The sequence below is a fragment of the Cotesia typhae genome, unplaced genomic scaffold (assembly GCF_013202065.1).
Source record: "Cotesia typhae breed Kobodo isofemale line unplaced genomic scaffold, CoteBio_Ctyphae contig_35, whole genome shotgun sequence".
NCBI lineage: Eukaryota > Metazoa > Arthropoda > Insecta > Hymenoptera > Braconidae > Cotesia > Cotesia typhae.
Genome location: NW_027423743.1, coordinates 1,260 through 62,207, shown reverse-complemented (window position 1 = coordinate 62,207; position 60,948 = coordinate 1,260). Strand labels below are relative to the sequence as shown.

General features: G+C 29.3%; 2 protein-coding genes across 3 annotated transcripts; one reads left to right on the top strand and one right to left on the bottom strand.

Moving 5' to 3' along the window:
• Positions 1-13,016: 13,016 nt before the first annotated feature.
• On the top strand, positions 13,017-15,361 carry LOC141526585 (uncharacterized). Its single transcript, XM_074241621.1, has 6 exons — positions 13,017-13,282; positions 14,007-14,096; positions 14,155-14,328; positions 14,657-14,725; positions 14,818-15,022; positions 15,123-15,361. The coding sequence occupies exons 2-5, from the start codon at positions 14,037-14,039 to the stop codon at positions 15,016-15,018; spliced, it is 504 nt and encodes a 167-aa protein (XP_074097722.1). The 5' UTR covers positions 13,017-13,282; positions 14,007-14,036; the 3' UTR covers positions 15,019-15,022; positions 15,123-15,361.
• A 3,434-nt stretch (positions 15,362-18,795) lies between these two features.
• Positions 18,796-31,381, bottom strand: LOC141526571 (uncharacterized). Of its 2 annotated transcripts, XM_074241602.1 has the most exons (12): positions 31,346-31,381; positions 30,413-30,633; positions 30,177-30,298; positions 29,475-29,555; positions 28,697-28,801; positions 27,978-28,046; positions 27,174-27,278; positions 25,635-25,715; positions 24,777-24,857; positions 22,131-22,406; positions 19,802-20,003; positions 18,796-19,113 (listed from the first exon to the last, which is right to left on the bottom strand). In XM_074241602.1, exons 2-12 carry the CDS (start codon positions 30,612-30,614, stop codon positions 18,962-18,964), a joined length of 1,476 nt encoding a protein of 491 aa, XP_074097703.1. In that variant the 5' UTR covers positions 30,615-30,633; positions 31,346-31,381; the 3' UTR covers positions 18,796-18,961. The 2 variants fall into 2 exon arrangements, with proteins under 2 accessions (XP_074097703.1, XP_074097704.1); XM_074241603.1 differs by lacking the exon at positions 31,346-31,381 and having other exon boundaries at positions 30,413-30,742.
• Between the last annotated feature and the right edge of the window lie 29,567 nt (positions 31,382-60,948).

Below are 60,948 nucleotides of genomic sequence, written 5' to 3'. Positions count from 1 at the left end.
TCAGAGCTCGATGATGACTGATAATCTTTGGACATCCTGCAATCCTTTTATACCCGTTACCAGTCTTTGTCTCATATACGATACCCATTACAGACTTTTTATATGCAGTCTTATCGTTATAGTCTCGCCACGGAAATTTGCTATTCTCCCGTCCTGATCAACAATGCGGAGCCTCAAGTTGTGTATTGCTCGTACGGCGACTGGTAGGTAAATGATGTTTGTTGGCACTTCCACTATCTTATATCCTGCTGGAACCCTCGGGAAAAATTCATGGATTGTGTGATTCTTCTCACCATTGATGTACGATCCAGTAGTTATATTGCACTCGACTCTCAGAGCATTGATTTTCAATATTTTGACTGGTAAATCAGATTTATGTGCTGTGTTAGGTTCAAGCACGCGGTTGGTAAATCCAAGTAATGATCCAATGGAATCTTCAGGCTCAAAATTTATATATTGATCACATCTTATTTCACTTCTCAACTCATTGTTGTTTGCTTTTAAAGTGAAACTTAGTTCAGGTAATGTCTTGTTTATATAAGTTTCAATATCATTAATTTCATAACTCCCTGTTGGTATAGTTATTTCTTGAAATCTCTTGATTGTACTTCTTTTGGATCTTTTTGATGACACATAAAATTTATTAGCACCAACATCAATATTTGGTATTGAATTAAATGTCAGAGCTTAACGAGTCCAAGTACATAATTTTTGTTGGTGATAGCTCAATCGGCGGAAAATAATTTGCCTCCAGTATGGAGGAGTTTCCGGATAGTGTCAAGGTGAATGACTCTGCCATGACTGACGCTTGTTGTCCCGACTCACTTCAATTTATAGTTGTCCAGCCAGGAATTTTAAGCACAAATGTCCACATATGATTGTATCAAAGTCTTGATATCTTTTATGATTGTACTTTACGCTACCTACATCGAGATATTTCATCAAGTCTTGTGGGGGTTGTAGATTACCAAAACTGTCAAAGTAAATTACTTGATTATGATTCTTCTTGTATGCAACCCAGTGAGTTCCAAGTCCAAGTTTATCATCTAAATTTATTATTGCTGATTCGTTTGTCTTAGGTCCAGATTTTGGTAAATCATTTCTCATAAAAACTCCACGAAAATTTGGAATTTTAAGCAGCTTGACATATTTTAATAAGTCGATGTTAGTCAGTGCTCGATGTGGTAGCTCTACTGGTTTTTGACTTCTTGCAGCCAGCTCCTTCTGGGTATTGTTTCAGATAAAGTCCCATACCACTGCGGTAAGGTTTGAGGTATAATCCTCTACCTACAGCTATTTCCTCCATCTTCAAGTTGTGACGTTTCTTTTCAGCTAATTGATTTTTGGCTGCGCTGGCATCGTTCACAGCTTTTGCAACACCTGCAGCTCCACCTGTTAGAGCACCAACCGCTGATAACTCTGCAAACAGGGGAATCAAGAATGGAAGTACTCCACCAATCTTTGATGGAACTGGTAAAATACGAGGCAATCGAACGTTTTTCTTCCCACCAACTTTCTTGACAGCTTTGCGGGCACCTCCAAGAGCTGTTTTAACTGGATCTCCACCAGGCTGCATGGACTTTTTAGCTTCATCAACAATCTGTCTCAGACGAACATCCTTCTTCTTGGTTGTCTTTCTTTTGACTGTCTTACGCTTCATTGTTTTTCTTTTAATTGTCTTACGCTTTGTAATAGGTTTTTCTTTTTTAAGACCCATACCGAAACGTCTTTTCAACTTCATGATTTTATTCACACTCCAAGCAGCAGCTTTTTCACCAATAGCAGCGTCTCTTGCTTGAAATCGTTGCCACGATTTCTCAGCAAGGATTTTATCAGCCTCGTGACGGGCTTCTAAATTTTCACGATTTTTCGAGTAAGCTATATCATGTTCCTTACACGCAGCGTCCAGAGGATTTATGCCTGGATCACCTCGAGCTAACCTTTTGGCTAACTTTGTTCCCGGACCACAATACTGATATCCTGGTATGTGAAGTTCAAGTGGAAGCTTATTGATTATGTTGTTGAATAAACCTTCACCACGTCTGCTCTCAGACATGTCACATCAAAGACTGACTCGCTTATCTATATAAGCCGGTATATATACCTCTTGAGCTCAGAATACAATCAGCAGTCATGGATAGCAAACCAAGAGCTCAGTTGCCAGTTATCAATTTTGATCAAATTGTTCAAGGACAGGTGCGAAACTCAAACGACACGGTGCTTTACTTCCCAACAATATCCGTGCAGTGTTTTGCGGACCATCAAACTGTGGAAAGACCAACGCTCTACTATCCCTTATTGTACATCCAAACGGTTTGAGGTTTGAGAATATATATCTTTACTCAAAGTCTCTTAACCAATCAAAGTATCAGTTCCTGGAGACGCTGCTTAAACAGATTGATGGTATTGGATTCTTCACATTCAGTGAACATGAAGCTGTAATCAAGCCTGAAGATGCTAAACCAAACTCCCTAATGATATTTGATGATGTTGCTTGTGAAAAACAAGATCACATCAAGGCTTTTTTCTGCATGGGTCGACACAAGGATGTAGACAGCTTTTATCTCTGTCAAACTTATACACGAATACCGAAGCATCTGATTAGAGATAATGCAAACTTTCTCGTGCTATTCCGTCAAGATTAAATGAATCTGAAGCATATTTATAATGATCATGTCAATACAGACATGTCGTACAACTCATTCAGAGATTTATGCTCGGCATGTTGGAATAAATATGGGTTTGTGGTAATAGATAAAGACCGTGAATTGAACAGTGGTAGGTATCAACATGAAGCCTGAAGAAATATCAAAGCAGAAAGATATTCTGCATCAGATATCTCAAGCCAGTGATGCCATCCGACGGAAGCACAAGATGTTGAAGTTGGGTAAAGATACAGCTGAGAAAGCTATGGAGGAAATGTTCAAGCCTATTGTGACACCACTACAGAGTATAGTTGAATCTTCAAAGTTGAAAGGGGAAAATATTAAAATAGAAGAAAAACCACAGGTTGAAAAACAAGAGGTTGAAAAATCTTTATATGATGATCCAGAAGTATACAACAGTTTAATAACAGATGATGAAAGTTCATTTGAGAATACAGCACTTGCTATTACTCAGCCACCACCATCAACAAGTACTCCAGCTCGTAGAAATCCTCTTCTCACTAATTATCTACAACGTTTAAGTAAAAAACATAAAGATAATGATATGAGATATGGTGTACGCAGAAAACGCGGTGAAATGCATATAGGTGATTCACCTATTTCATTTGCAAATGATACAATAACTGTCAAAGAAAAAAATTATCCAATAACTCCTGGGTTGTTGGAATTATTATTTAGAAAATCACCAGAGGATGCACTCATCACCCCAGATGATAAGAAAAAGTACTTGGACATAATTCAACATACCAACGCTCATAGGAAAAATTATGACCCAAATCGTACTATTTATGAAGATACAACAATCAAGTTCAATAAATACATTGCTGATTTTATCACCAAGTTCGCTAAAGGGTTACCAAAATATATGATTGCAAGAAAACAGAGATTACCAATGGACTATGTTTACTGGGATGATCCAAATGAACTAGTTGATCGTTTGCGACTACTTATGGCATCTCAAGCTGCTGGAAATCCAAGTCACACGAATGAAATCATGTCAATTATTGAAGAGCTTAGGGATGCTGGAGTTATATATTAAAAGCTTCTGAAAAAATTAAATCATTCACACATTGACAGTCAAAGTGTTCACAACCATGAGCATCGATATATTTGGACGTCCACTGGACAATAACTTAGGTCAACGAGGGCCAGCTGGTAGAGGTTTCAATGTAACTTCTGATGGAAACTATAACATTGAGAATAAAAGGCTGTGCAATCTCGGTAATCCTTCAAATGAACATGATGCGGCGACAGTGCAGTTTGTACTGAGACAGATGTCTGAACTGAATAAAAGTATAGACAGTGAACAGAAAGAGATTATTTCACATTTACACTCTGAAATAGTAATACTGAAGGCTGCTGTGGGAAATTTGCAGACATCTATTGAGGAAGTTAAAGCAGTACTTTCCTCTCACCAAAATAATATCAAATATCTCACTGAGAAACTCAATGAACGACAAAAAGACAGTGATAGCTAATGAGCTTCACAAACCGGCTCGCAGGAACTATAAACGTCGTCATGTTGACATCCGAGGTCTCGACGAGACTTGGCAAGCTGACTTGGTTGAGATGATTCCATATGCGACAGTCAATAAAGGACACAAGTATCTGCTTACAATCATAGATATATTTTCTAAATATGCCTGGGCAGTTCCAATTAAATCAAAAGGTGGTGTAGATGTCACTAGTGCTATGAAGTCTGTACTCCAGCAAGGTCGTGTTCCTAAGAATCTCCATGTTGATCAGGGTAAAGAGTTTTACAACAAAGAATTCAAAGATCTGATGAAGCAGCAAAAGATAAATCTTTACTCAACATTCAGCAATCTCAAAGCATCCATATGTGAACGTTTCAATAGAACACTCAAGAATAAAATGTGGCGAGAATTTACAGCTCGTGGCAGCTACAAGTGGACTGATATACTTGATGACTTGGTGAATACTTACAACAACACCAAACACAGTACCATCAAAATGAAACCTGTTGATGTTACCGCTGCTCAGTGTGAAGTGTGAGTCGTAACCGGATAATTTATGAAAGACAACTGGGATAATGGTAGATTTTTGATAATTAACGTTACATGATTTATGAGCTGCGTTTCTATAGTTACCGGTAAAGTGACAATGATCATAGACTTTATCTGTCGTAGAAGTGATTGGTTTTTCACAAATGTGACACTCAGTTGCCTGGTTGTGTCTATCTTGTTGCTCTTTCGTTAATGGTTTCATTTTAATAGGATTCTTTAGAATTTTTTCAAAGTCTAGAGCTAATGACTCTAATTGTTTAACGAACCAGTTGATGCAATCAGGAGAACGGTTTAATTGGAATCTAGACAGTGTATTGTCATAGCTGCAATGCACATAGTAAGCAATACTGTGTGGAACATGTTTATGAACTGTCTTTTCATCATCTCCTGGGGGTTCGAGTGTGCATTCAAGATCCGCGTAAACTACAAACGGTACAGTATCTTTGGACTTAAAATCTTTGAATTTCAAAATTTTATTTTTTTCACTGGGACATTCCATGTGGACTTTGTTAGTTTTAAAACAATCTGCTCGGTGTTCTAAATAACATTTTTCTAATTTGAAATGATTCAAACAACGATCACAAAAGTACAATTTATGTCTTCCTAGAGTTATTTGACTTTTAATTAGTCCGGAAAGATTATGTATCCACGCAAAGTGACAGACAGACTCAATATTATCTAAATTATTGGTATAATTTACACTTTTTTTAATCATCAATAAATGAATTGCAGGTATTTCTGACTCGAAGTTACTTAAATATAATGGAATAATCGTACTTTTTCAGACTTTTTACCCGTGAATTCAGAATCTATACCATATACGTTAATGCTAAGATCATTCATTTTTTCAAATTTTGGTACATCATTAAGTTTAATTGGAAATTGAATACCTTCATAATTTAATCTGACGCTGAAGTGACGATAACTTGAAGGGTCAGCTGGAACCAATACTGGTGGATGCAAGGCAGCGTTGACACACCACAGGAAGCAGAACTCATCATTGTTCTGGATGTTCGTAACCGCATGCTTCCTGATAATATCCTGCGGTAATCTGACGAAGGTGGAGTTTCCAACTTGGGTTGGTGCGAATCTTGACATAGTCACCATCAAGCTGTTCGGTCCAAGCAGACTCCATCCGGAACCCTCATGTTCAAAATCTTCGATTCTTTGAAGTAATTTGTCGTATACATGTTGACTAAACCAATCCTGAAGAGATGTGGCAGGGAGAATCTCACGGCATTTAGTAATAAAAGATTTCCGCTCTTCAATATCTTGTTGATGTTTCCGGAATGTGCAGAAGAATTCCACATTCACTTTCAACCCTGCCAAATCTCTCAACGCACTCTGCACCTTGTTAATGATGGTGTCTCGTGAGGCCTGGAGGAATGCTGCTGGATCTTTGTGATGCTGATTGATAACACATCCAGTCTGGATGTTGCCAGCAAAAGCATTCTCCAAGTCCTTCCATTTGACTCCTTGGTTGAGATCTCCACCAACAACTAGGTTACCGAGTCTGGAGAACTGATCGGCAAACCAGTTGAGTTGGTTGATGTGTGCTTGAACACTTCGTCTCACTTGAATTGATGTTCCAGGATCGAGTAATATAGTGTTGAAGTACTGGATAGTTTCATTGCACACCCTTAAACACCTTTGACGATGATTATCAGTGAGCTGCTCTTCTAACAGATCAGCATATGAGACAGCAATAGTGTCCACCAAGTTTTTGAGAGCCTCAATGAGGTTAGGTGGAGCCATCTTGGGAAGACGCACACTTCACTACTGTCTGTTTACACAATATTGAAGGTTATGCACACTGTTTATAGGTTATATACACTGTTTATAGGTTATGTACACTTTTATAGGTTATATACACTGTTTGTAGGTTATATACACTGTTTATAGGTTATGTTCACAATAGTTTATACACACACTGAATTTACACGATAGTTTTTGGTACACTGGACTACAGTTTATGCACACAATAGTTTTTGCACACTGGACTATACTCGCGTACTTCACAACACTAAACTTCACTATATTTTATATAACACTGAATACTGTTTAATCATGAGATATGTACTTCGTTTTTATGAAGTACGCTCTCAGCAAGCTGCTTATATAGGCAGAAAATACTGCGTAGTTACCCCCACTCCTCTACCTCGAAACCAGTTTGATGACGTCATCTACTGCGCAGTAAGAAAATTCTAGAACAGAATGAGTCATCTACTGTGCAGTTAGAAAATTCTAGAACAGAATGAGTCATCTGGTTCGTGGAAATATCCCACACCCCTTTCACAAAACAAGTCTAAACCTGTCTGATGACGTCATCTACTACGCAGTTAGAAATAGAACAAAGAAAACTACGCAGTTACGCGACCTTGAACAGGTTCAAACCTATCTGATGACGTCATCTACTACGCAGGAGAACAAAGAAAACTGCGTATGACCTTGAACAGGCTTAAACCTAAGGTTGACAAAAACCTCACCAGATGGTGTATCTTCTCGCATGTACTCGTCATACATGCAGTTTGAATATATAAACCTTTTCAGATTATGAACAATAAAATGCACCTGTGATCTAAGCAACTATAGTTGATGGTTAGATCACAGGTGCATTTTTTAACAAAATGGTGAATTCACAATTCAAAATGGTGGATAGCGGTCACCAGATGGCGGATTTCAGATAGCAAATTCAAAATGGCGGATTCAGAATGGCGGATTTCAGATAGCAGCCACCAGATGGCGGAAATCTGATTCAAAATGACGGATAGCAGCCACCAGATGGCGGATTCAAAAGGCTGATAGCAGCCATCAGATGACGGATTCAAAATGGCGGATTCAAATGACGGATTCACAATTCAAAATGGCGGATAAATTTTAAAAATGGCGGACAGTAAGATGGCGGCGGAATTCACCACCAGCGCCACCTGCAAAACCTCGACCATATCCTCAAACTGTCGGTAAAACAGGTCACCCATATCGACAAATGGTACTTAGCATGGATACGAACCCTCTGTTGGTAAACAGATTCCTGTAATGTCGGTATCACCCCCCAGCTTCACTACTACGTAACTCTGTTACACGAGATAGGGCTACATCAATTTGACCAACATTAAAAATGGTGTTCCCTGCTTCAATGATGGCATTTTTTAAACTTAAACCTTGACTCTTATCAATAGTTACTGCATAACTCAAGCATAATGGAAATTGTTCTCTTACAACGAAAGCTCTTTCAAATAATTGAAATTTTACTTTAATACCATTTTAAAAATCAGCTCCTAAATTATCATTTATTATTATTATGATATTGTTGCTAGTAAATAAGACAATGCATCAAACGCATAATTACAATACGAATTATCTAAAAATTATGATTATTTGAAACCCGCTCAATCGAATAACAATGCCACCTACAGGAAATGACCAAAAGATCATAGAATGTACACACTGCTTAATGAGAATTCTCGAGATCCTGAACAGCTGGTATATCCGAAGAAAGTAAAACTCAAACAATGTTTAGCGTATTATCTATTTGGTCTGGTTAATAAATTAAATTAAATTAGAACAATATGTTTAACAACATACACATAGAAGTTTGTTGGATAGTGTAGTTAGTAGTTTACTCTGTAAATTTTTTTGTATTCATAAGAAATTTTTTTACATTCTTAATGTAAAGTTTGTACTTTTCCCACGGATATGAAATGTTCATAAAATTATTATAAAAATAAATTAAACTTTTATTTTCCGTAAAGAAACTAGTAGCATCGATAAAATTTCATGAAAATTAGTCGCGTATATCTTTTGAATGAGATTGATAGACTTGAATTATCAATCATAATATTTATATTTTATAAAATCGTAGGAAAAATTTTTTATATTTTTTGTAATTTAGGAAATTGTGAATTTGGATTTAATACCACAATCCTTAATAATTTAATAAAATAATCGTATTGTTCAATATTATGAATGCAATTCTTTTTAACATCAATCTATTGTTATCATTATAATAACTATCAGTATTATCTTCATTTTTATTGTTATTATTAGCATGATTATTTCCATTATATATTATTATTATCATAATTATGTTGTTAGTAAATAATACGATTCATCAAACTCAATGAATGTAAGCTTATGTACAGAATATTGTCGTTTTGAATGTCCGCGCAGTTCGGTCGCAGTATAGCAGTGCCACCTATATCTGTAAAACACTCGACCAGAATTACTTAGGCAATGATCAGCTGACTATTACATAGAAACTAAACCCAAACAATGTGAGCTCTTGTAGATATTGACTCTAGTTAATAAATAATACTTAATTTAAAAAAAAGTTAATTTAAAAAAATTCATATGTAAAGTTGATAGATAGTAAATTCTAGAGATTTTATTTAAAAAAAAAATTTTTAACATTTTATGTGATTGAAAAAATTTTCAATTCAAATTATGTACTTTTACCGCGGAAAATTAGTGCACAAACAATTGTAACAATAAACTCACGTTAAACTTTTATTTCTCGTAGAGTAACTAATAAGCATTAATAAAATTCCATCAAGTATATCCTTTGGTTTAGATTGATAGACAAATTATTAATCATAATATTTATATTTATATTTTATAAAATCGTAAAATAAATTTCCATGGTTTTTATAACATTGGTGATGATTGTTACTATTTCTTTTATTTTCGATTTCGAACTTTCTAACTACAGTTTGTGTTAGAGTAACATTGACGAGCCCTAGTGAGCATCGACGCAAGCTCATAACTTTTTTTTTTTAACTGTAGTCTCCCATCTAGTGGAGAGTTACCATACATTCTCGAATTATTTAGTCTGTGGCATGTCACTTTCTCCATAAGAAAAAAGTCAAAATCTAAAAATCTGGGTCGCTATAGTTTGTGCTAGAGAATTTAATTAATTTTAAATAGAATTTATTATTTTCAATGACCATTATCAATTAATATTGATAATATAACATATAATGTATAATTATAGAGTAATATTGGAGAAAAAAAAGTTCTGTAGAATTAATAAAATTTTACAACCTAAAAATATCGTTCTGCTTACGGTAAACACATTCGGTAGTCTGGCGCTCCGTTTACAACGGAATTTTTGAACGGAACATGGCACCAGATTCTACCGAATCTGTAGATATCGAAAAATTTGGGTCGCTATAGTTTCTGCTAATTAATTTTATATCAATTAAAAATACATTTATCAATATAATAGATTGTAATTAAATTAAAATCGATATATAAGTGAATAAATTATATTGAAAAATCTTTTTCAAGCATAAAAATTTCAATAAAAATTTCAATAAAGTAAAAAAAATTTCGTAGCCTAAGAATACCGTTCCCATCGCTGTATACACATACTTGGTTCTTCTAGTTTTGAACTGAACTTGGCGCCACATTCTACCAAATCGGTGGATTAAAAATCGATCAGCTATTTACATGAATAGAATTTATTCATGAAAACAATTTATCACAAATCATATAATTAACACAAATAATATAGTTAATGAAATAAATTATTCAATACGCTGAAAACACAAAAAAAAACAATAACCAAGAATAGTTTTAACAAACAATTCTTGAATAAACTAATATATAAATAAAAATAATCCTAAATAATACAAAATCAAGTGACTTGGAGAGCAATGTGATTGGTCTGGAGTCAGTTCATATTATTACCGCGTTATTTGAATTGAGAATACACGATAAATGATGACAATTAAGTTAACCAACGGCTGAAAAATTTCATAATTTTTTCTACTAAAAAAATTATTACAAAAAAATTATATCTGGAGAAAATTTGAAAACCTACACGTGCTATTTTTTAAAAATATTTTGTAGTACTAATTACATGATTAAAAAAATCAAAAAATTAAAAATGTTGGATAACTCTTGTGTCATCGACATATGATGAATTTTTCGAACAAATGTTACTTACAGTGTTTATTTTATTTTTAAATAAAAATACAGAAAGTCACATCATATTTTATTATTTATATAATTATTTACTGAAAATGGTGTGGATTTAATTGCTATAAGTTTCGTACTAAATTATTTTTATAAACTTATTTGGATATTTGCATAAAAATTAAATTATGCAACCACTATTTTTCTGGCTAAATATTATAATGGATCAATGAAAGATTAAATAAAAAATTAGAATTACAGTGAAAATAAAAACGAAATTATAATAATTCATGAATATAAAATGTACGGCCCTGGTTTAAACCAAGGCTCTCCAGTGAATGATTTGATAACGTAGGTAGTGACATCTGAAAGAGACTAAAAATATCACACTGATTTTTAGAACTCACTAAAGTTAGCGACCCAAAGTTTTTTTTTTTTAATTTTTAAACTTTTTTTTATTACATCGTTAGTTATTTATTTATTTGAATAAATTTACGAATGATATGCCTTTAAGTTAGCCCCCTTTCGCATTTTTTAATATTTTGGTAGCAATACGGGTCATTAAACCTGTGTTTTTAATTGCTCATATGTATAGAACATTTTTTCCTACTTCACAGTGTTTATTTGTTGTTTAAGTAAAATTTTTAATTAGCTGAATATTTGTATTTAAAATATTTGCACTGCGCATGCGTCAACATTACGTTTAGACTTTTAGCGCGGTCTTTTGAAAATTATAATGACAGTGATTAGAGTAAGTATATTATTGTTGTATTTCATTATAGTAGAAATTACAGGACGAAAAGGCAACGTGTAGTTTTTAATAATTTTATAAAAAGTTTTATTTTAATAAAGTATTAAAAATTTATTGTTATTTGTTATTTCTTTTTTATTTTGATACTAGTTCGTATTATTCATGGGAATAGAACAGATGAGTATGAAAAAAAATATACATGCATTGACTCAAAGTTGATTCTATATTTTTTAAGAAATTCAAAATGAAATAGATATTTATTAGTTATTTATTTATTTACTTAATGATATTGAAATTGGCTGACGTCAAACAATTTTTTTATAATTATTTAAATTAATTGAAAATTGATTCTTAAAAGATAACAGTTGTAGATTTTTTAATTTTTTACACGTTAGATGTGCTTGTCACTATATTTTTCAAAAGACCGCGCTAAAAGTCTATATATGTAAAAATGACGCATGCGCAGTGCGAATATTTAGAATACATACATTCAGCTAATTAGAAATGTTGATTAAACAACAAATAAACAATGTAAAGTAGAAACAAATGTTTAATATACATGAACAATCAAAAATAGAGGTTTAATGACCTAAATTGCTACCAAAATATAAAAAAATGCGATAGAGGAGCTGACTTAAAAGTACATTATTAATAAATTTTCTTTAAAATGAATAAATGGAGAACTAACAAATGTTTATATCAAACAATAAAGAACAAACGACGAGCTAACGACGTGATAAAAATGAAAATCAAAAATTAATAAAAAAAAACTCTGGGGTGCTAACTTTAGTGAGCTATCCCGTTGAATCTACAGTTTATGTAGAAAGAATTCCAGTGCACCCTGGCGAGTGTAGGTCCAAGCTGCGAAATATCTTTTTTAACTGTAGTTTTCCATCTATCGGAGGATTACTATGCGTTTCTCGAGTTATTTAGTCTGTGGCAGATCACTTTGCCCATCGAAAAAAAGTCAGGATCGAAATTTTTGCGTTGCTATAGTTTGTGCTGATTAAATTTAATAATATTGAGCAGATTAATTGTTATAATTAGATATAATCAATTAATATCAGGAAAATAAGGTATGAACTACCGTTATAATACAAATTTAAGAAAAAAAAGGACCGTAGATTAAAAAATAAATTTGCAACCTCTAAAAAACGTGATGCTTACAGTAAATACAGTCGGTAGTCTGGCGCTCCGTTTACAATGGAATTTTTGAACGGAACTTCCAAAATTTTCAGTCAATTATATGTTCAGTTGTTTGTTAGATAATCTGATGAGCCTTCATCTTTGTAAAATAATGAGTTCTTCTTTGTAAAATAATTATGTTAAATTGTTATGTCACTTTTATTTCATTATTTTTATATTATTATTGTACGTTTTATTCAAATTATTGAAAATTACAAATAAATATTTGATTCTACTTAAAATAAAAATATTTAAATTCAAATACTTTGATAAAAGAATGAAATTTGAAATGATTAAAAACGATTGGTAAAGATCAAAATGATTTGATTTGAATACTATTTAAATATACATTTTCCACTGAGTTAATATTTTCAAATATATTTTTTTAATCAAGGTATTGATAATTATAATATTTATCGTAAGCTATTATTATTGTATTTACTCAAAATATTAATTAGTGCACTTTTCCGAAAATCAAATGTTAATAGAATTATTATCCAATTAGTTCCAATCGTCGTTTTTTTAGGCAGATTTTATGAAAATTTATCGACAGCATTGATCCTTATGCCGGAATATACCTAGAATTTCATTTTAATATCTCTGATATAGTCAAGTAAAGATGAAAAATTTTATATATGTATACAATATAACGGGATCGTGGATACAGTTCTGGACGAATTTTTCAAAAGTCAACGAGTATATTGTATCTCAAATCTTAACTAATTATAATTATAGTCTTGGTAATTTATAAACGGGTAATCTTTTTGAAAGTTAAGCACTACTGTTCCCAGAAAAAAATCTCTAATTTGACTTATAAAACTGTTACTTTGTAATTATTATGAGTGATGTTTGAAGGTTCACAATATTTGTATTTGAAAAAATTATCAATTATCAATTACTTTGTTTTAATTTTTAAAATTTGATGTAATGAACATAGTGATAAAGTAAAAGATGAATACCTTATTTTTAAGAATAATTTTATCAGTTCTAGGAAATGCTTTTTTCAAAAATAAATAATCTTTTTATATTTTCTGAAGTTATTTATGAAAGAAATCATAGTAATTGTGTTTTCGATGATTTATTAAAATGAAAGTGATCATCATCTCTAAAGAAATTGATTAATTTCATTTTTTTCTGAACCCATCCAAAATAGTCACTCGAAAAATAAGTGTGTGAAATTATACTAAGACTGAAAGAGAAATTTTTAAAATTGAAAATAAAGTAGTTAGAATTGAAATGAAGTGCTCAAATTCTTAGTGTTTTTATTAATTTTTTTAGTACATAGAATAATATTTTGCTGTAAGAGCAAAGACAAAGAAATATTCGTAATTTATGACTAATACGCATACATATAAAATGGAACATATTCTAATTTAATATATACAATATATTTAATATATAATATATTATATTATATTTAATATAATATAATATATTATATTTAATATATAAAATTGTGATTAGTGTCGCTGTAGTCCAACGACACAATGCGCAATGGTAAAATTTAATAGAAAATGTTTACAGTGTACTTATGTCACAACATCAATATCGTGGGTAAATCTTTATTTCTCGATTTAGTTTGTATAATTATATTAATAGAATATTGTTACAGGAAATGGAGAAAAATTTTACCGAAACTAGGGAAAACTGTAAAAATGCAAGTAATTTGCATTTTGATCTAAAAGGTAGTCAAGTCGAGGCTGAAAGTATGTTCACCAATGAAGCTACAATAATGGAGAAAGACTTGAACATTCCTAAGAACGACCCAAAGAATACAAGCCCAAAGGTAAGTCACGTTGTATTTATATTTTCATTGAATAAAAATATAATCTTAATGTCAATTTTTATAGCGTGACGGTAAAAAGTTTTTCATACTGTAATATTCACTTTTTACAAATATGACAATCTCATCATTACGAAAATTTTAATTACAATAATATGGATTATACTATCCTTACATAATTTTCAACCCGAAATGATAATTTTTCAATTGCTTTCTTTATCATCAACTTTGATTTTTATCAATCTTGACCCTCACTGTTTTTATCTTTGTATATTTCATATAATAAATAACTATAACGCAATGTCGTATTTCTAAATTATTACAATTTTAGAAACTCAAAGTTTTGAACGACACTCTATTGGAACAAAAATTCAAGTATGCCTTAAAAGAATCTGCTAAGGTATTAATACTGATTTGCATGAATTAGAACGATGTGGCTTGAACTATAATTATTTTTTGATGATAATAACTTTTTATCTCTTTTTAATGTAGGATTTAGCAGAGACAATGAGTGAGATAGAAACTGTAAGTACGCCTCCATTTTCTCATGAAAATGATATAGACAAAGAACAAGAGAAAATTGTAGTCGATGACGTAACCGAGAATAAAGATTTCGATTCGGATGCAATGAAACAATCTGAACGTCGTGGTCATCGACGCAAACAGAAGGGAAAAAAACCAAAAAAAAAATAAAAAAGTAAGATCAATTACATAAAAAGTTTAATATTTTTTGTATACAGACGTGTATGAATTCTTTGCTATTTATAAATAACTTATTTGATCGAATGTTTTTATAGCGTAAACTTGATGCCGGTGTGGGTGGTGACTAGTTGTTGACTCAAGTGATAGAAACTAACAACCAGGATTTGCTGGAAACTAGTCTACCTAAAAATGATGTACCTGCTATTCAAAAAACATCAACTGATCTAAAAGAATCAATTAATTCAGCAAAGGCAGAAAAACCGCGAAAAAAGCGTAAAAAAAATGATAAGAAAATGTTGGTAAGTTGAATTATTAATTGCAATTGGTATTTCAATTATATTACACTATACGACCCGGTATGTTCAAAAGTTGATACAAAATTTTTATTTATATCAAATGTAATGTAAAATAAAAATTTTATTTACTGATAATCTAATAATAGATTTTATTAATTGTCTTGAAATTTAATTTTTTTTTTTGACAACTAACCGACACTTTTTTTTTAATTTTTGAAACAAAACATACCAAAGAGATCGGATCTCATTTCACATATATAGGAACATTTTATATGGGAAAACTAAATTGTCGTATTTAATATTTTCTGTTATTTATTATTTATGTTTGTCACCGTTTAAACCTTCCCTGAACTTCCAAAAATATTTCAAAATCAGTATTAGCGATTAATTTTTATGAATATAGATTATATATCCTTAGAAGTAAAATATAAAAATCATCATCGAAAGCATATAGTTTATTATATCGAGAAATTCAACGTTTTTAAATAATTAATTTACTCCTCTCTGAAATTTGAAAAATTTATTAGCTTAATAATTTTTTGCTAGTTAACTGATTAACTTAAACATCTAACTAGTCTTTTTCTAGATGCATAGAGGTAAAAAAAGTTCAAATTTTAATGTACGTCATACACCATACTTACTCACCATACTGAATATAAGCTACAAATCCACAGATTCGATAGAATCTGGCGCCAAGTTCCGTTCAAAAATTCCGTTGTAAACGGAGCGCCAGACTACCGACTGTGTTTACTGTAAGCATCACGTTTTTTAGAGGTTACAAATTTATTTTTAATTCTACGGTCCTTTTTTTCCTTAAAGTAGTATTATAACGGTAGTTCATACCTTATTTTCCTGATATTAATTGATTATATGTAATTATAACAATTAATCTGCTTAATATTATTAAATTTAATCAGCACAAACTATAGCAACGAAAAAATTTCGATCTTGACTTTTTTTCAATGGGCAAAGTGATCTGCCACAGACTAAATAATTCACGAGAATGCATAGTAATCCTTCGATATATGAGAAACTACAGTTAAAAAAAGATATTTCGCAGCTTGGATCTACACTCGCCAGGATGCACTGGAATTCTTTCTACATATACTGTAGCTTCAAGTAAACTCCAATCTTGAAGGGACTCATACACATATGTTCTAATGAACTACGGTGATTCGCTTACAAGTTCTTCAATACCTTCTTATTTAATTGCTTTGATTTACTTTAAACTTTTAGCGAGAAAGTATTAATAAATTCAAACTGAATGTGCCTAAAGGTACGGCAAATGAACGATATGGCTCCGGATGTGTACGGAGCAATATAAATTCCCGGGAAATTCAAATTTTACTCGAAAAACTTCGCATGTATACGGAGCCGTATAATAATAATAATAGTAACGATAATACTGAAAATAATAATAATGGTAATACTAAATTAATGACAAAAATAATAGGAATAAAAATATTTATCTCTATTCTTATCATGATTGTTATTAAATCATTAATCATTGAATTATTAAATTCAAATTTACAATTTTCTTAATTATAAACAATTTCAAAGTTACTTAATTTTCTTTTAAAATTTATCTGAAATGGAAAGCTTCTAATTGATAATTTAGTTTAATATGATAATTTAGAAACACTTCTTAACTAAAAATCTAATTTCCAATGTTTCATATTTGTAGACTACACTTAAAAATCAGTGTGATATTATTAGTCGCTTTCAGATGTCACTACCTACGTTGTCATCCACAGATTCGGTAGAATCTGGCGCCAAGTTCCGTTTAAAAATTCCGTTGTAAACGGAGCGCCAGACTACCGACTGTGTTGACTGTAAGCAGAATGGTATTTCGAGGTTGCAAAATTTTATTTAATTATATGGTACTCCTTTTTCCAAAATGATATATCATAAAAGTAAGTCATACTCTATTTTACTGATATTAATTAATTATAATCAATTATAACATTTAATTCACTTAAAATTATTAAATTTTATCAGCACAAACTATAGTAAGCCCAGAAATTTCGATCCTGATTTTTTTCATGGAGAAAAGTCACCGCCACAGACTAGATAAAATAAAAATGTGTAGTAATCTTACTATAGATACGCAACTACAGTGAAAAAAGTTAATTCACAGCTTGCATCTAGAACCATCAGAGTGCACTGGAATTATTTCTACATAAACTGTAGATTCAACGGGATAGCTCACTGAAGTTAGAACCCCAAATTTTTTTCTTTTAATTTTTGATTTTTTTTTCTATCACGTTTTCAGCTTTTCGTTTGTTCTTTATTATTCACTCTCAACATTTGATCGTTCTCCATTTATTTATTTTAAAAAGAATTTATTAATAATGTACCTTTAAGTTAGCACCCCTGTCGCATTTTTTAATATTTTGGTAGCAATTTGGGTCATCAAGCCTCTATTTTTGATTGTTCATGTATATTTAACATTTGTTCCTACTTCACATTTTTTATTTGTTGTTTAATTAACATTTTTAATTAGCTGTATGTATGCATTCTAAATATTTGCACTGCGCATGCGTCAACTGTACGTATATAGACTTTTAGCGCCGTCTTTTGAAAATTATAGTGACAAGCACATCCCTTGCGACTTTAAAATCACTCTGAAATCATTCTGGATACAGCACGTAATCATACTGTTTCCAGAGTATTTTCAGAGTGGTTTTGTGCCCTTTTTCCAGAGTGTTTTCAGAGTGTTTCCAAAGTGTTTTCAGTGTGTTTCCAGAGTGTTTTCAGTGTGTTTTCAAAGTGTATTCAGAGTGTTTCCAGCGTGTTTTCAGTGTGTTTACAGAGCGTTTTCAGAGTGTTTTCAGTGTGTTTACAGAGCGTTTTCAGAGTGTTTTCAGTGTGTTTACAGAGCGTTTTCAGAGTGTTTTCAAAGTGTTTTCAGAGTGTTTTCAGCGTATTTTTAATAAATCAGAAATATTTCTTGATTTATTCCACATTACTCTAGAGTGTTTCCAGAGTGAAACCTTAGTGAGTACAAAGTAGATTCAAAATAAATTAAGAGTGAAATCATAATGAATACCGAAGAGATAAAATTTAAATGATTCCTTCATGAATTCCCAGTATTTTCAAAATAAATTCAAAATTTATCCACTTCTTCCCTTCCTCTGCTTAAGTTCCCACAGAAGCTTTCTAAGTTGAGAGACTGGAAATTTTACAGAGCTGTTATCTTCAGGTTTATTATTATAGTTTTAAAAATCGCATACGACTAACGTATACGTTTAATTGCATTAAAAAATTTTATAAAAGTCAGTTACAAACAAATTAATGTTTTCACATCATTGGCGAACAAAGAAAACTCATTTTCAATATATATATATAAAGAGACTGATAAAAAAAGATAATCTGAGAAGAAATCAATAATATTAACTATTTATATTTGTATCAGCAATATTCAGAAATAAAAATAACCAGCTGAATGAAAAGAAAGATATTTGAAGTCAGGTTTACAATATTTATTTATCGTATAAAATACTTTTTTATATTTTAAATATTGAAATAATATAACAATTAATTAATTTAATAAATACTCCAATGTTTAAATAATTAATCAATAAAATAGCGTAAAAACTGAAGACTTTTCTAAGATTAATTTTCAAACTTAATGACTCTTAGGTATTACCAGGAATGTTGTTCTTCTTATTCTGCCGGCGGTTTTCATTGCACCAAGTCGAAATCCATCTGGGCAAATATAAGTCTATATTATCGTCTTTATATTCCCTGTATGGTATTTCTTTTTTCTCTTGAAGGTAAAAGCACATATCTGAAATTAATAACATATTAATATTATGAGTAAATTAAAAAACATCCGATGATTTTTGTTATTCTTGAAATAAAAAAATAAATATTAAAATAATTGACAGTGTTAGTTCTTCATATACTGTAAAAAAATGTATGGACTCGGTGTGGTGTAAGCAGCTCTGTGTTAAAATTTTTAACACGGACAGTTTAAAAACCACACAGAGTGTAACGTCAAATTTAAATGAAGTAAATTCAGAATTTTACACATTCATAGGTGAATTAAAAATTATGAATTGATTGATTTAATTGAAAGCACCCTTGCTATAGACTTTCATGACTTGGAAATTGCAGATAAATGTTGTAGGAACTATTTCTGACGTTCTTGATGACGTTAAAATCATGCTCCATAATTATTCAAATTACAAATAGTAATACTGTGATATAATAGATTACACTGTGTGGAATTTATATCAGTGAATATTTCACGCTATTAAATTTACACTGACATTTCTGACTAACCAGCCGGTGTTAAAGCTGCTGGGTCCAATTTTACACCGACATTTTTTACAGTATAAGAAAAGGTATTCAAAAGTATTGAAAATATTGATGCGTGCAGAAGAAATTCAAATTTCATTATTTTCAATGCTTTTTAATTGGTTTTTTTAATCAGATTTATCAAACAAGTTGTATAAGTTGTGTTATACATTTACCTTTAACGCGCAAGCAGTGAATATCATTGAGAAGTATCCCACTACCATCATCGTCTTTTGGCAGTTTTTGGTACAACTTTAGTAAGAACTCCGGCGACCACAACTTATTGAGCAGTGCCTTTGCACGCTTTTGCATACTTCGCTTCAAAATAATTGTCGACAATTCGTTGCTCGTAAATTTAGCTGTCCCGATTTTAATATACTGTTTGAAAAAGAAAAATATTATATTTTGGAACCAATAAAATTACTTTAAGTTCAATATTCTACTTATATTTTTTCTTTTGATCGATTGTAGTGATCATTTTATATATATATATATATATATATATATATATATATAACGATATATATTTTGTTTATCAGTTTGATGAACTGAGTCGAAATATATCAAAATTTTTTAAGAATTTCCGTCATGAGGACCAACAAAGCAGTTATATTTCTATGAAAACTACTAAAAATTTGTGGTGAAAAAAATTTAGGCAGTGAAAATACAGTTAGTGTTGAAATATAGCTTCCTCACTTTTGTTAAATCAATTTCATAATGTTGACAACTGGAAACATTCAAAAGATAAATTTAAAAAATATTTGCTAAAATACTTGACATAGTTTACAAAATTAATTTAAAATATTACAGTTGTGGTTTCTTATATTTGTTAAACGTTAAGCTATGACAGTAAGCAGTATGTGAGTCTATTATATTTTAACAACTGACTGAACTGAATTCACTCTGTGCATTTGACGAGTTCAAGTATCAAGTATAATTTTCAAGAAGTATTTTTAACTTTAATGAAAATTGTCGCTTTAAAATATCTGTTTGTCTATTGAGAAATACAATTTTTATTTTTAAAAATTATTAATTCAGTTTTTTAATTTAGCCTTGTTGAGAAATGCTTAAATGATTATTTGAAATATTATTAAGTTAAATATATAAAAGAGAATTTTAGTTATGCTCGAGAATATATATGAATTTATTATTTCTACTTTGAAAACCGCAAAAAAATATGTTGAAACAGTAAATATAGGAAGCTGACAAAATGTAATAAATTGTATTTTTGTTTAACCTCAAAAAGCTTCAGACGTATATTTTGAATTTAGTTAGCCCAATAATAACTAATAAGAAATTAGTTGCGGTTGTTTGAGCATCCAAAATAGGAACTATTAGGAATTTTCTGTTAAATCAAGTGTTTAACAATTTTTTTTTTTAATTTTAATAATATTTTTAACTTCCGGCTAAGAAAATTGAAAATTTTCCAAAATCGGGAAGTTATTGGTTTCACCCCGTTTTTCGAAAATTGAGTTCTCATCAGATCTTGACGTTTTGAGGTCCTAGGAAGCTTCCCTGAGTGTTTTCGCGATTATGCCCGTATGTCTGTGTGTGTGTGTGTGTGTGTGTGTGTGTGTGTGTGTGTGTGTGTGTGTGTGTGTGTGTGTGTGTGTGTGTGTGTGTGTGTGTGTGTGTGTGTGTGTGTGTGTGTGTGTGTGTGTGTGTGTGTGTGTGTGTGTGTGTGTGTGTGTGTGTGTGTGTGTGTGTGTGTGTGTGTGTGTGTGTGTGTGTGTGTGTGTGTGTGTGTGTGTGTGTGACCCTTTTATAACTTTTAAACGGCTTGACCGATTTCATCGCGGTTGGTGCCATTCGAAAGGGCTTGACCAAACTTAGATTTTAAATACACTTTGAACCGATTCGGAACGGTAAATTTTGAGAAATCTCAAAAAAACTACAAAAAAAATTTTTTTCAAATGTAGTTTTTTTGGAATTACTTTCAAACGGCTCTACCGATCACGTCCGAAAACTAATCAGCTCTTAACATCAAAAAACCACGTCGACCGCCACCAGCCCGGTTAAAATCGGTTCATTCGTTCGTGAGTTATCGTTATCGAAAGAAAACCAAAGAAAGTGTTTTTTCGGAATAACTTCGAAATTCCGAGTTCGATCAATTTGAACTTGAAGATTCCTCACGAGACTTGAAAAACTGCGTCGAATGCCGCCAATCGCGTAAAAATCGGTTCATTCAATCAAAAGTTATTCCGTCTTGAAAATTCAAAAAATTGTGTTTTATTTAACTGCTATCAGAGTTTTGAGCTCGCAGAGTTCAAAATGACACAAGAATCGTCTTTTTTAGCTCGAAGAGCTCTAAAACATAACAAGTGGAATGTTGAGGGCTTTGGTATGGAGATAGCGGAAAGTTGCAGGGATGGCCTTTAGGATCAACCGTTTTCTTAATTTTTTTCTACTGAGAAACACTCCGAAAAGTTCACAAGAAATTTTAAAAAAATCTTTTTTCTCCTTTCATATTATCAGTAATGAAATGCGTATTAATCATACACTTACTTCGATATCATTTTCGACAATTATTGTCTCCGTCAATTTCGGTATTCTCGAACGTGGTTGAGTCTGTTGTTGTTGAGAAAGGCGTGGTGCGTTGCCATTTTTTGTATTTTTATTTCCGTGGGACTTTTTCAAACGTTTTACACGAGACCTAGGTGTCCGATTGGACATTCTTTCCAATGGTCGAGATGTGGAAGGCATTGTGGGAAAGCGACCTGTCCTCGCAGCTGAAGCGTTCTCCTTGTCGCTTTCGGTGTCAATCTGACCATTTTCATTAGCCTTTTCATGAAAAAAAAAAAAAAATCATCAGTGAACAGTAAACTTATATGATATTTATAGCTAAAATGTAATTTTTAATATAATCGGATTAGTGAATTTAATTAAATCTGGATAATATACATCCTGATACAGAGAAATATTTCAAAACCTATTGAAATATTTCAAAACCTATTTGACAATGTAAATTTTCTATAAGAGAAGAAATTCAAAAGTATTAAAAGTATTAAAAAGGAATTGAATTTCATTACTTTCAAAACTTTATAATTCGTTTTTTTAATCAAGGCATGCATATTAGATTTATCGATTATAATATGTTAATCTTAAATATTTCATAGTTATAATTTTTATGATAACAATAAGTATAAGAATAATGATAAAAAAATGGTGTGTGTACTTATATACACGCGTCAGAAGTTATACTTCTTTGGCATAAGAAAAAAAATTTTTAAGAAAAAAAAATGCAAAAATGATCGAACAAAAATGTTGAAAACTATCCAAAAGGTTTAATTATATTAAAAATTTTGCTATGCTGTATAAATATAAAATCATTAATTATCATATGAAACTAATTCAACATTATTTAAGATTTTTCGGAATCAACTAATTTTGAAGTTGCAAAGTATCAATAGTTTACAATTGATAATTATAAAACATTTTAATTATTTATTTAAACTATGTTCCTTATAAAATATTTAATTGATTATTATTCAACTTAGTGATAATATCTTTTTAATTGATATTTTTTCAAAAGTAACATTAGTTACATGAATTAAGAGACTTACAACTATTGTAGTACAAAAATAGATTTTGTTTCCAATGAAATTCCGGAAAATTATTAAAATAGTCTATAATGTAAATTTGAAAAAAATTAGGATAGAATAACTATATTTGATAAATAAAATGATTAAGTGTGTATTAAAAATTATGACCTCAATAAAAAGATATCTAAATATAACAGGTTCTACAATATTTATATTTTAGTTCAAATATTTTAATTCATAAAATTATTATTATTTTTGATAAAAAATTAATTAAAAGATATTATTACCAAGTTAAATAAAAAATAAAATATTTAATTGACGATTTTTTAGAATTGATTATTAGTATGGATAATATATTTCATATTAAATGGTATTCTATAGAATTTGAAAATAACAACGTTTCGTTGGATACTTTGCGACTAGCCTGTATATGAGTTAACTTAGTCAGTATAAGAAATCTGAATTTTTGATTGTATTTGATTGCCAACTTCATCATGTCGTTTTTTGGGACATACTGCGCGCACAGCTCACAAATTTCACTCTCATCCAAACGCGCCAAAAGAAGTATAACTTCAATAAAACCAATTTTTTTAAATCCAAACACAATGGTAATCTAGCCCTAACAACAGTTTTCAGTTATTGATATTATTATTATTATTATTTTTATTATTATGGTTATTATTAACCTCTAAATAAAAATTAATTAAATGAAGTTTTATAATCAACAATTTATTTTTAATGTCTACAAATCGAGAAATCGAAAGAAATGCTAAGTCTTATTGTAAATGTACGCTTCGCAATTCTTGTTGATAAAAAAATAAATTCAAAATATTACCATCAAATCATACTGAAAAAAAATGAAGAGATATTTAACGTCTAAGCTGAGATTAAATTAAAATTTTTCATTCATATATTTTTACTTAAAAACACATCAATTGTCAAAAATATTGCATAACAACAAAATTTATTTTCTATAATCCGAAAACTGCTGAACGTTTGGATAGTATATATTAACAGTATTTGAGTAATTGAGAAAAATATGAAATTGACAAAGTAGTTTGAAATCAAGTATAGTTTTAAAATTCTGAAGCATTTGATTACTAAGTTCTGACAGACGAAAATTAGAAATTTGATTTTATTCTATTCATGACTACAATCATGTCTCGGTAACTTTAATTGCGATTTGTTCTTAATCGCTGCCATTAAATTCATAAAGTTGGTAGTAAATAACCAGATTACAAGCTCCTTACTTATAAAAAAAGCTTCACAATTAAAACAGTATTCTAATAGATTGCAAAGACGTTATTGAGACATTTCTATGGAAAAATTTTAAAAATGTAAATATTCACAAAATCAAATATATTGCGTTGATAACGAAGCTAAAGCCTGCGTTGATAATGTCCACAAATAAAGACAAAAGTATGATAATTTTCAGTTTAGGTTTACATTAAGCCAGAGGATTTTTTCACTTTTTAGACTTTCTGAGTTCTATCTGCTATTGAAAAAGTATTAAATTGTTGGAAACAGCATAAAAGTTTTGATGAACTAATCAAAGCCATGCAACAGATAAAAACAAATATAAAATTTATATTAATTCTTAATAACTTACACCATCCATTTCTTCTTCAAGATCTTCCTCAGGAACTTCAATTACATTTAGAGCGGCTCTATCGTTCGTGTTCAAAGGATTCTGGAATTAGAATAAGAAATAAGTTCAAAAATTTTCGTGGAAAGACATATATTATCAAAAATTTTACAAAATACAAAATTTTTTTACTCTAATCCAAAAACTTAAGAACATTTCTATAATATATATATATATATATATATATATATATATATATATATATATATATATATATATACATATTGATAGTTTTTGAGTTATTGAGAAAAATATGAAATTGACAAAGTAGTTGGAAATCAAGTCAAGTTTTAAACTTTGAAAGCATTCGACTACTAGGCTTTTGTAATGAAAATTAGAAATTTTATTTTAGTCTATTCATGACTACAATCAAGTCTCGGTAACTTTAATTGCGATTTGTTCTTAATCACTGGCATTAAATTCATGAAGTTGGTAGTAAATAACCAGATTACAAGCTCCTTACTTATAAAAAAAGATTCACAATTAAAACAGTATTCTAATAGATTGCAAAGACGTTATTGAGACATTTCTATTGAAAAATTTTAAAAATGTAAATATTCACAAAATCAAATATATTGCGTTGATAACGAAGCTAAAGCCTGCGTTGATAATGTCCACAAATAAAGACAAAAGTATGAAAATTTTTTGTTGAGGCTTACAGTAAGCCTGAGGACTTATTCACTTTTTATGCTTTCTGAGTTCTATCTACTATTAAATAAGTATTAACTTGTTGGAAACAGCATAAAAGTTTTAGTAAACTAGTCACAGCCAAGCAACAGATAAAATCAATTATAAAATTTATATTAATTCCTAATAACTTACACCATCCATTTGTTCTTCAGGATCTTCTTCAGGAAATCCAGTTACATTTGAAGCGGCTCTACCGTTCGTGTTCAAAAGATTCTGAAATGAGAATAAGAAATCAGTTCAAATATTTTTATAGAAAGACATTTAGGGTAATTGTACCAGTTATTGACCGGTTACGAGTTTTCCATACTTCAATTAACTATATATTAGTTGATATAAGCTTCAAAAAGATAACTTAAATTTTTATATTATCAAATATTAGTCAGATTTTATAAATAAAATAACATTTGCTTAAAATATTTCAAAAATAAATTTAAAATCGCTTCAGAACGTAGAAATGAGCAAAACACCAGTAGTTGAACGCTTGTACCAATAATTGATCGATACGCTCCAGTAGATGACCGGTCAAATAATTAACTAATTGTTTAATTAAAATTAATGTTTCAAGTTGACTGAGCATATTTCTTCTCACAATCAATAACATATTTTAAAAATACCATCATATTCGTATAATTATTTATAAATAATTATAAGATCTTAAAAAATTATTGAAGCATCACATTTGATGCTTTTAACTTACAAAAATTATAATACCGCAATCTTGAGATATAAGACAAATTTTCAATTTTTTTGTTAGTATATAAAAATTATTGTCATGGTATAATTTAAAAATTGACATAGATATTTGTAAATATATTTTTTTTTATACTTAAAGTAGTACCCTCGCGCACACTATAGTGCGCTAAATATGGCATAGTTGTTGCTATTCTTTATTCTCTTATTTACTATTTCTCATTCTCATTAACTTATACTCATGAGTATTTTCGAATACTTCAATATTTTATCATAATAATTATGTTATTTAATGTTATTTTATTATTATGTACTACGTGTTGAGGTAAATATGTTTCTCATGTAAACATTGTATTGAATATGTACAACTTTTGTAAACTTTTTGTAACATGTGTTTTGTAATTAAATCTTTTAGGTGCCTGATGAAGGTCAAATACATGACCGAAACTTCGCAATGAATTGACAATTAGTGTTATGATTAACATCTTATGTCCCCTTTCCTGCGAACTACTTTAAGTATATATAAAGAATGGACGCAATGACATATTATATTAGAAATTTCATTTTATTCTATTCATGACTATAATAAAGTCTCCGTAAGTAATTGCGATCTACTTTTAATCCCTGGACTCAAATTAACAGAATTTATGGTAGTTAAACAGTTAACCGGCTTCTTTATAGTTAAAAAACAAAAAAAAATAATAATAGTTCACTAGTAGGTGAAAAAGATGTCAACTTTATTATATATTGAAAAAAAAGAAAAGAAAAGGAATATAAATTGACCGGCTAAGGTTTACTTATTGTATGCTTATTGCATTACATTGATGAAATTTTCATACTTTCTAAAGACTATCCAAAGTTTCATCCTCTATTTATATGATAGACCAAATTCTCTGAGATAGTTCAAAAGTTTTGATAGACAAATTGAAGTAATGCATCCGACAATAAAAATATAAAATTTTACTTAATTTGCTGACTTACTTCTTCTATTTCTGTATCATTACATGTGTCATTACTTTGTGATTCGCCATCGATTTCTTCCTCAAAGTCATTGTCATTGACCTCGTCTTGAGTCTCAGAAAAGATCTAGAAACAGAATATTTAACGAATTCAGGTGTATTTACGAAAATTATAATTATTATTAACAACAAAGCACAATATTGACATTTTGCTACATTTTTGGCTGTTGCATATTTGTCCGAATAATGATATACCGTCTTATAATGTATTTCAACAGTTTCCGTAATTACGGAAAGTATCTAATTGATAGTTGGCAGATCAGACTACGATTTTTAATTTATAAACTTTTTAATAGTAGGCTTTAGTAAGTAAAAAAGAGATATTTCTCTAAATTCATGACTGTAATCAAGTCACTATAACTCTAAATGAAATTTCATTTTTATGATTAGAAATTAAATCACAAAATTGATTGCAGACAATAAGATTACAATCTCGTTTCCGATAATAAAAGGTCCTTATTTAAAACAGTATCCTATTATATAGTAGTAACGTTGTTGAGACATTGTTCTTCATAAATTTGTGAAATGCAAATATTTACAAGAATTAGTTATACTACATTAATAAAGTCCACAAAAAAGCAAACCGTAATCAAAATACTCGGTTCGGGTTTAAACACAGCCATTGACGTCACTTATGTTTAATATTTTCGAAGTGCTATCAGCGATAAGATAGGTATTATATTGTTGGAAACAGCATAAAAGTTTTGATGAACTAATCAAAGCCATGCAACAGATAAAAAGAAATATAAAATTTGTAATAACTTACACCATCCATTTCTTCTTCAGGAACTTCAGTGACATTTAGAGCGGCTCTACCGCTCGTGTTCAAAGGATTCTGGAATTAGAATAAGAAATCAGTTCAAAAATTTTCATAGAAAGATATATATTATCAAAAATTATGCAAAATACCAAAATTTTTTTATTTCAATCCAAAAACTGATGAACATTTTTATAATATACATATACATATTAATAGTTTTTGAGTAATTGAGAAAAATATGAAATTGACAAAGTAGTTGGAAATCAAGTCGAGTTTTAAACTTTGAAAGCATTCGACTACTAGGCTTTTGTAATGAAAATTATAAATTTAATTTTAGTCTATTCATGAATAAAATTAAGTATCCCTAACTCTAATTAAGATTTGTTTTTAATCACTGGAATTAATATTATAAAGCTCATAGTAAAAAAACAGATTACAAGCTCCTTTCTTATAAAAAAAGATTCACCATTGAAACAGTATTCTATTAGATAGCAGAGACGTTGTTAAGATTTTGTTTATCATAAATATTCAAATTTTAAATATTAACATAATCATATTTACTGTGTTTTTACTGCGTATTTTCTAATTTATTGTGCTTTCTGAGTGCTATCTGCAGTTAGAAAAGTTTTAAATCGACTGAGTCAATTTCAAAGTTTTGAAGATAAAGTTCAAGTAATTCACACTTAATAACAATGGATTATTTAATGCATGTTTTTGAAACTTACATGTGTTATTTTCCCTTCAGAAGTATTAGTATAATTCGTTTTTTGACGATAATAATAATTTGCTGAATGTTGTTGACATTCTTTTCTTATCACTGCACTTGTATTCTTAAAAAGCAATAAAATAGAAAATTAATCATTTCTATAAATCAGATAAATGTCTAAAATATAATGCGACATTGAAGTTTAATTTCATTCTATGTAAAATCAAACGAGTCTACTGAATGATTAAGAGACTTCTACAGCAGGTACATCACACAATAGATTTATTAAAAAGAAGAAAATAAATTCACGGTTGTTATATGGACAATGAATTTCTATTTATAAGCATATGAAAACTTGACTTTTAAAACAAATATATAAAAACCTTTTCCTTATACCAAAATCTCCAAAATTTTACTATAATGCAAATTAAGTCTTTTCAACTAAAATGAAAGAATTTACTGTTGTAAACAAGCTCACTAGCAATATTTTTAAATTGAAAATACAGTAAAGTCTGTTCGAAAGCTATTTCATCGGTACAAAAAATTTTTAACTTCGAAAATTTTTCAGGTTTATTAGTTTTATGTTATATTAGTTAATGTTATATTAGTTTAAGTTATATTAGTTTATGTTAATTAAAAAAAAATTTTATTTTTAATGATTTCAAAATACTGCTTGTTATTTTTAATTTATAAAGTAATTAGCTTTTTGAGACAAAATGTTAATAATATCGAAAAATAAATTCAAATCATGTAAAATATTAACATTAAGTTATAAAAAATAATTTATGAAAACTTACATCCCTTCTTGGTTTCTGAGGATCACGAGGATCTTTCCCTCCTTGATTGGAATCATTCTCTTTAGATCGAGGATTACTCTCCTAAAAAATATATAACAGGGTGAGATAACAAATCATGAATAATTTTTTTCGATTCTATTCAAATATTACTGCAGAGTGAAAAGAATTTTTTTGTCAAAATATAAGCTTTTTATAATAATATAACTAAAACTATATTATAATTTTGCAATTTGTTTCTAAATATGATGAGAAATAATTGTTTCCTAACCCTTTGCTATAATTTATCAATGTATTTTTTCATTAATATAAATACAATAGGATAAAGAATAATTTGACTAAAGTTAAAAACTTTAAGAAATGGAATGATTGTAACTTCAAAGTTTCATACAACTTTGAATATAACAGATTAAAAACTTAAAAATTTTCTGATAGTTTAAGTAAAAGACCCAGTTATTGACACTGGCCTAGTTGTTTGACACCTGCAATTTTATCCAAATTAAAAACATTAAATGTTCTCAAAAAACCAATTTTCTTAAAATTTATAATTCAAAAATTGTATTTATTAATTTATCAGAGTTGATTTTTTTTTTCAATTAAAATAAAATTGCAAGTATCAATAACTAGGCTTTTGTTTATAACTGGGTCTTTTATCTTAAATGTAATCAAAAAAATTTATTTAAAAATTGAATCCCTTAAACTTACATTTTTCGAAGCAACTCTTTTCTTTAGCCCTTGTGATTGAACTGGTGGGCTGTACGATGATAATTTTTCCAGCATTATGCGCGTATCAACTTTATTTCTCTTCATAAGAGCGTTGTAGTCATCTATTGATCATAAATAAATAGATTAGCACATGTTAATGAATCAACGAATTTATTTCAGTTAAGTTAATTCTACCATTGTAGATATATGATGAGAAAAATCATTTAAAAAATTACCGTCTGCGTCAATTATAAGGAAAGCCCCAATCCCAACTCGTAGTTTTGAGTTTCTGATGTAACACTTGCTTTCAGGATTGTGTTTGTCTAATTGAACGCGTTCCATTTCTTCTCGGCCAGCGACAACCTTAAAAACTTTCATCGTTGGAACGATGCAGTGTACAGTTTCATTGTAATTTTTTAGCAAACAGTACAATGCCATTTTATGAAAATATCGAAATCTAAAAACAAATTAACAATTGAGTTAGCAAATTACGAATGTTATTATAATATGTATTCAAGGATTATCCTTTAAAAAATATAATTAATAATTTAGCAGCTGGGAAATATCAAAATAATTTTTTCAAGTTCCACTCATGTCGGCAGTGACGTTGAAAACATGATAGTACTATTTTTAAAATGACAAGTTAATAAAAAAAATTCAAGAAAGACAAGTTATGATCGATAGAAAAAAATTTCTTCACAGGTTTATTTGTAGTATTAGATATTTTTAAAAATACCGAGAATTAACTGAGACAAAATGGTAATGCTGTACATAAGATCTAGTAAGAAATGATAAGAACGAAAGATAGAGAGATAGAGAGTACGTACTTTCTTAGTTACGGAGGGTTTACACTTTTATCTCTCACCCTCTATTGGTCAAACGAAAGTATCTCTGTCATACTTTTACAACAAATGGAATCTTAAAAACCATTTTATACATAAATAAATGAAAATTTTCAAAAAAGGTTTTTTTTTAAATTATATCTTATACATGAACAAAACATGTTTGAAAATTAACTATCAACCGCTCTTAAGCGGATATCTTTTTCGTTGAAATGACCGCTTAAAATTTTTTTTTTTATCGAAATGAACACGTATAATTTTTATTTAGATTTTATAAAATAAAGTGTATAAAATTCACCATTTTCAATGAATCTATCATCTACTTACCAAATTTCAGCAATTATTATTGTAACAAAATTTTTCACTTTTACGTTTTCCGAGACGAAAATCCGGTGTTCTTTAAAGAATGAACTAATGAATACTGCCGACACCCGAATCAGTGTGGTCAGATCGCGCGATTTTTTTACCCCCTCTTTAGCGTCATTTACAAATGCTAGGAGCGCTCGGCACTATGCATCTGATGCCGACAAACCAAGCTTGTTGTTATATCTGTCTCAACAAGTGCCACTAGTAAATAAATTAGTAGTTGTAATAGTCACGCCGGCACGTGGGACGGTAAACAACCATTTGTGCATGCACACGTTTCCGATGCCCTCTGCCCGGTCATCCCTTATGCCATAAAAAAGAATTTTTTTTTGTAACAAAAAAAATTGTTTTTTAAATAATTATTAAATTTTTTATTATGCTATTGATAATGATAATAAATAATATAACTTTTTTATAATTACAATGAGTGTTGCTAGTAAGTATCACTAGTGATAATAGCTAATGAGAATTGTTACACGAAGAAACGCACTTCACATATTAGTTCTTACGTAATATAGGAATCAAGATTTACTTTTTTTTTAGGTAGATTTCGCCTTTTTTTTTTTTTTTTTTTTTTTTTTTTGTTATTAAATTGTTTATAACTTTGGTGATTTAGGTAAGCGCCACCCCTCTTCATAAAAAATTGTCTAAATGCGATGACGAATCGAATAACATCCCGATCATAATTTTCCTAGTTGAATTAAAAATTTGATCTATGAGGCACATGTTTAGATAATCAATAAGTAAGACACCGACAGTAACATTCGTCATAGCGTATGTCTTTGTCACTCTCATAGTATCGCCGATGACAGAATCTCAGTGAGCGGTGTAAGACTGTGGTCGAGTGACAGCTAAGTGACAATCGATTGTTACTGTCTCTGCCTTACTTCTTTGAGTCATTAGGGGCCGCGACGTTAAACTTATATTTTTAAGGATTAATTTTTTATGTAATACAAAAATTTGTCTTGTTATAATTTTATATTTGCTTAATGCATTTTTAAAATAACTGTAGTTACATTAAAATAAATTTTTTTTATTTTTTCAGTTAAAAAAACCAAAAAGTTTGTTTTTATTGTAAAAAATAGAAAAAAAATTTTTGTTTTTTTAACTTTTCGTTTATTGGCTCAAATTGTAAAAGCTACAAATTAGAAAAAAAATTTTTTTAATTCATGAATTTTTTAAGATGTTCCTGGTAATAACAATTATTTTTATTATAAATAATAGCATAAAAAAAGTTAAACATGGGAAAAAATTAACAAAAAATTTAAGATCCAATGAGAAATTCGATCAAAATCCCTCTTCTACTCAAACCGTCACTTACTCCCTTAAGCCATCAAAATTGATACCAAAACTAAGTAAGAACTAATATCTAAACTGCGTTTGAGAATCTCCGGTGTAATAATTCTCATCAGCTATTCTCGCTAGTAATACTTACTAGCAATAAGGTAAAAGCCTCAGTACCTGCTCAGGAACCACTATCTGCTTACTCGATGTATTTTTATATTGGAATTTGTGAATATACATATACAAATGCATAGAGTGAGCAAGTACTGGTTCCTGAGCAGATACTAGGGCTTTTACCTTACTCATTATAAATACAAAAAATTTTTATCATTTTGAATTTTTATCATTTTGAACTAAAATATATATATTGTAGTATCTGTTATATTTAGGTATCTTTTTATTGAGGTCATAATTTTTTAATACATACTTAAGGTAGTACCCTCGCCAGAGTTGTTTTCTTAGGATTTTTTTTTAAACTTTGACAGATTAATATTTATATAATTCTGCATCGATTGGCGCAATTCGAGAATTTTTGACCATCTAGTTTCAGAGATATTCAATTTCAAAGTTTGAGTTTTGAACGCTCTTATACATTGCGGTATACGGGATATCGAACAGTTTACCTACAAACATTTTTATTTCTTAGAAACTTTTCTTAGGATCTTTTTAAAAAACTAAAGTAACGTTAACTAACAATTAAATAATTAAAAAAAAAAATTATTGATAATTACCACACAGCTTCAGAGATATTTATTAATAAGTAATGAAAAATTTACCAGACTTTAGCCGTGGAGGGGATACGTTAATAAAGCTGAGGCAATAGCGCAAGTCTTGTGAGCCGCGAAAGAAGTATGAGACGCGCATGCGCGGACAAATTTGAAAAGTATAATTTACGTACGGTGTAACATTATAGTTATTAATTTTATTTATTTAAAAAAAAAAAAAACAATGATTATTTTATGAAAATAAGTATTTTTTTCTATATTTATTAAAAATTCAAAATGTTAACAATTTTAATATAATAATATTTACTAATCTTTCATAACTTATAAAAATCATAGTCAGATGAAATAAAATTTAAAAAAATTATAAAAATTAAAAAAAAACAAAATAAAAAAAATTTTTGTTTGAAAAAAAAAAAAAAACATTGCCGAGTTCTCGGACCCGGTACTTTAGGCACCCGAGCCAAAAAGTTTGCCACGCGCCTATCAAGGTATCTTACAGGAATTCAGTAATTTATATTTAACTTGCATTTCGGAATTCCAAGTAAGCATTAACCGTAATAACAATTATTAATGATAAATAATAATAGTAATAATAATAGTAATTATCATTATTCTTATTATAATTTATAATTTATAAAAGAAGAACCTGAAAACATTAAAAATTTGACGCATGACGTCTCAGCTTCCATGTATTGGAGTAAATGCTGGTGGTTTGATGGTGGAACTTTGGCGCGCGAGGGGCAACGGACTTCGGTCGCTCTCGGCTTCTTCCGAGCAACATCGACGCTGCTTGCTCACGGATACAGTAGTGTACCATTGTGTGGCATGTGGGTAGAGGTCTAGGAAAAGGGAAACTTTTACCCACGATCTGCACTGCTATATGCAAGTAAACTGCAAACCTCGATTCACTTTACGTATTTCAATACACACGTGCTTTATAGATAATTAAGTTAAAGCAGTATTTTGTTGGACATCACAAAACGTATAAACTTATACGTTCTTAAGTAGTGTAATATACACAGCGTTCTGTATTTTGTACACAATACAAATAATCTATAAATTATTGGAAAATAATCTGAATCAAAGTAAGTAACTTCAAATTTTATGTATAATGGTTTTAAATTAACTCCATCATTTTATAAATTAACAAAAATTTTTTATTTGTATAGATTACACATAATGGAAAAGAAAAAAAGTAATTCTCGGACAGCAGTGTACAAAAGACACAAAAAGCAAGTCAAAGATTATTTAGATGCATTTCCAAGTGGACAAAGTTTATCTGTTCCTCGATGCTGTATTACATCGCAGGTGAGCTGAAATGATTCTTCTTTAAAAATTAATTCATATTTTATTACTCAGTCAAGCGACTTTAAATATTCTTATTTTTTTCTCTAATACTATTATAATAATTACTTTGTTTAAAGATCAATTTGTAGAGTTTATTTTTCGAATTATGCATTTTTCAATTTTCAATACATTATGCTTGAGAAATAGAAGCCATACAAATCAATCTAGAATGACTGTCGGTTATAATTTTATACATATATACTTTGATACTTCATGAAATCTTTTTTATGGAATAGAAATATGTTTTTTTGACTAACCTTATCATTCATTACAATGAAAATTTTCTAAAATATACTAAGAATTTTACACGTTTAAAAAAAAGTTATTTTCTATTGAAGTTGTGGTTATTAAAATTTTTGATTCTCTTCAAAAGATAAGGAAATAAGTAGAAAATTATTTTTTTACTCTCCGTTAAAAGAATTTTTTGTCTACAAACCCGAGAACTTAATGTTTAACAGTATAAATCAAATTTTTGAAAATGTAGTTTCCATTACATGTTATAAACGGTATAAATTAAAACTTAATAATTCGAGTAGATATTGAGAGATACTTGTAACTACATTTATAACAAGAAGTCCCACAGCTATTTCTTTTTTGACAAATCATTTCAATTATCTAATCAATTCTTTCTATGAGAAAACAACGATCGCTACAAGTATTAAATAATCCGGTTAATTAAATAAATATGTGTCGTTATTCAAAAATTTTCACAGAAAACAGTTCTTCAAAAGAACAATAAAAATTTTTATATCCTGATGAAAGTTATTTTTTTACTGTATCACTTATAATCATGCAATAAACATTGTATGATTATTTATGGAAAGTATTATTTAGAAATTAATAAGTGAAAAAAGTTCTTCAAATTAAATTTAGTTGTTCGTTATGAGTAGGAGACATTCGTAGTTGACAATGTACGGATGAGTTACTTTGTTCTTATAGGTAAACTTTTATTCTAAATATTAATAGATTAATATTTTCAAAATGGTGACTGAAATATTAGTATCGTGTCATGTCCAGGTTTTGTTTTCAAGCTGTTTTCACGCTTTTAAAAAAAATTAATTACAATGCAGAAATTGTTATTTGAAAAGTACAATTTTGTAACTATAGCATGAGGTGTTCGGTATATAGTTATGTTAAAAATAGATCGAAAAAGCCTTTCGATCGTAATATGTAATTTCCTTGCTAAAGTATATTTAAATATAATATTTTTAATAGATACTGACGTTGGACGAAATATGCTCAATCATAACATTCTTAAACAAAAACTCATTTGATACATCTATTAATAAAATTTATTTTTCTCATTAACAACAAAAGTATCTTATCTTGGAAATATTAAAAACCGGTTTGCTATCAAACGATTCCATTAGTTTTCATGTCAGAATTTACAAAAATTTTCATGAATCCTTACTCATGAGTCAGAAAAAAAAAAAAATATATACATATATATAGGATAATAATCAACTGCCTTTACTCTAACAATTCTTATCGCATCTTCTTGAAACTTGGCATACATATTCTACCGATAATTATTGAGGTTAAGTTCAAAGATGAGCCAAATCGGTCGGTTAGTCTATGAATGAGAGCTGATTTAACATATAAAGAAATATCTGAAAAATCAAATTTTTTTATTCTCCTTTCAATAAATTTCGAATGCAATAATTCTTTTTACATCTGTAAATTGTATCCGAAAGTTTATTATATAAGCTTCAATTTACATATATCTACATGGATTTTTAGCTCAAAAAAATTATCTATTTTAGCACTTACTAAATTAAATTTTATTTTTGTATTCGTTCTACTTATAAATAGTTTTTTTCAAATTATTTCTTTAGTATTTGTATACTTTTCTTTTTCAGTATATTTCATAGAAATCAAACTTTTAAATTAGTCTTCATGTCGGAATTGTAAAAGAAATTTTTGTGTAGATAATTTTTTGAAAAATATTATCCCTTATTAAAAAAAAAAGAATTAAGAATGATATCACATGTTAAATGCCCGTAAGAGATAGTATTAAAAAGGATTTGAAGGATTAGAAAGTATTCAAAATGATTAAAAATCAAATCATTTTTTATTCTTTGTAATTCTTTTTTTTAATAAGGGATATTAAAAAAGCGCTACTATAGTTATTGAAATTCCTAATTTGCTCCTCAAATTGTAAACATTGTTCTACCATTAACATGCTATTAGCCGTACGATCTGGTTTTTCGATTTATAATTTTTCTTTTTTAGAAATTTCAGAGTGGAATATTTAGAAGATCATTTCGGTGCCTGCGTTTTAATGTATTAATAATGTGATAGCTTAAAAATTTTATAGCCATATATCATAGCTAAATTTGTCATTAACGACAAATTTGGGAACTGGGGAAATAAAGGATAAAGGGCAAAGGGGGACCCGTACTCAATAGGAATTTTCGGTAACTGAAAAAATTATAATTAATTCTTAAAAATTATTAATTAATTATTATTATTGAATTTAAGTTAAAATCAATATTCATAAAGGATAACCTTTAATTATTTTTGTAATACAAATTATGTATAAAATACACTTGATTGATTGAGAATGTTTTACTACAGCAAGAAATCTACTTCAATTCCCGTTGCTGAATAGGTTTTTTTAATTTTTGGAAGATTTTAAAAATTATGGTATTTGACCAAATATGATTGTCTATGTCCAACACTTCTGTTTTTTTTTTTTTTTTTTTTTTACGATTACACATCTGTTCAACTCGATTCTTTATATCATTTCTGAGTAATTAAATTTTAATTTACAAAAATCAAATTTTTTACGAAGAACTATTATTACTTGACTAGAAACTTTGCCGTATTTCAGTTATAAATTAACTATCCATTTTTTACTAGATTCATTGAAATAAATCCTGAATAAACAGTTCCAATGTAAAAAGTTGCATCATGTCCGCGTTCTTTAAACTTATTTCAGTTATATTCATTTTTTAAGAAAGGATGTAATATCAACAAAACAATAAGTAACAAATGTAACTTTTAATAAAAAAGTGAACATAAATTTAGTTAAAAACTAAAATGTTCAAAAACATTTTTTTTAACTTACCTGGTGTGCGCTTTTATAGAATTGATATTTTTATATTTTTGGCGTAATTGAAAAAATTAAGAGTAATAGTAACGCATACCAAGTTAAAAATTTTTTTAATTACGTTTGTTATGTGGTGATATTTTTAGTAGATTTTATAGAAATCTAACTATTGCATTGGTCCTCATGACGGAACTTTTAAAAAATTTTGCTATATTTTGACTATACTCGTCGAGCTGAGTCGGAAAATGCATATGGTTAAAAAGTTTATATATGTATATAATATATAACCGGTATATATATATCGGATATAACGCGGCTTGTCAATTTACAACGGATCTTTACCAAACTCAACATGGTTATTCTACAGATGAATACCAAAGTCAAGTTCGAAGATGAGCTTAATCGGTCAAGTAATTTAGAAATACCAGGATTTCAATATTTTAAAAATCATAAAAATTCACGTTTCTTCACTTTCTTACTCGAGTAACTTTTGAATGGGATAACTTATTGAAATTCTGTAAAATGCATCTAAAAGCTCTTTAAAAAAACTTCAATTTGAGAACCATATCATAAGTGTAGTCTTAAAATTTTATATAAATGCCAGAATTTAAAAATTTAAAAAATGATAAAAATTCACATTTCTTCACTTTCTAACTTGAATAACTTTGGTTGGAATGGGATAACTTATATTGAATCTCTGTAAATTGCATTTGAACGCTCTTCAAATGAGCTTTAATTTGAGTACCATGTCATATGTGTAGTCTTCAAATTAAGTCCTATTCCGCTATGCCAAATATGAAATTTTACTTTAGTAGTCCTTTTTTTTCGATCAATTTGTCCAGTGTTTATTTTCAGTAAGGAGGTATACTAAGTTCAAATTTATCAAAACAGTAAAAATCATACGTTATAATCTAATTGTAATTTTGATTAATAAGTAATAAAATGAAAGCTAATTCCATTTTGGCTGCCGAACGGTCTTTTTTTTTTACTTAATACTTTTTTGTAAAATACAAATATTATTGAAATGAGTGTAATGAATTTGAACTTAGTGCGACTTTTAAAAGTTAGACGGTTTTTTTTAGGATTTCATGCATTTTTGTAAAGAAAAATTTATTCTTTTTTTAAATACACTAATTAAAAAACTAACTTGGTTCAACACTCAGTCTTGATCCAAGAGAAAATTTTTAAAGAGGTGGTTGTCTTGCTTCAAGAATATATACTCATAATATTAAGTATCTTGAAAAGGAAGAGAAGATTTTCTTGAGGCAAGAGACGAGTTTCTTCGATCCATACCAATTCCGACTAGATTCAAGAAGTTATTATCTTAAGTCGATCCTATCAAATTCTAGACCCGTATGTACTTTTTCGACAAAAAACTCTAAGTTTTTAAATTTATTTTTTATTTATTACAAGTTTTTTAGAGGTATTTGCAATGTTTTAAAAAAATTTCAAGTAATAAAAATTTATTGGTTTGAATACGCGGCATTCTTGAATAAATCTTAAACCAAGAGAAGAATTTCTTGAGTTAAGAAGACTGATTATTTGAAAATAAGAGTTCAGTTTTGAAGAGAATGTTTTTCTTAAGTCAAGATGGTTTTTCTATCAGTGTAGGCTTGTAAATGTCAACTATTTAAGATTTTTCACAGTGAAATTGTTTTAGTGTAAATATTGCATGTCTTAAGGCTTTAAGAGCGAGCGTAGGTATGCTCTATACTCTTGCCGAAAGTCAAAATCACTATTTCATCTAATTTTTACTTTGATTACCAATGTTTTTATTACTTTTTATTTACTTGAAAGTAAACAATGTCAAAAAAATATTGACTGAAGGTTAAAAATTTTAATTCAAATAAATTTTTGTTTTTCATTTCTTAAAATTTTAAACAATGTTAATTTTGATTTGTAAAATATTATGTCGATTACTTGGATTTGCTCATTTTACAACTCCTCGTAAGTAATGAATGTTTTTCAAAAGTCGACTTATAAACGTAGACTGTGCGCAACTTTTTAGAGTAAAATTTTTTTTGATGAGATTTTTTTTTTTAATTTAAATGCAAACAATAGATTATTTGAAGTTAATTAATTATTCGTAAACAATCATCAAATATTGTTATATATACATAGTTTTAATGAATTTAAATAGAAAAATTGATAGTGTACATCTTAAGATATAAATAAATAAAATTCATATAAATAAATAAAGATAAATAAAATTTTATTAAACAATCATTTGATGAGTAACATTTAATTGATGTAATTTGAATTGAGCACTTTACTAATGCAACTCTTTAACTTGAGGCGTTAACAACATCCAAACTCGACAATTTATGTTAGTGTAATTATATCGCGCTTGAGTGTATAAAGATAGAAATCGTTGGAACTAGATTTCATATTGGCGTTTGCTGTGTAGTTCTAAATAACGGCTTTGAAGCGTTTTTTATAGTTTATCAACACAAGATTTTGTATTAAAAAAAGTTTTCACCTAAAAAAGGGCGTTGATGTAGTTTGTGCTGGTTAAATTTAACGATTTTAAATAGATTTTTACACAAAAAAAATCATAACTAAATGTTATGCTGTTTAATTACAGAAGATCGATCTATTAATTATAAGATTTATTTTTAAATTAATTTTTATCATTATAAAATTTGTATAACCCTAAAATAAAATACGATTCTGTTTATGGTATACACACTCGGTCTATTTGGCGCTTCAACGCAAACACTTTTGAACGACACTTGACTTCCGACTCGATCGAGTCTGCGGATTAAAAAGTAATAGGTGACATTATAACGGCGAAATTGCAGTTTAAAGATATTTTATTTTATTGGATTACTAATTAATTTAACTAAAAAAATTAGGAAAACAGTTGACCCTAAAAGCCATCCCTGTAACTTCTCCCTATTTTTGTGCTCATAATTTCACTCGTACAACGTTTTTGCGTAATTCAAGTTTAAAAATATAAAGTTTTTGTTATTTTGAGCTCGAAAAGCTCTAAACATAATTATTACGTGCTTTTAAGCAATTCGAGCTGAAAAGACTAATTATAGAAATAAAACAGGATTTTCGAAATTTTTAAATAGCCATAACTTTTAAATCAGCCCTATATAAAAATGGAAAGCACTTACTGAAAACATGACCTCTACTAGACAATTTGTTAATTATAAATTAACAGTTATTAACAAAATCCTGCTGGTATACTGCATTCTATCACGCCTATACAGACCAACATAAACTTCTGAACTGGCGGTATTTTTCGGCACTTTCGAAAAAAATAAAACACGTAACGAAATACATTTAAAATCAATAATTTTAAAAAGAAACGACCCAATTCGTTCAATTTTGAAAAAGTTAGTACGATATATAATTTTTGACATTAATAAATAATCGTTTTAGAACACTTTAGTAAAGTTTCAATAATATCTTTAACTTCTTTTTTTTTTAATAATCATCAAGAAACTCTCGAAACGCACTGATGAAATTGTTTTATCTCATTCTATTTTCTTTTACAGTCTTAAATTATCGTATATTTTCCATTGATTCTAGGCTAGCAGCTCATCTGAACATGCAACTATGGATGTAGACGATTACATTAGTGGTGATGGTACTGTTTATACTGCTGATAGTGAAGATGTAGATGCCGATGTTGGAGACAGATCCTATGATATTGCTGATGACAACAATGATGACGACGATGACGGCGACAACAATGAAGATGACGGGGAAGAAGAAGAAGAAGATGATAATGATGATGAAGATGATGATGATCGTGATGATGATGATGATGATGATGATGAAGATGATCATGACGATGAAGATGATGATGATGACGACGATTGTGATAATGAAGATAATAACAGCCCATATTTTAGTTTTAATAATATGCCAAATGCGAGCGTACCTCTGATTGCTAAACGCAATTTTACTGCGAAAGATCAGATTCTCTCAGCAATAGCTATGTCAGTCCAACATCGACAATCGTACGAAGCTACAATACATAATTTAAAGTGGTTGAAAAGTTTATATCATCAAAATTCGATTCCAACAACTAAAGATGAACTTTGGACGTGTCTTTCTCGCAATGAAGATTTATTGGAGTATCATTATTATTGTAAAAAATGTAAAGACTATTTGGGCGAGAAAAATTTAAAAACTTATCAATTACAAAATCAATGCCGATGTGGTGCATGTGGTCCAGATAATGAATTGGAATGTAACCTAAGTTTTTTTATTTACATTAAGCTAGCAGCACAAATTAAGGAACTATTTTCATTGCCTGGCATTAGTGATTCATTAAATTATAGATTTCGGCGAATAAAAAAGGATTCCAATAGTTATGAAGACATTTATGATGGAGAAGAATATAAGTCTCTGAGTGCCCTTGGAAACTTTTTGGAAAAATGGTATAATTTTTCGTTTACGATTAACACGGATGGATGTCAAGTAGCTAAGTCTTCCAACGCAAGTGCATGGCCAATTTATGCTGAAGTTAATGAATTGCCTCCGCACATGCGTAAAAAACACATGCTACTTGCGGCAATATTTGTTGATGAAGAACATCCAGTAATGAATAATTTTTTTAGACCATTTACTGATGAAATTCAGATTCTTTTTACTGATGGTATTAAATGGAATCCTTCAATTACAACAGAAGTGACGTCAAGATTTATAGTCACCACATGTAGTGTAGATGCTCCGGCTCGAGCGGCTTTAGTTTGTGTAAAACAGTTTAATGGACATTTTGGATGTTTATATTGTTATGCAAAGGGTAAGAGCCTCGGTCCTGGTAAATTTGTTTATCCTTTATCTCAGTGTTATAAAAGAGTAAGGACTGATACAGAGCTACGTAAGGATATGGAAACAGCATATGAAACAAAAAAAATTGTGAGAGGAGTGAAAAATATTTCATCTTTGGTAGTTTTGCCCTTATTTAACATAACCAAAGGCGTTGTGGTTGATGCAATGCATGCTGTATTTCTTGGTGTAGTTAAACAGCATACGAAATTATTATTCACGAAAACTGGTACCCCTTATTACATCGGCAGTCCTGACCACCAAAAAGTAATAAATAAATACTTATTAGGAATCAAACCTCCTTCATGTCGTTCCCGAAAACCACGAGCAACATCAACATATCCGAAGTGGAAAGCATCTGAATGGCGAAACTGGCTCGATTATGCACCTATTTGTTTACAGGAAGTATTACCAAAGAAATATGTTGATCATTTAGCCCTTTTATCGGAATCAATCCATCTTTTAAATAGTGACTGTATAACTCTAGTCAATTTAGATCGTAGTGAAATGCTTCTAAAAAAATACGTAAATCTTTTTCAACAGTATTTTGGTATTCGGAACATGACTTCAAATATTCACTTACTGACACACCTAGTACAAGTTGTACGAAACTGGGGTCCAATATGGGTCCATGAAGCTTTTGTATTTGAGGCATGGAATAAAAAAATTATGGATTTCATAACTAGCCCGCATGCTCGAACCAATCAAGTTGCAACACGTTTCTTGATGTATAAATTTATTATTACCTCTCTTTACGATGATGTAGTATCTCCAGAAACAAGGAAGTTTATTGCAAAGCTTTTGAAAATTTCTGTTGAAAATAAAAGAGGTGTGAAGAATCGTGTGACAGGTTTCGGAAAGTGTATTGCACGCATACCAACAGAAAATGAACGTGCATCTCTAGTGAGTGTTGGATATGCGCCTTCAAATATAACATGCTATAATAAAATGACATTAAATGGAGTAAGATATGAGTGTATTAAAGATAACAGTACGAAATTTTGTAATTCAATAGTTTTTTGTGGTGATGATATTTTTGGTCGTATAATTAACATTGTACATTTTCATCATAATAATGAGATAATTCATGGAATCATAATTCAGAGAATGAGACAAGTCGGTCATGCGTTCGATACTGTATTTATTAATGAAGTAGATGTATCCGATGATTTAGTTTTTATTAAAGAATCAAATTTTATAAAGCCAGCAGTCCAAATTTTCGGATCATCAAAATTATATGTCATTAAACAAGCGAATTGCTGGGAGACGGATTAATAAGTTGAACTTTATAATAAGTTTATTCTTTTTGCGGAAAATATAATATTTAAGTGACTAGCTATAATTATAAGGAATAAAATAAATTTCTTCATTATTTTCAATTTGTGTCAATTAGATTTTTTTTTAAACATAAAGTTTCAGAGCCAATAAATATTTACATTGTAGAGTCAAAGAAAAATTATTTTAATGTAAAACTAAGTTCTTCTATAAAATAACTGTCTATAAAATTAATATCAAATTTATGTCTTAAAACACGAAAAATAATTATTTTTCGCATGTGTATTGTAAAAATTGAACTGATTATTTGATTATTATTTAAAAAACAAACCTCTAATAATTATAGTTCTAAATATTTTGTTACTATCTTTAACTGTACGATTTTAATATTTAATTCATTGTTATAAAGTTTCAGTATATTCTGTTGAAGAACAATCCTCACTATGAATATCATAATCATAAGAACACACTATATATTTTCCTAAAAATATCATACTATTTTGATATAAGCTCAATTTTCTACATGACATTTTTTTTCATTCGAACAAGCGTAAATTTAATTATTCCAAAATAAATTGTATGGTAATGTTTAATTTTTATAAAAATAATATCTCATTCAAAAACTTGTTGTAATTTGCTCTGTAATAAAGTCGAATTGATTGTGCAAACAATTCTTTTCTTCCGTGAATCACAAGTTGAAATTTCCATAAGCTCAAGTTGAATCCTCTGTTGCCTTACAACTGCTACTAAATGTCTCAATAAATGGAAAGTTTACAGATTTAAAAATTTTTAATTTTAAATTGGTGATAAATTCTAATGAAACTGTGTATTAATATAATCTAAGGTATTTTGTAACTATTATGACTGTTACAATACTTTAAAAACCAAATGTACTTAAAGTATATACTTGTAAGAATCTGTAAAGTTACTTGTAAATATATGAATAAACCTCAATATTTCTACAGCTATTTAGATATATTTAGTTTTATGAATTATAGAAGATATTATTTTTTCCAGTTATTAAATCCTGTAACCCCACGCTGTTTACAAGTTAATTTTCGTAAAAAACATAGTTTCACATTGGACATAAGATAATAAAAGAAAACAGTATTCTTTAAAGTTTAACAATTTCGATAATACCTAATTGGTTAAGTTGAAAGAAAAATGTCAAACATATTGGATCCGGTGAATTATATAAATTTACCCTTAACAGAGTTGAATATAATTAACTATTGTATGAATGGTATAAAAGATATTTTTAAAAAATTATCTGTAAATTAAAATAACGAGACTCTTTTAAATTATTACAATTGTCTTGACTAATCTATTTTAATGGAATATTCAAATAAATATGTCACAACTATCTAAATACTTGAAAAAATCGTAAACTAGTAAAATAATTTTTTTAAAAGTTATACAAAAATTCATAATATTTCAAAATTTTAAAATAGGGAACCAATTAATAATATATAATACTAAATTCACCTGTTGACTTCTTAATTTAATTGAATAAAGATAAAAATAGACTGTTTACTAATTGAAAGTATGTTCAAATTACAACATTTGTTATCTCTTATTTTGTAGAATGAAATGGTTGTTAATTATATAGTCGAAAAATGCTATATGATTATCAACTTATTAACCATTTGTCGACTAACTGTTAATATAATTAGGTAAATTATGAAAACTCAATACACTACACTCGTGTTAAAGTTATATCATAAATATGGTAAGGACAAAATTGAGAATTATTCGAATTTACTCTGAAAAGCACTAAACCGACGTTGAAAACATTTTCAGGACATTCTGAAAACACTCTATTTTCATTTTGAATTCACTCTAAGATCACTCTGAATTCACTCTGGGATCACTCTAAATTTACTCTGAATTCACTCTGGATCACTCTAAATTTACTCTGAATTCACTCTGAATCCACTTTGAATTTACTCTGGGATCACTCTGAATTCACTCTGGAACCACTCTGCATGCACTCTGAGATTACTCTGAATTCACTGTGATTTGACTCTGGAAAAAAGGCACAAAAACACTCTGGATCCACACTGGTTTCACCATGATTTCACTCTGACTCTGAATCCAGAGTGATTCCAGAGTGAGGTGAAGGTTGCAAGGGATATCTCATGTGTAAAAAATTAAAAAATTTACGAGTGTAATTTTTTAGGAATTACTATTTAATTAATTCAAATAATTAAAAAAAAATTGTTAGACGTCAGCCAATATCAATGTCATTAAGTAAATAAATAAATAATCAATAAATATTCATTTCATTCTAAATTTTTTAAAAATATCGAGAGAATTGTTAATCAATGCATGTACATTTTTTTATTTTCATCAATTCTATTTTCATGAATACTACGAACTATTAAAAAAAAAAAAAAAAAAAAATCCATAACAATTAACAAAAATTTCAGTACGTTATTAAAATAAAACTTATTATAAAATTATTAAAAACTACATGTTGCCTTTTGTCCTGTGACCTCTATAATTGAAATTACAAGAAAAATACACTTACTCTAACCACTGTGCTGGTCAATATAATTTTCAAAAGTCCGCGCTGAAAGTCTAAACGTAAAGTTGACGAATGCGCAGTGCAAACATTTAGAATACAAATATTCAGCTTATTAAAATTGTTAATTAAACAAGAAATAAACAATTTGAAGTTGGAACAAAGGTTTTTTGTACATAAACAATCATAATCAGAGGTTATTCCCATTGGATAGTGTACCATTCTATGATTTTGTGGTCGTTGCCGATAGGTTGCATTGTTATCCAATCAAGTGGATTTCAAATAATTGTAATCTTTAGGTGAAAAGTCTTACAATTATGCGCATGGTGTATTGTGTCATTTACTTACTACAATGTCATAATAACAATAACACTAATAAAAAAAATTATGAGACTGAAATTAATTATATCGGTAATACCAAATTGAGGTTAAAAATATCATTATCATTATTATTACTGAATGAATTATTGTTATTATTAAATTAATGTGTATTAGAGTATTAAATCCAAATCAACAACTTTTTTAATTCAAAAAAATGTTAAAATTTTTACTGTATATAAATAAAAATGTAAAATCCCTATTAATAAGATAGTTAATCGCTTTTAACCGCGAAGTTTACGGGGATCAGTCACGTTAAGTTTTTTAATGATACTAGCTACTAAAATAATTGCTCTAAATGCAATTTTGACCCCGCTAAATCGATACTCGGGAAATTTCCTACAAAAAATTTGATGTTTTATGAGTCGAAAAAAATTTTTTTCAGGAAATATCGAGACTTAAATAAAATTGGAAACATCGGAAATTCCTAATTTCGACTTTGTTCCATAAAAGTGGCCATAACTCCTGAAATAAGTGCTATAAATGCAAATCTGACCATTGTAAATTGTTCCTCGGGAAGTTTCCTACAAAAATTAGTATGTTTTATAAGTCTAAAATAATTTTTTTTTGGAAATATCGGGACTTAAATAAAATTGGAAAATTCGGAAATTCTTAATTTCGACTTTGGATCATGAAAGTGGCCATAACTCCAAAATAATTGCTCTTAATGCAAGTCTGACCACTTTAAATTGTTCCTCGAGAAATTTCATAAAAAAATTAATGTGTTTTATAAGTCTAAAATAATTTTTTTTAAGGAAATATCGAGAATTAAATAAAATTGGAAACATCGGAAATTCCTAATTTCGACTTTGGACCATAAAAGTGGCCATAACTCCTGAAATAAGTGCTATAAATAGAAATCTGACCACTGTAAATTGTTCCTCGGGAAGTTTCCTACAAAGATTAGTATGTTTTATAAGTCTAAAATAATTTTTTTTTGGAAATATCGGGACTTAAATAAAATTGGAAAATTCGGAAATTCTTAATTTCGACTTTGGATCATGAAAGCGGCCATAACTCCTAACATAATTGCTCAAATTTCAATTCTGACCACTCTATATTGTTCCTCGGGGAATTTTCTAGAAGACACATAGTGTTTTATGAGTCTAAAATAATTTTTTTCAGGAAATATCGAGACTTAAATAAAATTGGAAACATCGGAAATTCTTAATTTCGACTTTGGATCATGAAAGTGGCCATAACTCCTAACATAATTGCTCAAATTTCAATTCTGACCACTCTATATTGTTCCTCGGGAAATTTTCTACAAGACACATAGTGTTTTATAAATCTAAAAAATTATTTTTTATGAGATATCGTGACTTGAAAAAAATGGGGAAAATCGGAAATTCGCAATTTCGACTTTGGACCATAAAAGTGGCCATAAGTCCAAAATAATTGCTCTTAATGCAAGTCTGACCACTTTAAATTGTTCCTCGAGAAATTTCATAAAAAAATTTATGTGTTTTATAAGTCTAAAATAATTTTTTTCACGAAATATCGAGACTTAAATAAAATTGGAAACATCGGAATTTCCTAATTTCAACTTTGGACCATAAAAGTGGCCATAACTCCTGAAATAAGTGCTATAAATGCAAATCTGACCACTCTAAATTGTTCCTCGAGAAATTTCATAAAAAAATTAATGTGTTTTATAAGTCTAAAATAATTTTTTTCACGAAATATCGAGACTTAAATAAAATTGGAAACATCGGAAATTCCTAATTTCAACTTTGGACCATAAAAGTGGCTATAACTCCTGAAATAAGTGCTATAAATGCAAATCTGAGCACTTTAAATTGTTCCTCGGGAAGTTTCCTATGAAAATTATCGTGTTTTATTAGTCTACAATAATTTTTTTCTGGAAATATCGGGACTTAAATAAAATTGGAAAATTCGGAAATTCTTAATTTCGACTTTGGATAATGAAAGTGGCCATAACTCCTAACAGAATTGATCAAATTTCAATTCTGACCACTCTATATTGTTCCTCGGGAAATTTTCTACAAGATACATAGTGTTTTATAAATCTAAAAAATTATTTTTTATGAGATATCGTGACTTGAAAAAAATGGGGAAAATCGGAAATTCCTAATTTCAACTTTGGACCATAAAAGTGGCTATAACTCCTGAAATAAGTGCTATAAATGCAAATCTGAGCACTTTAAATTGTTCCTCGGGAAGTTTCCTATGAAAATTATCGTGTTTTATTAGTCTACAATAATTTTTTTCTGGAAATATCGGGACTTAAATAAATTTGGAAAAATCGGAAATTCCTAATTTAGACAATGGACCGTAAAATTGGCCATAACTCCTGAAATAATTGCTCTAAATACTATTTTGACTACTCTAAATTGTTCCTCGGGAAATTTCCTACAAAAAATTTGGTGTTTTATGAGTCTAAAAAAATTTTTTTTTGGAAATATCGGGACTTAAATAAATTTGGAAAAATCGGAAATTCCTAATTTAGACAATGGACCGTAAAATTGGCCATAACTCCTGAAATAATTGCTCTAAATACTATTTTGACTACTCTAAATTGTTCCTCGGGAAATTTCCTACAAAAATTTGGTATTTTATGAGTCTAAAATAATTTTTTTGGAAATATCGGGACTTAAATAAAATTGGAAAATTCGGAAATTCGTAATTTCGACTTTGGATCATGAAAGTGGCCATAACTCTTAACATAATTGCTCAAATTTCAATTCTGACCACTCTATATTGTTCCTCCGGAAATTTTCTACAAGACATAGTGTTTTATGAATCTAAAAAATTATTTTTTATGAGATATCGTGACTTGAAAAAAATGGGGAAAATCGGAAATTCGCAATTTCGACTTTGGACCATAAAAGTGGCCATAACTCCTGAAATAAGTGCTATAAATGCAAATCTGACCACTCTAAATTGTTCCTCGGGAAGTTTCCTATGAAAATTATCGTGTTTTATTAGTCTACAATAATTTTTTTCTGGAAATATCGGGACTTAAATAAATTTGGAAAAATCGGAAATTCCTAATTTAGACAATGGACCGTAAAATTGGCCATAACTCCTGAAATAATTGCTCTAAATACTATTTTGACTACTCTAAATTGTTCCTCGGGAAATTTCCTACAAAAATTTGGTGTTTTATGAGTCTAAAAAATTTTTTTTTGGAAATATCGGGACTTAAATAAAATTGGAAAATTCGGAAATTCTTAATTTCGACTTTGGATCATGAAAGTGGCCATAACTCCTAACATAATTGCTCAAATTTCAATTCTGACCACTCTATATTGTTCCTCGGGAAATTTTCTACAAGACACATAGTGTTTTATAAATCTAAAAAATTATTTTTTATGAGATATCGTGACTTGAAAAAAATGGGGAAAATCGGAAATTCGCAATTTCGACTTTGGACCATAAAAGTGGCCATAACTCCAAAATAATTGCTCAAATTTTAATTCTGACCACTCTATATTGTTCCTCGGGAAATTTTCTACAAGACATAGTGTTTTATGAATCTAAAAATTTATTTTTATGAGATATCGTGACTTGAAAAAAATGGGAAAATCGGAAATTCGCAATTTCGACTTTGGACCATAAAAGTGGCCATAACTCCAAAATAATTGCTCTTAATGCAAGTCTGACCACTTTAAATTGTTCCTCGAGAAATTTCATAAAAAAATTATTGTGTTTTATAAGTCTAAAATAATTTTTTTCACGAAATATCGAGACTTAAATAAATTTGGAAAAATCGGAAATTCCTAATTTAGACAATGGACCGTAAAATTGGCCATAACTCCTGAAATAATTGCTCTAATTTCAATTCTGACCACTCTATATTGTTCCTCGGGAAATTTTCTACAAGACACATAGTGTTTTATAAATCTAAAAAATTATTTTTATGAGATATCGTGACTTGAAAAAAATTGGGAAAATCGGAAATTCGCAATTTCGACTTTGGACCATAAAAGTGGCCATAACTCCAAAATAATTGCTCTTAATGCAAGTCTGACCACTTTAAATTGTTCCTCGAGAAATTTCATAAAAAAATTATTGTGTTTTATAAGTCTAAAATAATTTTTTTCAGGAAATATCGAGACTTAAATAAAATTGGAAACATCGGAAATTCCTAATTTCGACTTTGGACCATAAAAGTGGCCATAACTCCTGAAATAAGTGCTATAAATGCAAATCTGACCACTCTAAATTGTTCCTCGGGAAGTTTCCTATGAAAATTATTGTGTTTTATTAGTCTACAATAATTTTTTTCTGGAAATATCGGGACTTAAATAAATTTGGAAAAATCGGAAATTCCTAATTTCGACAATGGACCGTAAAATTGGCCATAACTCCTGAAATAATTGCTCTAAATACTATTTTGACTACTCTAAATTGTTCCTCGGGAAATTTCCTACAAAAATTATTGTGTTTTATAAGTCTAAAATAATTTTTTTTATGAAATATCGTGACTTAAATAAAATTGGAAAAATCGGAAATTCCTAATTTCGACTTTGGACCATAAAAGTGGCCATAACTCCTGAAATAATTGCTCTAAATACAATTTTGACCACTCTAAATTGTTCCTCGAGAAATTTCCTACAAAAAAAATTATGGTGTTTTATAAGTCTAAAATAATTTTTTTCACGAAATATCGAGACTTTAAAAAAATTGGAAACATCGGAAATTCCTAATTTCAACTTTGGACCATAAAAGTGGCCATAACTCCTGAAATAAGTGCTATAAATGCAAATCTGACCACTCTAAATTGTTCCTCGGGAAGTTTCCTATGAAAATTATTGTGTTTTATTAGTCTACAATAATTTTTTTCTGGAAATATCGGGACTTAAATAAATTTGGAAAAATCGGAAATTCCTAATTTAGACAATGGACCGTAAAATTGGCCATAACTCCTGAAATAATTGCTCTAAATACTATTTTGACTACTCTAAATTGTTCCTCGGGAAATTTCCTACAAAAATTTGGTATTTTATGAGTCTAAAATAATTTTTTTGGAAATATCGAGACTTAAATAAAATTGGAAAAATCGGAAATTCCTAATTTCGACTTTGGACCATAAAAGGCCATAACTCCTGAAATAATTGCTCTAAATACTATTCTGACCACTCTAAATTGTTCCTCGGGAAATTTCCTACAAAAAAATTATGGTGTTTTTATAAGTCTAAAAAAATTTTTTTCAGGAAATATCGAGACTTAAATAAAATTGGAAACATCGGAAATTCCTAATTTCGACTTTGGACCATAAAAGTGGCCATAACTCCTGAAATAAGTGCTATAAATGCAAATCTGACCACTCTAAATTGTCCCTCGGGAAGTTTCCTATGAAAATTATTGTGTTTTATTAGTCTACAATAATTTTTTTCAGGAAATATCGAGACTTAAATAAAATTGGAAACATCGGAAATTCCTAATTTCGACTTTGGACCATAAAAGTGGCCATAACTCTGAAATAAGTGCTATAAATGCAAATCTGACCACTGTAAATTGTTCCTCGGGAAGTTTCCTATGAAAATTATTGTGTTTTATTAGTCTACAATAATTTTTTTCTGGAAATATCGGGACTTAAATAAATTTGGAAAATCGGAAATTCCTAATTTCGACAATGGACCGTAAAATTGGCCATAACTCCTGAAATAATTGCTCTAAATACTATTTTGACTACTCTAAATTGTTCCTCGGGAAATTTCCTACAAAAAATTTGGTGTTTTACGAGTCTAAAAAAATTTTTTTCAGGAAATATCGAGACTTAAATAAAATTGGAAACATCGGAAATTCCTAATTTCGACTTTGGACCATAAAAGTGGCCATAACTCCTGAAATAAGTGCTATAAATGCAAATCTGACCACTCTAAATTGTTCCTCGGGAAGTTTCCTATGAAAATTATTGTGTTTTATTAGTCTACAATAATTTTTTTCTGGAAATATCGGGACTTAAATAAATTTGGAAAAATCGGAAATTCCTAATTTAGACAATGGACCGTAAAATTGGCCATAACTCCTGAAATAATTGCTCTAAATACTATTTTGACTACTCTAAATTGTTCCTCGGGAAATTTCCTACAAAAAATTTGGTGTTTTATGAGTCTAAAATAATTTTTTTTTTGGAAATATCGGGACTTAAATAAAATTGGAAAATTCGGAAATTCTTAATTTCGACTTTGGATCATGAAAGTGGCCATAACTCCTAACATAATTGCTCAAATTTCAATTCTGACCACTCTATATTGTTCCTCGGGAAATTTTCTACAAGACACATAGTGTTTTATGAATCTAAAAAATTATTTTTTATGAGATATCGTGACTTGAAAAAAATGGGGAAAATCGGAAATTCGCAATTTCGACTTTGGACCATAAAAGTGGCCATAACTCCTGAAATAAGTGCTATAAATGCAAATCTGACCACTGTAAATTGTTCCTCGGGAAGTTTCTACAAAATTATTGTGTTTTATAAGTCTAAAATAATTTTTTTTTCGGAAATATCGGGACTTAAATAAAATTGGAAAATTCGGAAATTCTTAATTTCGACTTTGGATCATGAAAGTGGCCATAACTCCTGAAATAATTGCTCTAAATACTATTTTGACTACTCTAAATTGTTCCTCGGGAAATTTCCTACAAAAAATTTGGTGTTTTACGAGTCTAAAAAAATTTTTTTCAGGAAATATCGAGACTTAAATGAAATTGGAAACATCGGAAATTCCTAATTTCAACTTTGGACCATAAAAGTGGGCATAACTCCTGAAATAACTGCTATAAATAGAAATCTGACCACTGTAAATTGTTCCTCGGGAAGTTTCCTATGAAAATTATTGTGTTTTATTAGTCTACAATAATTTTTTTCAGGAAATATCGAGACTTAAATAAAATTGGAAACATCGGAAATTCCTAATTTCGACTTTGGACCATAAAAGTGGCCATAACTCCTGAAATAATTGCTCTAAATGCAAATCTGACCACTCTAAATTGTTCCTCGGGAAATTTCCTACAAAAATTATTGTGTTTTATGAGTCTAAAATAATTTTTTTCACGAAATATCGAGACTTAAATAAAATTGGAAAAATCGGAAATTCCTAATTTCGACTTTGGACCATAAAAGTGGCCATAACTCCTGAAATAATTGCTATAAATACTAATCTGACCACTCTAAATTGTTTCTCGGGAAGTTTTCTATAAAAAATTTGTATGTTTTATAAGTCTAAAATAATTTTTTTGGAAATATCGGGACTTAAATAAAATTGGAAAATTCGGAAATTCTTAATTTCGACTTTGGATCATGAAAGTGGCCATAACTCCTAACATAATTGGTCAAATTTCAATTCTGACCACTCTATATTGTTCCTCGGGAAATTTTCTACAAGACACATAGTGTTTTATGAATCTAAAAAATTATTTTTTATGAGATATCGTGACTTGAAAAAAATGGGGAAAATCGGAAATTCGCAATTTCGACTTTGGACCATAAAAGTGGCCATAACTCCAAAATTATTGCTCTTAATGCAAGTCTGACTACTTTAAATTGTTCCTCGAGAAATTTCATAAAAAAATTAATGTGTTTTATAAGTCTAAAATAATTTTTTTCACGAAATATTGAGACTTAAATAAAATTGGAAACATCGGAAATTCCTAATTTCAACTTTGGACCATAAAAGTGGCCACAACTCCTGAAATAAGTGCTATAAATGCAAATCTGACCACTCTAAATTGTTCCTCGGGAAGTTTCCTATGAAAATTATTGTGTTTTATTAGTCTACAATAATTTTTTTCTGGAAAAATAGGGACTTAAATAAATTTGGAAAAATCGGAAATTCCTAATTTCGACAATGGACCGTAAAATTGGCCATAACTCCTGAAATAATTGCTCTAAATACTATTTTGACCACTCTAAATTGCTCCTCGGGAAATTTCCTACAAAAAATTTGGTGTTTTATGAGTCTAAAAAAATTTTTTTCAGGAAATATCGAGACTTAAATAAAATTGGAAACATCGGAAATTCCTAATTTCGACTTTGGACCATAAAAGTGGCCATAACTCCTGAAATAAGTGCTATAAATGCAAATCTGACCACTCTAAATTGTCCCTCGGGAAGTTTCCTATGAAAATTATTGTGTTTTATTAGTCTACAATAATTTTTTTCAGGAAATATCGGGACTTAAATAAATTTGTAAAATCGGAAATTCCTAATTTCGACAATGGACCGTAAAATTGGCCATAACTCCTGAAATAATTGCTCTAAATACTATTTTGACTACTCTAAATTGTTCCTCGGGAAATTTCCTACAAAAAATTTGGTGTTTTATGAGTCTAAAAAAATTTTTTTCAGGAAATATCGAGACTTAAATAAAATTGGAAACATCGGAAATTCCTAATTTCGACTTTGGACCATAAAAGTGGCCATAACTCCTGAAATAAGTGCTATAAATAGAAATCTGACCACTGTAAATTGTTCCTCGGGAAGTTTCCTATGAAAATTATTGTGTTTTATTAGTCTACAATAATTTTTTCTGGAAATATCGGGACTTAAATAAATTTGGAAAATCGGAAATTCCTAATTTCGACAATGGACCGTAAAATTGGCCATAACTCCTGAAATAATTGCTCTAAATACTATTTTGACTACTCTAAATTGTTCCTCGGGAAATTTCCTACAAAAAATTTGGTGTTTTACGAGTCTAAAAAAATTTTTTTCAGGAAATATCGAGACTTAAATAAAATTGGAAACATCGGAAATTCCTAATTTCGACTTTGGACCATAAAAGTGGCCATAACTCCTGAAATAAGTGCTATAAATAGAAATCTGACCACTGTAAATTGTTCCTCGGGAAGTTTCCTATGAAAATTATTGTGTTTTATTAGTCTACAATAATTTTTTTCAGGAAATATCGAGACTTAAATAAAATTGGAAACATCGGAAATTCCTAATTTCGACTTTGGACCATAAAAGTGGCCATAACTCCTGAAATAAGTGCTATAAATGCAAATCTGACCACTCTAAATTGTTCCTCGGGAAGTTTCCTATGAAAATTATTGTGTTTTATTAGTCTACAATAATTTTTTTCTCGAAAATATCGGGACTTAAATAAATTAAAAATCGGAAATTCCTAATTTCGACAATGGACCGTAAAATTGGCCATAACTCCTGAAATAATTGCTCTAAATACTATTTTGACTACTCTAAATTGTTCCTCGAGAAATTTCATAAAAAAATTAATGTGTTTTATAAGTCTAAAATAATTTTTTTCACGAAATATCGAGACTTAAATAAAATTGGAAACATCGGAAATTCCTAATTTCAACTTTGGACCATAAAAGTGGCCATAACTCCTGAAATAAGTGCTATAAATGCAAATCTGACCACTCTAAATTGTTCCTCGGGAAGTTTCCTATGAAAATTATTGTGTTTTATTAGTCTACAATAATTTTTTTCTGGAAAAATAGGGACTTAAATAAATTTGGAAAAATCGGAAATTCCTAATTTCGACAATGGACCGTAAAATTGGCCATAACTCCTGAAATAATTGCTCTAAATACTATTTTGACCACTCTAAATTGCTCCTCGGGAAATTTCCTACAAAAAATTTGGTGTTTTATGAGTCTAAAAAAATTTTTTTCAGGAAATATCGAGACTTAAATAAAATTGGAAACATCGGAAATTCCTAATTTCGACTTTGGACCATAAAAGTGGCCATAACTCCTGAAATAAGTGCTATAAATGCAAATCTGACCACTGTAAATTGTTCCTCGGGAAGTTTTCTACAAAGATTAGTATGTTTTATAAGTCTAAAATAATTTTTTTTCGGAAATATCGGGACTTAAATAAAATTGGAAAATCGGAAATTCTTAATTTCGACTTTGGATCATGAAAGTGGCCATAACTCCTGAAATAATTGCTCTAAATACTATTTTGACTACTCTAAATTGTTCCTCGGGAAATTTCCTACAAAAAATTTGGTGTTTTACGAGTCTAAAAAATTTTTTTCAGGAAATATCGAGACTTAAATAAAATTGGAAACATCGGAAATTCCTAATTTCAACTTTGGACCATAAAAGTGGCCATAACTCCTGAAATAAGTGCTATAAATGCAAATCTGACCACTCTAAATTGTTCCTCGGGAAGTTTCCTATGAAAATTATTGTGTTTTATTAGTCTACAATAATTTTTTTCAGGAAATATCGGGACTTAAATAAAATTGGAAACATCGGAAATTCCTAATTTCGACTTTGGACCATAAAATTGGCCATAACTCCTGAAATAATTGCTCTAAATACTATTTTGACTACTCTAAATTGTTCCTCGGGAAATTTCCTACAAAAATTTGGTATTTTACGAGTCTAAAAAAATTTTTTCAGGAAATATCGAGACTTAAATAAAATTGGAAACATCGGAAATTCCTAATTTCGACTTTGGACCATAAAAGTGGCCATAACTCCTGAAATAAGTGCTATAAATGCAAATCTGACCACTCTAAATTGTTCCTCGGGAAGTTTCCTACAAAGATTAGTATGTTTTATAAGTCTAAAATAATTTTTTTTTGGAAATATCGGGACTTAAATAAAATTGGAAAATTCGGAAATTCTTAATTTCGACTTTGGATCATGAAAGTGGCCATAACTCCTAACATAATTGCTCAAATTTCAATTCTGACCACTCTATATTGTTCCTCGGGAAATTTTCTACAAGACACATAGTGTTTTATGAGTCTAAAATAATTTTTTTCAGGAAATATCGAGACTTAAATAAAATTGGAAACATCGGAAATTCCTAATTTCGACTTTGGACCATAAAAGTGGCCATAACTCCTGAAATAAGTGCTATAAATAGAAATCTGACCACTGTAAATTGTTCCTCGGGAAGTTTCCTATGAAAATTATTGTGTTTTATTAGTCTACAATAATTTTTTTCTGGAAATATCGGGACTTAAATAAATTTGGAAAAATCGGAAATTCCTAATTTCGACAATGGACCGTAAAATTGGCCATAACTCCTGAAATAATTGCTCTAAATACTATTTTGACTACTCTAAATTGTTCCTCGGGAAATTTCCTACAAAAAATTTGGTGTTTTATGAGTCTAAAAAAATTTTTTTCAGGAAATATCGAGACTTAAATAAAATTGGAAACATCGGAAATTCCTAATTTCGACTTTGGACCATAAAAGTGGCCATAACTCCTGAAATAAGTGCTATAAATAGAAATCTGACCACTGTAAATTGTTCCTCGGGAAGTTTTCTATAAAGATTAGTATGTTTTATAAGTCTAAAATAATTTTTTTTTGGAAATATCGGGACCTAAATAAAATTGGAAAATTCGGAAATTCTTAATTTCGACTTTGGATCATGAAAGTGGCCATAACTCCTAACATAATTGGTCAAATTTCAATTCTGACCACTCTATATTGTTCCTCGGGAAATTTTCTACAAGACACATAGTGTTTTATGAATCTAAAAAATTATTTTTTATGAGATATCGTGACTTGAAAAAAAATGGGGAAAATCGGAAATTCGCAATTTCGACTTTGGACCATAAAAGTGGCCATAACTCCAAAATTATTGCTCTTAATGCAAGTCTGACTACTTTAAATTGTTCCTCGAGAAATTTTATAAAAAAATTAATGTGTTTTATAAGTCTAAAATAATTTTTTTCACGAAATATTGAGACTTAAATAAAATTGGAAACATCGGAAATTCCTAATTTCAACTTTGGACCATAAAAGTGGCCACAACTCCTGAAATAAGTGCTATAAATGCAAATCTGACCACTCTAAATTGTTCCTCGGGAAGTTTCCTATGAAAATTATTGTGTTTTATTAGTCTACAATAATTTTTTTCTGGAAAAATAGGGACTTAAATAAATTTGGAAAAATCGGAAATTCCTAATTTCGACAATGGACCGTAAAATTGGCCATAACTCCTGAAATAATTGCTCTAAATACTATTTTGACCACTCTAAATTGCTCCTCGGGAAATTTCCTACAAAAAATTTGGTGTTTTATGAGTCTAAAAAAATTTTTTTCAGGAAATATCGAGACTTAAATAAAATTGGAAACATCGGAAATTCCTAATTTCGACTTTGGACCATAAAAGTGGCCATAACTCCTGAAATAAGTGCTATAAATGCAAATCTGACCACTGTAAATTGTTCCTCGGGAAGTTTTCTACAATGATTAGTATGTTTTATAAGTCTAAAATAATTTTTTTTCGGAAATATCGGGACTTAAATAAAATTGGAAAATTCGGAAATTCTTAATTTCGACTTTGGATCATGAAAGTGGCCATAACTCCTGAAATAATTGCTCTAAATACTATTTTGACTACTCTAAATTGTTCCTCGGGAAATTTCCTACAAAAAAGTTGGTGTTTTACGAGTCTAAAAAAATTTTTTTCACGAAATATCGAGACTTAAATGAAATTGGAAACATCGGAAATTCCTAATTTCAACTTTGGACCATAAAAGTGGCCATAACTCCTGAAATAAGTGCTATAAATGCAAATCTGACCACTCTAAATTGTCCCTCGGGAAGTTTCCTATGAAAATTATTGTGTTTTATTAGTCTACAATAATTTTTTTCAGGAAATATCGAGACTTAAATAAAATTGGAAACATCGGAAATTCCTAATTTCGACTTTGGACCATAAAAGTGGCCATAACTCCTGAAATAATTGCTCTAAATACTATTTTGACTACTCTAAATTGTTCCTCGGGAAATTTCCTACAAAAAATTTGGTGTTTTACGAGTCTAAAAAAATTTTTTTCAGGAAATATCGAGACTTAAATAAAATTGGAAACATCGGAAATTCCTAATTTCGACTTTGGACCATAAAAGTGGCCATAACTCCTGAAATAAGTGCTATAAATGCAAATCTGACCACTCTAAATTGTCCCTCGGGAAGTTTCCTCTGAAAATTATTGTGTTTTATTAGTCTACAATAATTTTTTTCAGGAAATATCGGGACTTAAATAAATTTGGAAAAATCGGAAATTCCTAATTTCGACAATGGACCGTAAAATTGGCCATAACTCCTGAAATAATTTCTCAAAATACTATTTTGACTACTCTAAATTGTTCCTCGGGAAATTTCCTACAAAAAATTTGGTGTTTTACGAGTCTAAAAAAATTTTTTTCAGGAAATATCGAGACTTAAATAAAATTGGAAACATCGGAAATTCCTAATTTCGACTTTGGACCATAAAAGTGGCCATAACTCCTGAAATAAGTGCTATAAATGAAAATCTGACCACTGTAAATTGTTCCTCGGGAAGTTTCCTATGAAAATTATTGTGTTTTATTAGTCTACAATAATTTTTTCAGGAAATATCGAGACTTAAATAAAATTGGAAACATCGGAAATTCCTAATTTCGACTTTGGACCATAAAAGTGGCCATAACTCCTGAAATAAGTGCTATAAATAGAAATCTGACCACTGTAAATTGTTCCTCGGGAAGTTTTCTATAAAGATTAGTGTGTTTTATAAGTCTAAAATAATTTTTTTTTGGAAATATCGGGACTTAAATAAAATTGGAAAATTCGGAAATTCTAATTTCGACTTTGGATCATGAAAGTGGCCATAACTCCTAACATAATTGCTCAAATTTCAATTCTGACCACTCTATATTGTTCCTCGGGAAATTTTCTACAAGACACATAGTGTTTTATGAATCTAAAAAATTATTTTTTAAGATATCGTGACTTGAAAAAAATGGGGAAAATCGGAAATTCGCAATTTCGACTTTGGACCATAAAAGTGGCCATAACTCCTGAAATAAGTGCTATAAATGCAAATCTGACCACTCTAAATTGTTCCTCGGGAAATTTTCTACAAGACACATAGTGTTTTATGAATCTAAAAAATTATTTTTTATGAGATATCGTGACTTGAAAAAAATGGGGAAAATCGGAAATTCGCAATTTCGACTTTGGACCATAAAAGTGGCCATAACTCCAAAATAATTGCTCTTAATGCAAGTCTGACCACTTTAAATTGTTCCTCGAGAAATTTCATAAAAAAATTAATGTGTTTTATAAGTCTAAAATAATTTTTTTCACGAAATATCGAGACTTAAATAAATTTGGAAAAATCGGAAATTCCTAATTTCGACAATGGACCGTAAAATTGGCCATAACTCCTGAAATAATTGCTCTAAATACTATTTTGACTACTCTAAATTGTTCCTCGGGAAATTTCCTACAAAAAA

Bases quoted from the DNA above. Each gene is read 5' to 3' on its own strand.
- LOC141526571 (XM_074241602.1), bottom strand. From the start codon at position 30,614: ATGGCATTGTACTGTTTGCTAAAAAATTACAATGAAACTGTACACTGC. The intron at 30,299-30,412 runs GTAATTTTTTAA...TATGATCAATAG, and splicing joins CCTTATAATTGACGCAGACG to ATGACTACAACGCTCTTATG. The intron at 22,407-24,776 runs GTAAGTTATTAA...TTTCATGAAAAG, and splicing joins TTGAAGAAGAAATGGATGGT to GCTAATGAAAATGGTCAGAT.
- LOC141526585 (XM_074241621.1), top strand. From the start codon at position 14,037: ATGGTAAAATTTAATAGAAAATGTTTACAGTGTACTTATGTCACAACA. The intron at 14,097-14,154 runs GTAAATCTTTAT...ATATTGTTACAG, and splicing joins TCACAACATCAATATCGTGG to GAAATGGAGAAAAATTTTAC. The intron at 14,726-14,817 runs GTATTAATACTG...TTTTTAATGTAG, and splicing joins CCTTAAAAGAATCTGCTAAG to GATTTAGCAGAGACAATGAG.